Raw genomic sequence first — 72,089 nt, 5'->3', positions numbered from 1 at the left:
AAGGATTCTGTCTTTGATCAAGGATTGGACTGTTCAGAGAATTATTTGGCCCTTAAAATTATCTTGTTGTGGGCTAATACTTCATATTGCACTGTATATTACAAAAATTGCCATAGATCATCATGGATATAGATATCTGATCATTCAAAAATTTCCACATCTCATATCTGTCTTCTTTGAACATAAATTATTTCATCTTGTCTAATATATTTATAGATCTATTGTGCTCCATCATTTGGTATTATTTCAAAGTGGCTATCACAATTATAAATGTATTACAATATAAGCCTAATGTGATTGCTGGCCTACCGACTCATGGTACAGATCTCAGCTTCATGGTGGCAGATAGATGTTTTACAGGACTGGAATGTTAGCCAGTTCTTACGTGAACTGACGGAAGTTCTTGTTTTTATTTTACCTATAATCATTTTAAATAATGGACTAAACTTAAAGCAGAACCTGAGTTGGCAGCACTTGCATCTTCTCCTGATCCTATGATGTAGGCTATATTAATGTAAACTCAGATTTTTCTCCTTGTCTTGGTTCCCTTAGATTCACATTTCATGAGACTGGACCTCTAAATTTGCCCTTTTAGTCTAAATGTAGCCAAAATTGGTGGTCACTCTACTAGGTCATTTTATCAGACTTTTCTTTGTCTTTAAACAAAGGATTATTTCTTTTCACTGCATGTAAGAAAAAACCACAAAAGATATTATTCCTTGCATAAGTTTATATCTAGGACATTATTGCTTATGAAAGAACCAAAATTTATTTCTTCCTCTCCAGCGAGTGTTGTCCTAATTACTCTCAGTATTTTTGGTACTCTTGTCTAGATCTAGAATTACAAAGATCTTTATCTGTTGTCCAGCCTTTCCCAGCTGCAATTAGAGAATCTGAGCCAGTAAATCACACAACCATATGTTCAACTACTTTAAACTTATGCCAAAGTTCTCTTGACTTCAATCACAGTTAAGCATATTATTAAGATGACATGTGTGCTATCTTGTAGGAGAGGGAAAAGACTTGGCAGCTTTCATAGTTGGAGCTTCTACTGTTCTGGAAATGTCTGTCGTCACTGGTCACTCTAGAGTTTACATTGCTTTATATAAAACCAGAGTTGATCCATGGACATACACATCTGTAATTTCTCTTGTGTCGTCTTTTAATGATTTGAACTCAGAATTTTGGTCATCATTAATTCCTCCCATCCTATTTTGAAACAAAATTTTAGTGAGTGCTAGACCAATAGTGATTTCATGAACTTTCCCTGTCCCATATGGCCATTTTATCTGATTAAAATATGGTATTTTTTGTTTACTCTTGTTTGAAGATCTTTTCCTTTCTGTGTTTATGTTCTATTCAGAACTGATTAACGTGGAAAAAAAACTTACTCCAGTCTCTTCAAAGAATTAAAGAAGTGGGAATGATTTATCTTTCTGTTCCATTCAAGATTCTAGTCTCTCTAGACTCAGCTTAGCATTGCCCTGTGTTGTCATTTATGTACATAGAGTAATTGAATAGCGTGCAAAAGCGATAAACTAGCATTTTCCCTACATTTGGCACTGATGTATTGACTGGGCTGTGGAGAATAAGTCTACTATCATTTGACATTCTGCAAAGACCATGGGCAAGTAAAATGGAAACAGAGGTGCTTGCTTAAGCTTTGGGTTTAATTGCTGAATTATTTCAATAGGCTTAATTAGAAAGACGGGGTGCTTGTACTTCTGCTGACTTAGGTGAATGTGTAGGTAGCAATAGCTCATTCAAAAGATTTACTGAAAGTCAAAAATGATCTATAAACAAGGCAATAATGCACGTATCGTAAACATGGTAAGAACACTGTTTCATGTGTATGGAGTAGCTGATGTTGAATTAGCAACTACATGACCTTCCACAGAATACGGAGACTATGGTAAATGGTCTTTACTTCTGGCTGATGGAAAGCCAAACACCACCACCGTATTATTGTCTATGTATTCTGTGACAAACAGTTTTACTACTGGTTTTACTATTTGCCACAATGCTGAGGGATGGTTCCAGTATCTGAATGAACTCGAGACCAGTGGGACTGGAGTCCCTGGCCAGTGGGAAGGGCAGGCCCCGGAGATGATGGGGCTGTCTGGGGTTTAAAAGAACCCTCAGGTTTGCAGTTAAGGTTGGTCTGTCAGCATCTCTCACTCACTTCCTTTCTCTCTCTGGTCAGAAATTACCTCAAAAAATGTCCGTGGCAAAGTGTTGTGAAAATAGATATATTTCCACTAAATATTTTTTCTTTAATGAGACAGAATACGTGACTAAAATGCTTTGACAAACTCTGAATTTAACTAATTTTAATGTAAGATTTTAGTTTATATTCTCCATCCTGTTCTGCAAACCTCAGCCATGATTCTAATTTCAATATGGTACAAAGGAATAGTTTTTAATACAATATTTTAGTTTCTCCTTTTCAAGTGTCTTCTATTTATGAGTTCATAAAGATTTTTGTAAAATCTCTTATTATATATAGGATTAAGTTGTCTGGGAAGAACTGATAGTGTGTAGATCTCAGTTTATGTACTGATTCTCTACCTGATATACACACAGAACTGAAAAAATATTAATAGAGTTGTAAAATCTAGAATAGAATAAAGATTTAAAGAATAAATCTAGCATAGAATAAAGATTTCTCCTGCAACAATTACTCTGATATTTTGTGTCTGTATTATGATATTTATTATACAAACTCTTTTTCTGTACCCAGGACCTCTAGTCTGGTCAGAGTACACAGTATGTAGTGTCACTTGATGAGCAACTATTTAATATTTTGTTTTATATTCATTATTCAGAGGGTGGCCTGTTTTCCTCTGAAAGATCAGTCAACATTCAAGATCTTGTGGGTGTTCCCTTTAAAAGGGGAGACTAGTGATGGAATCAAGCATTCTGTTAATTCAATCTCTTTCATTTAGAAAGAATGGACAGTCATGAAGAGGTATTTTGCTGAACTCAGTAGGTGTCAAACAAGAAGCATTTTCCTTTCTTACATTTTTCAAGCTACACTAGCATTAATTCTGCTGCTGTTAGTTTCCGTCCTGCTTCTGTTGGCATCTCCAACAAACAGTACTTAGTCCCTCCAACTAATGTTCATCTAGACAGGGAGCTCAGCTTCTGACCAACTTTATATATAACATGTGTTTGCAACTGACTTACTTTCAAAAGAAGTGTAATTCTCCTATTTTATATTCAGCGTGAATTTTAAAACCAATTTCATTTATGTGATACTGGTACATTTCAATAAACCACCGTTTTACTGACAACTACATTCCAAACCCTGCTAGGAGGACCAAATTGTTAATTTCCTCAGGGTTTTTTGTCATGTTCATAAAAATGGAATATGAATAATTCACAAGCATTCATAAGCCTCTCTGAAGAATGATGTTATTCTCATTTTACAGGTGAGGCACTGGAGCACAGAAAAAATAGGATCAAAATTTTTCATCAGTCTTAAGAGCCATTCTGAAACACCAGCAAACTGATTTTTGAGGGTAGTTAGCATTATATTACTTTACGCTTGAAAGACAACTATCACTGTCTTCAGCTGCAGCTGTAAATACTAGACAGTTTTATAAATTTGACTCTTCCATATCAGTCTAGGTCCCCAAAAATAAGAAACACAGCATATCTGGTAAGTAGTTTTACAAAGTTGTATCCATAGTAGAGGCAGAGACACAATCCTGTTCAACTGGACTGTATTTGCAACCTTAAACACACAACTATGTTTTCTTCCTGCACTCCATGGTCTCAGATAATCCTTTCCAGTTTCAGTAGCAAGTAAGACTAGACTCAGCTATGACCCTTATTTACAGCCTGAATTCAAGTGTCATTTAGTAAGTCTGTTACAGAACCTACATATGAAGGGGCCAGGAAGAGGATGCATGGCTGCTCTAGCTTGCAATGATACTCTTTTAGTGAAGAGACTTTTTATCTCATCTCCCACGTGAAAAATCCAAAACAAGTAGAAAGAGCAGCCCTGTGAAATGTCATCCTCTATGTGGTTCATGAACTAGGTTATATTTCTTTCTGCTCTTTGCATTAATGAGACCAGCAATGGTTTATTATCCTTTGTGTCCACAGGTACATCTGGGACAGTGCCAGCACCTTTCAAAGGTATTTGGTGCCAGCCAAGGTTTGGGAACCTCAGGAATCTGTTCTTGGACTCTAGGATAGCACAGAAGCTGCTTTTACCCAGCTTGACTCCCACACCCTCTACACATTGACCTCCTCCTTTTCAGGTCTGATTCATCCTGGTTCTTGGCTCCTTTTTCCAGTTCCATTTTCTTTACTTAACAAGACTCACAAGATGTACCAGACTAGGCCCAGTTTGCCTCCATTTACCTAAAATACGTTATTATATTACTTCTGTATTGTTTGACCCATTGTACTTACTGATTTTTATATGTTTTCTGGATATAGAGGAGAAGCCACATACCTCCAATTGAAGCTGACATTGAGAAACTTGAACACTAAAAGTGCTCATCTGCCTCCAAGCTATCCCTGTGACTTCTTTTCTGTACAGAAAACACATCCAAAAACATCCTCTCACTTTCCAGATCATCAGGCCTAACAAAGTTCTGTGCTTACATTTCTATTCACAGCATTGTATTCGGTTGAATACTCAAGGAATTCAAATAAACTGAACTCCTCTACCCTTGAAATGAATATAACTCTTGCCGGTTACATTAGGTAAATCTGGACAACACTTTAATGCTGGCATGCTGTCTCTTTCCTTGATCAGGGTCCGTAACATTAGTCAGTTAATTTCCTTGTTTCCTACCACTTCTGTCTACCTTATTTATATCACCTCAGGAGAATTATTGCACAAGTATTTGGTAACTGCTATTCTTTTTGTAACATGGACTATCATCTTATCATATTTGCTAAAAGCCTCATAATCTGCAAAGACAGCACTGTGAAGACTGAAAAATAAAGTGAACTAAATCATTTTACCACTTGGATGCACACAAGTCTGTGGGACCAGATGGATTACACCCAAGGGAGCTGAAAGAGTTGGCAGATGTGCTCGCCAAGCCGCTTTCCATGATTTGCCTGAAATCATGGCTAACTGGGGAGGTCTCATTGGACTGGAGGGTGGCAGATGTGGCACCCATCTACAAGAGAGGCAGAAAGGAGGATCTGGGAAACTATAGCCCTGTCAGTCTGACCTCGGTGCCAGGGAAGGTCATGGAGCAGGTCATCTCGAGTGCCATTAAAAGTCATATAATGGACAGCCAGGGGAACAGGCCTAGTCAGCATGGGTTTATGAAAGGCAGGTCCTGCCTGACAAACCTGATCTCCTTCTATGACAAGATGACCCAACTATTGGACGAGGGAAAAGATGTGGATATTATCTACCTGGATTTTTGAAAAACATTCGACATTGTTCCTCATAGAATTCTCATAGAAAAACTGGCTGCCCATGGCCTGGATGAGCAAACGGTCTGCTGGATCAAGCACTGGCCGGATGGACGGTCCCAGAGAGTGGTGGTCAATGGAGCTAAATCCAGATGGTGGCCGGTCACAAGTGGTGTTCCTCAGGGCTCGGTGTTGGGGCCATTTCTGTTTAACATCTTTATTGATGATCTTGATAAGGACATAGAGTGTATCATCAGTAAGTTCACAGATGACACCAAGTTAAGCGGGAGTGTCAATCTGCATGAAGATAGGGAGGCTCTACAGAGAGACTTGGATAGATTGGATTGGTGGGCCAACGTTAAGGGGATGAGCTTCAACAAGGCCAAGTGCCAGGTCCTGCACTTGGGCCACAACAACCCCATGCATGGCTACAGGCTTGGGGAGGTGTGGCTGGAGAGCTGTTTGGAAGAGAAGGATCTGGGGGTTCTAACTGACAAGCAGCTGAACATGAGCCAGCAGTGTGCCCAGGTGGCCAAGAAAGCCAATGGCATGCTGGCTTGTATTAGAAATAGTGTGACCAGCAGAAGTAGGGAGGTGATAGTCCCCCTGTACTCTGCACTGGTGAGGCCACACCTGGAGTATTGTGTCCAGTTTTGGGCACCTCAATACGAGAGGGATATCGAGGTGCTGGAGAGAGTGCAGAGGAGGGCAACGAAGCTGGTGAAGGGCCTGGGGAACAGATCCTATGAGGAGCGATTGAAGGAGCTGGGACTGTTTAGCTTGAGGAAGAGAAGGCTGAGGGGAGACCTCATCACTCTCTACAACTACCTGAAAGGACATCGTAGAGAGGTTGGTGCTGGTCTCTTCTCACAGGTAATTAGTGATAGAACAAGAGGGAATGGCTTTAAACTGCAACAGGGGAGGTATAGGCTTGAAGTGCTAAGGCTTGGACAACAGGCCCAAGCCAGAGTTGACCTATAGATAAATCCTGTATATTTTATAACTGATAACCATTGTGCTAGTAGGTATTGTACTAAGTTATAACAACCCACTTATGCTGGTGTAAAAAGTGCTAAAGCATTGAAATACTGCAGCCTGAACAACAGGCCCCAAGCTGAAGCTGCTAACTTAGCATGTAGTCATTAGTAAAATACGTAAACTCGCTAGTGAAAGACAAAATATAATCAGTAGAGGGGAGAGAATGTATCCAACTTTCCTTTTGCAGCCTTTTTCAAGGCTGAGAACCTAAGTATTTGGCCTTGTTAGAAACTCCCTTGGTTCCCCCCCGAGCCCTGGCCAGGCTTCGGGTGGAATCCAACAGGAGAATGAAACCAGATATTTTCCGCTCAAAACAAAGGTGCCAGCTATTCTGGCTGGGCCTGTTTGCAGCGACTTTGGATGCCTCACCTACGGGTGGACGCACCGCGTAGGATTTCCCACTTGCCGGGACAGGCTCTCCAAATCCTCGCTGTAACTGGGGCTCCCCAGCGTCTGCAGATCTGGATGATGATGATAATATATGCAAGTGGTGATGTATTTCTCTTAATCACTATTCTCTCTCTCATGTAGTAATGATTTGATGTATTACCCTGTACTTTCCTGTTTGTTGCTTTAAGTGCACTGTTCTGCTTCTTCTTATGCTGTTACATTACTTGGTTATCACTAGTAAAGTACGCCTACTCTTTTCAATCTGGTGTCCGAGTTTAATTGGTATCCTTAATCAGCAAAACAAGACTGGACATTAGGAAAAAATTTTTCACAGAAAGAGTGGTCAGACAGTGGAATAGGTTGCCCAGGGAGGTGGTGGAGTCACCATCCCTGAATGTGTTTAAGGGTCGTTTAGATGAGATGCTGGGGGATATGGTGTAGGGGAGAACTTTGTAGAGTAGGGCTGATGGTTGGACTCGATGATCCCAAGGGTCTGTTTCCAACCTGAATGATTCTGTGATTCTGTGATTCTGTGATTTGCTGTAGAATCTTCAACAGAATTTTTTTCCCCTTAAGTCTGATTACCCAATAGGTCATAAGGGCACTCTTCAGATTGTTCTTAAAGGTTACAAACATTTTTTTCTTTCTCTCCCTTAACACTGGGGAAAAACTGATGGTCTTCTCAGAAATACTTAGGAAGCAGTCAAAGTTATAGCAAGCCAAGCCATTCTAACCATTCATTGATGAGCCACTTCTCTTAGATATCAGTGTGCCTTCATGTCATCCATGGCCACAGTCTCTCAAGCTTTTAGTAACTTTTGGCTCCGTCATTTCTATTTTACCTGCTATTGCCCCACTAATAGGATTCTGTCAGTGCGATAAGGCATAATAAATGCTTCATGGTTTTTATTACTTTGGAAAATACTTAGAAATTAGGAAAACATAAGAATACAATTTCCAGGTTTTCAGGATGAAACAAAAATTATACTGGGACTTTTCAGAACCCCAGCTTGCTGACCTAATAGAAGACACCAATTTTCCATGTCATGCCAGCTGCTAATTTCAACTTTAACATCTAGTTTGAAAGGTGTTGCATATTTTTATATTCCTCGATGTATTTCTCATAAATCTGATGTCTTCTTCTCTCTGCTCACATATTTCTCTCCTTTTGTTGAACCTTTTTCTTTCTATCATATATAAAAAAGTTTGTTCATAAAATATAAACAATTATACAACTATACAGATCATTAAATACATGGGTATTACATATAAGAATTAAAATTCTTGAGTTGCAAAAATTATTATAAAGCCTGTTTAAACTGTTTATTCAGTAATAATCACAGCATCATATGTTATTGTCCAGTCACAACCCCAGGTAGAATGTTTAAACAGAAAAATGCCCTTTGTTATCTGAGGCTGAGCATGACACAAAATAGGTACTTTTCCAAAGTTTATTAGCTGTGGTGCTTTCAGGATTTAAACTTAGTGGGCTTTTTTTCTAGCCAAAAATACTCAAAGATCTTTTTTTCAGAGTTCACTAGGTACCCTCCTCCCTGCATCTTTAAAATTGGGTAGAAATTTTTCTTTCGGTAGTTTTTAAAAGTTCTTTTGTGTTAGTTTGACTAATATAAGAAGTGTGCTAACAAGCTTTGAAAGTACAAAAAATATCTAAATGAACTGAGGGAGAGCAGATAAGTTCATTTAGAAGGATAAAATATCAGCAAAAAATATGGAGGAAGAAAATTTGACTTGGAAGTGCCCACTCATAATACAAAGAGCGTTTTCTGAGCCTAGTGTGAACGTATCTCTCCCCGCCCTTCAAAATCCAACTATTTTCACTTTTTTTATGCTCTCATCCATACCTGGAGTTTGAATACACAGTTCTGACTAATGGGAGACCCACGAAACCAGAGACAGCAATCAGGCTGTTAATCTAAGGATCTCAGGTTCTAATTCAATACCATTCATCCAGCAATAAATCTGAGCACTCAAGAGTCTTATTAAGAACACACAAAAAGCATGCGTTGCTAAGCAATTCATGGATGTGAAGGCTTTGATATATTTATGTAATATCAACAAAGAAATGGGTCCAATGAATTCTGTATAAATAATGACATGGTTCATGACTAAGCTCCTTGTTGTTCCTTGTTCCTTATTCACAAAGAAAGCAGTGGGTCAAATTCAGGTTTGCATAAATAGATACAAGTGCCTTCAAGTTCCTGGGAGATACATCCACTTATGTAAGGGCTAAATAGAGTCTAAATATATATATATAGTTAAAAATTAAATGTAAGTTTCATAAAGAAGAAGATATTGGGAGTAGAAAGAAAGTCTTCATATTAAACACTAGAATATAAAGGATGACAGGACATACACAGAGAAATGACATTATCAAGACATTAAAAAAATACTTAAATATGAATGAAACTAAAATATTAGAGTATTAAAAGCCAAGGGAAAAATGCTAACTAAATTTTTTTGAAAGTCATAGAATCCAGACCTTAAGGCTAAATCCAGTCTCAGAAGTGGCTATCTTGACTCATCCTTTTCACTGTAAAAAGGACAAATCCAACACTTCATCCTTTGAAAAGACTTAAAAATCAGAACTTTAGTTTCTTCTCTAGTTAAAACACTCAGGCTGTGCATGAAGTAAATTGGCAGAAGGATCATAAATGCATTTAATACAAAGTGATTAAAAACAGTAAAGACAGAATGAAAGAGCCTTTCACTAAAATTTCCTATAACAAACTCTCCTGTTACAGAAAGATACTGTCACTTCATTACAATCAGAAAAGGTTTAAATTGAATCATCAGTTAAACCACTTATCCTGCTAGTGTAAGGTTCTTCCAGGGCACAGAACAGAATTTGCAGTAGCCCTATTGCACCTTTGGCTCTTTCAACTTGCACATGTAAGCAAAGACTGAAATTCAACTTGGTGCTCTGTTTGCTTAAAATGTATGTTTTATGGACATTTCAAAATGATCTGCCCAATGCTTTGGGAAAATTAGACACCAATTAAAAACCACAAGAAGTATATGGTGAATCTGTGGTTAGACCCTGCAAACACAGAAAAAGAGGGTAAGTTTACTCTAGCCCTGTATGGAATGCTGAAAATGCTGCTATTTTGCCTAAACTGCCATATATTCAATTTGGTTTTACCTTACAGGTGCTCTGCACTTTAACTTATAATAAATGCTGTAGCTCCGCTGATGTTACCGTAGATCCACACATGGTAAGTTAAGGTAAAAAAAGAAAAATGCGGACAGGAGATTTAAAATGTATGAACACATTATTCAGGAGGATTTATCCATTTAAAATGTTGTTGCAGTTCCCAGAAAGTGTTGTTACAATTGAGAAGACTATTTGCACTGTGGTACAGGATCAGGCCCTGACTGTGAGAGAGGAGAAACCAGGCCTGTGAGAAACTAAGAAAAACAGCCTGAGAAAGCAAAAGTTGAGGCTGATCGAAGAAATGCCTCAAACACTCGCAAGACAAAACTATGAGTCACAGGGTGCGTTCCGTGGAGGTCAAAGCTGATAAGGCTGCCCGAATAACACAAGATGCAGCTGGAGGAGGGAGCCCTGTGAAGACAGGACGACTCTACTCTGATGCACCTGGCCAAATTTCAAGAGCCATCTGTCTGGTGAATGGCCTTTGCTTCATTATCCATGAAATGCATATTAAAGTTAACACCCCTCAATATGCTAACGAGGGCTAACATGATCATGCTAATTACATCATCCCATGAAACACCTTACCCCTCCCATGGGGATACATAGGTATGTGGATCGACCTAGGGGATGGACCCAAGGAAAGTGTGTATAAGTCAAGGGGGGGGAAAGAAAAGAGGGGCCTGGAGAGTGCAGTGAAGCAAAGAAGACGGATGCAAGCGAAATAGACGGCTGCCTCCTGGAACCCTCACTGGTGGGATCAGCGCAGAAACCCAGACCGGTGATCTGTATTTCCCCATTCCCTCTATCTCCCTCTTTTCCCTTATCCATTAAGAAATGCAAGGCATATTGTATTGCTTGCCACAACTTGCTATATACTTAGCCAATTATCATGTGTTCAACTAGTACATTGTGGGTAGTTAATAAATGTTTGGACTTGGAGATTTGTCCGCTCCGTTGGGGATTTGCGAATCTGAGTCACTTGTCTCCCTCATCTGAGTGGGACGTGACACTGACACAATAGGCTAAGGTGACCCTTCAATTTTATTGGGAAATAGACTGTTAGATCCACTGTTACATGATGCTAAGACTGCTGAGGCTAATTTGGGAACACCAGGCTCTTGCAAACTATGGTGTGAATAATTTCATGTAATAAATTCATTGAGTGAAGAGTCACACAACAGTTGTCCTGCATCAATAAATGATCATCTCTGTCTGTGATGGCTTGTGTGGCTGCCACAAACTGATATTAGGTATTGCATACCTTTGTAATGATGAGGACTCTAGATAGTATTTTGAACAAGTTTCCTGAGAAGACTCACGTCAGACTTCTTTACCTTTCACTATCAGTCTTTTCAAAATCACCCTGCTTTGCAGGGATATTTTTCTATGTTCTGAAAGATTTAATACTGTCTGTAAGCCACTAACACTGCACTATTGCCTTCTGCTATGGGTTGTTACTGTGTTAGTCCTCTGTATTCACAGAAATAAGCTACAGTGGGGCCGTTGTCCTGCCTTTCTGGGATGCACATCACTCTGAGCCAATCTTGTCCTTTCACTGATGGTATCTGCACTGTTCTGTGGTCTAGGACACTGCAGTTTTGTTTCCATTTCTTTGACTATATGCTTTGTGATGCTGTTTCCTACCAGCATGCCCTTTCCATTCTGGTACACTGGAATTTGGCCCCAGAATCTCATTCTCCAGTTGAAGGCAAATTTCTACAAAATCTTTCATGTTCATCACAAAGTTATTACTCTGAAAAGCAAGGAAGCTCAGAGAAGCGCTGCAATTTCAGGACAAACTACTGCAGGGCCAGTCCATGAAATCTGGTTCATTGACACCCAACTGACAGCAGGTATTATTTCTAATATTACATACACAGTGTTATTACAGGCAACCAAAACTTCCCCTTCTGATAGTCTGCAAACTGCAGGCTATATCACTCACAAGAGCAGAAAGGATATTGCAAACACCCTTTCAACTAAAAGCTCCTGATCAGGACTGAGCAAAGGCTCTTCAAGGAGTCATCTGCTATTTCCTATCCATTTCAGCCTTGTAATGACCTTTACAGGTCTGTGGATGGCCTGTAATTCACAACTCTGGTGTATTGCTGTTACTCATTTTGCTAAGCATTTCATTTTTATAGGCAAAACAATTTGCGCTGTTAACAAAATCATTATAACAATTGAAAAGACAACTGTAAAAAGGAAAGCCCCATTTGAAAATGCCTGTAACTGTGGCAAGCCACCATTAGGAGGGATTCCAGTCATGGCTACAATATGAGTAATCTCCTTGTTATTCTAACAGACTATAATTTCTGGAAATCTACCTAGCTGACAAATCCAGTAAAGGTGGGGTGTTCAACATGCACCTCAGTAGTTCAGCAGGTACCTAAAGGCACTAATTTAAAGTTATCAAACCACAGCATTTACGTGATGGAGTTTGATGGTCACTTCTATGCATGTCGTGTAGTTGTAATCAGGTCCCCTCATCAAGATTACACTATAAATACACATATTTTTGTCACTTTATGCACTGAAAAGATTTACATACACAAGTGACCTGTTTCTAACCAACCTATAAAGTTGCGTTTGCTTAAGTTAAAATATAAGCAATCATCTGATGACTGTAGATGCAGGTCTTCACAGATGTTTTTCACAGGTTGCTCTGCAATTTAAACCACCAATATCTGGACAGTAAAACCATCCAGAAAGTATTATCTTGCTCTAATCCATCTTAACTGATAAACTTCAAGGTTAAAACAGAACATCTTTTGGGTTACCACACCCTGAGTAAGCAGGTGGATTTACAATTATATGACCCCAGTGTCAACATGTTTTTCTTTTAACATAGTTGTACATTTCTAACATTACCTGGTTGTCTCTTTCAGAAAAAAACCCACACCCTTTTTCATTAAATTGGAATGCTTGCAAATTGTACACATACAGAAAGTTTTGATTATCAGTCTCCACAAATGACAAATCTCTGGTTTTGACCATATGATATTTCCCTTCCATTAGTTCCCTCCCATAAGCATTTAAAAACGTCCCCAGTATAGCCCTGCACAAAGTGACCTTTTTTCTAACCTCAGTGTTGCAAAACTACACATGATGCTACACAATCTTTTAGAGTACTTTTAACCATAATAAGTGTTTCTATACTTAACTGACTCACCTTTTCTTTTTTATAGTGCTCAACATTTTACAGATATGAAGTCACATCTACCTGTATGTACGTTTACATATTCAGACATTGTTCATTTACGTATTAGTGATCTGATAGTCATGACTCCTATTAATAATGGAGGTACATTTATACTCACTGAGGAAAACAGTTTAATGCATTTGGAGATGGAGGCATGGTTAAAGTGGGATCTATTTCTCCATCTTACCTCAATTTGTCGATATTTTTCTGTTGCTTTCAAGTTCAGCTATAGCAATCAATCTGACAATAATATTATATCTTTTCCCTTTCACTTGCACATATATGATAATTAAACCAGAAAAAACACCCAAACAGTTAAAGCTAAACAACTTCTCTCTCCACTGGTGAGTTTCTGGTGATTTGTTTTTCAGTCTTTGTGTATGTTATCCACTGCTTCCATCTCTTCTCTGTAACAAAAGATGAACTTCATGGCTTAACTTAAATCAACAGTCCCTCTTTACATAAACAGAAAAATTGGCTTTAACACATCAGTTTGAAACACATTTACAGCATTGACTTCTGGCTTTCAAAGCCAACTGTATCCCTATTCGGTAAGAATATAATTAATTCCCTCCATCTCACATCTTCAAATACACATGCTAAACTCACAATTCTCTCAGATCTTAACCACTTCAGTACCAACAGCACTTATTTAGGTTCTCATTTTAAACTTCTCCTTTTTCTTTTCTTTCCACTGCCTACTGTGCAGCCGATGTACACACTCCTCCAAGATCTCATTCATGCACACACTCACCTATTCGCTTGAAAACACATTACTGATTTTCATAATACTACTGTCATTAAGCCTGAACTATTTTTTATCATGAAACCTCTTAGATTTGTTTATCTTGAATCCCTCATTTTAGTTGCCTTAAATTTGCTAACAATCGGGAACTTTTTTGTGTATAGCTCTCTTTTTCTTCCAAAACTTTCTGGAAGCCATGTTAGAGATTCCACAAATGTAAAAATAAACCAGCAAATGAAAAAAAAAACCCAACCCCAAGGAAAGCAAATTATTGTAATTTTTTCTTCTACCTCATTTTTTTTTTCTATCAGAATAGATATTTTGTATCTAGGATTCTTCATTATGCTGCTGGATATGCCAATATCTGGCAGCTAATATCAAGCAATATCCCAATATCCAGCAGCCTCCAAGGACTTTTTGTTCCGTTTTCACCCCATAATTCCACCAGAAATATGTGTAGTGGAATTACTGTGAGTCTTTCACAGTAATTAAATTGTAATTTTACTATGAAGCCCCTTTGTATAAACTCCAAATCATTCCTTTCTCTGGAGGTTTTTTACTTGATCGTCTTTCTCCAGGCTGGTACAGCTTTTCTTATTCCTGTCGATAGTTTCTCCCATGGTTTCTTGTGACTTTTACTCTAGGAATAGGGAGTAGAAAATTTATTTTCTTCTCTTAGAAGGTCTTTATGTTTAGTTGAAGACAGCAACCTGGTCAGCACAGGAACAAACCTGATCTTTCATATGAACTACTTTTACCAACCACAAGTGTATTGCTACTTAGCTGTTATCTTGGAAGTCAGAGTTTGTAGTTTATTCCAGCAGCAGCAGCAAGGAGGACAAATGGGAAACAGTTTTCTAAAACTCACACTCTCCACAAATTGCAAAAGACTCACATTTTTTAATAGATAATTGGAATGCTCAAGATTATTTTTTTGTGTCTATAATGAGATGTACTTTAATTTGGACATCTGCAAAAAACCTGTGTTTTAGCTTTCAAAGCTAACTCTATCCCCATTCAATTAGGATATTTTATTACTCATTGTCTCCCTCTCAAACCTTCAAATACACATGCAGTGTTTTTTACAGTGCCAGCACTTTATTGGCTTGGTAAGGAACAAGCACTCAGCCTAGTTCAGAGCAAAAGACCTCCTCTACTCTCTGGACAGCATCTGGCAATCTTCTCCCGATAAATCTTCCTCTTCTATCTTGTTGTCAAAAAGCACATAATTCACAACAATGAGGAACATATGATACCATTTTTGTTGATGCATCTCCAGTTTGAAAAGTTCTGACAGCAGGCAGAGATGAAACTGTTCCCTGTGTCACACTGGAAATAAATTATAATTGATAAATTAATTAAGATTTCTAGTCTTAGTGGAATGCTGAGCAGCATTTCAGAAAAAAAAAAAAATATGGCATTTGCAATCAGGTTTAAAAACCAAAACCAAAATGAGGGCCTATTTTTGTTTAGTGAACAGTTCCAGGTCTGAATTACAGCAGTTCCACATGTTGATGTTGATGTTACGGGAAGATCTGCCCATGTAACATTATCCAGTCATGACTACAGGTTATTTACTCTTTTTAATGAGATACAGATAAAATGCAACCTCAGACAAACCAACATGATGAAGAAGACATAGATAATTTAAACTCTTCAATGTAGTGATTCTTCTGCTTTTATGTGGAAATATGCCATGAACTGTGCTTCTATGATTTTTGTTTTCCAGAGCTCTTCATTCCGAAGTCACAGAGGTAAATCTAAAACACAAAGACTGTGAAAGCTGTTTCTGCTGCATCTTATGAGCAGCACCTGGGTGGTCTCGTCTTGGTTTTGTTTGTACAGGAGCTTTGCCATACACATTCTGGGTGTGCTCAAAAACAGGTAACCAATATTTCTTGCCTTTATTTACAGATCTTTTATTCCTTTTTCATACCTTGGCTGCTAGATGACCTCCCTATAGTGTACATACATAGCTCCTCACATACAGCAGTGTTTTGGCTATAGTCATGGTGATCTAGTTGATGGGGTTTTTCCTCTGTAATGCCTGATGTGACACTGGTGGTTCATCAGCAAAACTGTGGCCAAGAGAGCCTCCTCTAATTAACCATATATAGGAAATTATACACTCAGATAGTAAAAGCTTCCCTGAGGCTGCCACTATACTTGGCAGCAGAAGCAAAATAAAGCCTCCTTCTGTCCGTTTTGTTGTCCACCCTGGGGAGCACAGCTGGAGGGCCTCCAGGTGGGTCATGCAGCCCACATGGATGTATCCTGCCAGGGCCAGATGTCTCTGGATACCTACTTACCTCCAGAGCTTCCATCCAAACCCTTCAGAATGAAACAGTGGGTGCCTCAAAACTTTTAAAAGTACCATCAATAAAGTATCTGGTGACAGAAGACTCTGTTGAAAGATGAGAAGAATGAAGAGTCATCCTCTCAGACAAGATGGCTGCCAACAAGAGCACCGAGGCCCAGCTGAAAAAAATTACTGTAGTCACTTTGGAAATTGAAATCACAGTGTCCAATAAAACTGTTAGATGCTACTTCCACTAGTTCTTCCTGGCAACATTACTGGGACAGATGAATGAACCTCAAGGGGGATATTTGTGGTGGAAGATGAAGTACAAGAGATCCCTGCCCAGATCCAGAAAAGTCTTCAAGACAGATATATGCTCTGTACAACGGGACTAGCCAAATTCTGCAGCCCACAAGAAAAGACAAACCCTTAAAACTTCTCTTCCTGTTCCTTACAAAAATGCTCAGATGTCTGGTAGATGGGGAGTTTAATCCAGGAAAAGCTCTGCAACTGACTCCAGTTGCAAATATCATGTACTGATATTCACACATCTCAAATCGATAATGAGAGGGAAAAAATACAACTCAGTGAAAAGAATTCTTTTGGGGATGCCACATTTAAAATTAATAACTTCCCACAATTTAGCAAAAGACATTATTGGTCTATAATCACCCCTTTAAAAAGTAGGAAATCTGCCAAGTGGCAAGGACTTAAATTTTTAATGAAGTTTCCAGTTCAGCTCTATTTCCAGATCAGTGAGGAGCTTCATCTCTTCCAAAAGCTGCTGGTTTTTAGTCTTTAACTTTTAACAGCTCACCTTCTGCTCACTGGAAACATGAGAGTTACTTCTATTCTCAGGAATACATCATGCAAAAATGTCAAGTGATAGCTCCAGCAGTCAACAGAGTGGGAAAAGAGATCAGCATAGGATGATTCACATCATCTGTATGATTACCCATTAACCCGTTCCCCTTCTTCAACTGCTTGTACCTTTCCTGTCTCTCCTCCCTTCCTTCTTTCTTCCCACTCGTTTTTCCCTCCCATGGTTTCCGTCACCCCACCCTCCTTTTGATTTAATCCCTCATTCTCTATGCCCCTTTTCTTAGCTTCATGCACCACATGAACCCAGACCTCTCTTACATGAACGTGGAGTGAAAAACCTGTAATATTGAACCAGTCACTGGACTTAATTGTCTGTGCTTTTTGCTACAGAAGTTTACAATCTGTCCCAGAACTTAGATTTTTTCCCCTGATAGTTGGATGTTTGCTTTGCATGGGGGAGGAAAGGTGACTGCCTGATTATGAAGAATGGGGAAGAAGGACTCTGCTGAACCCTTGCACTCCCCTAGCACATAACATCTCACAGAGAACACAAGGCTGTTGATGAGGGTATTTAGTCTGGCAAATGATAAATCACAGAGCCGGCATAATAGGCAGACATGTCCTCCATTAAGAAGCATGCCTGCAGAGCATGAATCTGCCCACACAGCGTGCTCACCACTCAAGTGCTTAGCTCCTAACAGTGCAGGCAACATCCAAGGGCAGCAAAAATACCAGCAAAGGGGTCAGCACTGCCCAGGTGACAGGGCAGACACCTCAGTTCCAGCATATACTTCCAGAATAGACGTTTTTATTTTATTCAGTGCCATAATGTGGCATTGATCCTGCCTTTCTTGAAATGCAAGTCTCTAACGTCCTTCCTTCCTAGACAGCACCTCTGTCCACACTGCCCGTGCCAGGGAGGCTGCAAAGATCAGGGGAATGGAAGGAAGGTGGGGACACTCATCCCTCAGATACGCCTTCTGTCTCACAGTTACTTCCAGTTGCTGCTGGTGGCCCTCTCCCCAGTGTCCTCCTTCCCAGCTTCCTCCATCTGTCTTGCTGCTGCCAGCAGCAAGTCTCAGCCACTGTCTGGAGAAACAGAGCTGGTGGGAACTGGTCTCTCTCCAGTATCACAGGAGCCGCCTCTAGGGCAGGTTCTCTTCCCATACTGACCTTATTATGGCTCTTGTATTGCTCATTTACAGCCAAAAGACCAGTAGCATCCTGCCCACCAGCAAGAGGTCTGCAGTCACAAAGCCAGGCTCCATCTGGGTATTCCCTCATGCCTCAGAAATTTTTAATTCTTTTATTCACAGGGGTACAGATGCAACTGGAAGGTGGAGTAACTCACAGATTAGTGGTTAAACCAGTCTCTGAAAGAGACAGAAGATGTGAAATAGGAGTTGTTAATGCTCCCAGGCAAAGGAAAGAACTGCAGCTCTGGGGCAGCTCTGTGAAAAAGGAGTGACGGTGCCACACCAACCACACCATGATTTAAGTGGAATCAGTAGTCTCTGAGACTGGTCCCTGCTGGTGCATGAGAGGGGGAGAGGCTTTGAGACATCCTGGAGCAGACCACCAAAGATACTTCAGCAGAGAAACTCTTGTTTCTGAATTCTGGTGAGATACATGCAGTACATGAATGAAACAGAAAACAATTTGCAGAGCCCTGTCAAAACTGAAGTGCTTCTGCACATGTACAGAGGCTGAACCTTCAGGACATTTGAAAAGCCCAGGATTTTAGATGCCTCTCAGCTGAGGTCACTGGTCTGAAGAGTAATAATTTTGAGTGCTGGTGTTCATGGTCCACTATGGGTACCAAAGTCCTTCACATGATCTGGTCTTTCAGCCTTAGGAACGGATGTGATCATCAGTATATGATGTTTCAGATGTGAAAAATCCAGGCCAAGGCACAGTAGCACATTTGAACCCATCTCAATCACTACTGAAAGAATATGTTCCTGCCACAGAAATTAGGCACAATTTGGGGCATATTTTGGGTCTGCTTTTGGGTCCTCTCTTGCAAATCTTCTTCTGTGAAGAATTGTCGAATTGCTTAAGACTTTTGGACACTCTTTGGAGTGTATGGCATTTAGCAACATACATCAGCTGCAAACTTTGGGTTTGCTTTTTAAACTGTTGTTCAAAGATAAGCAATACTAATAATAGTGATTACATGGCTAGGGTATATGTATCATATGCTTATTTGCAACTAGGGTTGTACATGCCAGTAAGAAATTTGGCACAGTGATTTAAATACCTACTTCCTTACTATATGAAAATGTAGTTTGTTCCTCACACGAGGCCAAGCCTATACTTAGCTTCAGTTTCACATTTGTAGCTCACCTGGACCAAGATGAGGTTAGCCCTGAGAAAAAGTCCACGCACTCTCCACTGTCATGACATTTTTTGACTTCACCTAATTGCAGAATCATAGCTGTACTGTCACTATATGATCCTCATCAAAGTCCTGAAATTCATTATAGGTTCTGCCTTTTAAAAAATTGCCTTTTGTAGGGGAAAAATTGCTAATATATTATTTTAGTGACTTCATATATGTATTCTCTATTGAATGCTCAAGACATTTGTTTAAAGACACATTCAGCATTCCCAGAATTCACTTGGTTTTATAAGGACTGCCAGCAGCAATCACCCAATTTGCATCTTAGTTGTAACTCCTCTCTCTTCTTTGTCTACTGTAAACACTAATCCACAAGACTGAATTTGTATTTTTGTGGATCTGGGAAGCCGATGAAGTATGCAAAGATTTGTGTTTGACCCCGTCATCCATACATACTGGTGTTGCAATTTCACCTTTCTGTCATAAAATATGAACTTTGGAGGGAACGCAGGAAGAAGACAAGGACTGATTGGAATAATTTCATGAAACTGATAAACCATTTGACCACTAGTTTAGCTTTTGCCATTTAATTACCTGACCCAGTCTTAATTTCACAGAAGACTCGTACAATTTAATCCCTGAAAATTGTGATGTCCAAAGATTACTGGATCAGGTAACAGACATAGAGACCCGTATCACCAGTAAAGGCTTACCTTCCCAAGCAAGTTCAGTACAGGACAAGGTATGCACTTGAACAAATGTAGCACACGGATATAATTACTTTTCTTTAAAAATTACTGTGTATATGTTCAAGTCATACTAAAGTTAGCCTAAATACATCTGCTTATCTATTCAGGTGCAATTATAACAGCATGATCAGTAACATTTTTACACTTTAACAAGGTTTAGTATTGTCCAAAGGTTTAATAAATTAAGAGGAAAACTTGAACTAAAGTTGCCTGGGGTCTATATTTAGGATTAATATATTTACAGGTAAATGGGACTTCGATTTCTCATGTATAGTCATTACAAGCACAATGAATATAGACGTGTTAGTGAAAAAAACATTGCATTTCTAGTAAAATTGTTCAAAATTGGAGCGTTTGAGACTCGGTGATGATAATTTCCCACATCTATACACTTTTAGAGTTTACAAAAATAGCAAGCTGTATTAAATTTGTGGAGTTCCATTTTCAGCATAGACTACCAAAGTTGCCACAATTTCTAAGGCTTAAATGCAGTATACATACTCTTAAGACCTCTCTAAGAGTCTTTAAAAAATCACCAGTCACCAAATCACTCGGTTCTGAAAACATGGTCAAAAAATAAAGAGCTATAGGGGTTTGTTATTGCATGCTGAGCAAATGCAAGTTAAGGAGTGTGGAAATGAAGGGTGAACACTGCTCTGTAGGGAGTAATGCAGTGCACTTGGAAATTTATGGGATTTTCCAATGACTTTCCTTCACTCTTAGCTGTCCTTAGGAAGGAGTTTAGGAAGGACTGCACCTCCTGAACCACTGAGACTGGCACCAGCAGAACCGCACTTTTAATTGTGAGGTTCTTGATTCTGTTTTACTTCCCTTTCACAGGGATTGTCTTATCAGTAAGAGCAAAATGCAATCTAAATTCTGATGTCAGCTGCTTTCTCTAAACCAAAGACTCTAAGAAATATATCTGAAAACTGTGCTGAACTGAAGGCCAATGGTATCCTGGCCTGTATCAGAAATAGCGTGGCCAGCAGGGACAGGGAAGTGATCTTACCCCTGTACTCGGCACTGGTGAGGCTGCACCTCGATTGCTGTGTTCAGTTTTGGGCCCCTCACTACAAAAAGGACATTGAATTACTCGAGCGTGTCCAGAGAAGGGCAACGAAGCTGGTGAAGGGTCTGGAGCACATGTCGTATGAGGAGCGGCTGAGGGAACTGGGGGTGTTTAGTCTGGAGAAGAGGAGGCTGAGGGGAGACCTCATCGCCCTCTACAACTACCTGAAAGGAGGTTGCAGAGAGCTGGGGATGAGTCTCTTTAACCAAGTAATAAGCAATAGAACAAGAGGGAATGGCCTCAAGTTGCGCCAGGGAAGGTTTAGACTGGATATTAGGAAGCATTTCTTTACAGAACGGGTTGTTAGGCATTGGAATGGGCTGCCCAGCGAGGTGGTGGAGTTCCCTTCCCTGGAGGTGTTTAAGAGTCGGGTCAACTTAGCGCTGAGGGATATGGTGTAGTTGGGAACTGTTAATGTTGGGTTGATGGTTGGACTGGATGATTTTCAAGATCTTTTCCAACCTAGACAATTCTGTGATTCTGTGATTCTGTGAACTTTTGCTCTGCTCAGGAAAAATAAGGTGCATGGATGGATGGATGCATGGATGCATGGATGCATGGATGGATTGATGGGTAGACAGATGCACTAAACATTTCACCCCATACTTGAAAGCTAATGGAAAACACATTCTGTATCTTTGACAAATTAACAGAGCACAGCAACCTAGTTTTATATATCACAATCTTATTATTTCCTGTTTTTCTAGTGAGTTTTGGCTTGGAAAGCAGACCGACCTGTGCATGGATGAGTAATGTGTTTAGCTTTAGATTTGGCCAGAGAAGAAAATCCCAGAAGATCTTTTTACTTGGATGGAAATAATGTATGTTCCTCTGCTGTTACTCTCTGGGAATCACTGTTGCTGCTTTTATAGCTGATTGCAATGTGCTAATGTAATAGGGCCAAATCTCAAAAGACTTAGTGAAGTCAGTGGGAGTTTTCATTGAGTAAATTTAAATAATATCTGAGGAAGGATGTTAGGACTTGGTTTGTCACAAGATTTTCACGAGCACCCTAAAACCTTTACATCCTGAAAAAAAAGGGAAGTATTTTGTAAGAGTCCTAAACATTCTGTAACAGAGATGGTTTCTGGAGCACAGGCAGGCATTAAGGAAAACAGCTGTAGGACTGTCTTTCAGTAACCCCACCAAGTCACAGAGCAAAGGGCATCGCAAGGACAGAGTTGAGGATGGTATGTCAGAAATACAGTTGTAGCACACAGCACTGCTGTCAGGCGAGCTCTTAGGGTGAGCAGGGTAGCATGCAGAAGACAGTCGATGTCAGACCCATCCATCTTCTCATGCTGGCCCCTCTACATGACTTAGGAAAGAGGGATGATCTATAGAGCAGGATCAGGAGTTCAGCATTTCAGAAGAAAGCCTCAGCTTTCTTTTCTCTTGAGCTGAGATTTCTGCTAATAAAAAGCAGAAACTCATGCCTTAGGTTTTGTGGGTTTAATTATCATCCTTCTGTAGAAAGTATTGATCTGGCTGGACTAGAACTCCTGGGTCTGACTCTTACCAAGGCCTTTTTGCAGTGTAAAGGCCCCGTTCATCAGTATAAAGCCAAGCTCATAGCTTCATTGGATTATACAATGGTCTCAGTTGCTATTTGTTAGCTTTATAAGTAGTTGCATTTTTCAATAGATTTCAGGCCTGTGTGGCCAGAAAATGTGAACTATATGGATTTAAAACCAGCATGCCAACAAAAAGAACATTTACTATTTTTAAAACCCCTATTTTTAAACTAATCTCATGAATCATTAAGTTCTGTCTCTGGGGTTTTGAAAGGTTGAGATTCATATCACTTTCCAGCTCCAGAGAGTGAGAACTGTTCAGTGTTCTCCTCTCCTTGAAATTTCCATTAAGTATATAGATTAGTGTATACTGCTATGCCAGCTTTGTAATCAGAGCTTCTTTTCACGAAAAGCTGGCTGGAGCCACAGATGTTTCTTGTAATACATATCATAAAATACTCACCTGAATGTACAAATTCTAGCCTTTTTTAGATGTTAATCTGGTTTGGATATTAGCCAGCTGGGCGTTTTTGAGGGTCTCTGTTTAATCAGCAGTCCTCTGCATTCTCTTCAGCCTTCCACAGATATATATACTTACACACATACAGCACAGTTAAAAAACATAATTCAGGAATCCTGGCATGAATATTTTGAAGTATCAACATGAACCCCTTGTATGCTTCTGACCTGTATATCTTCCTGAAGAACAATATTGGCTCACTGGCGTATACCAGTATTTAAACACACATTTTTCACATTGAGGAGAGTCAAACACTGGAACAGGTTTTCCAGAGATGTTGTGCAGCCACCATCTTTGGAAGCTTTCAAGACCCAATTGGAAAAAGCCCTGAATAACCTGATCTGGTCTGATGGTTGATGCTGCTTGGAGGAGGAGACTGTTGTAGACTTCCTGACATCCCTTCCAGCCTCAATTACCATGTAATCATGGGATTCTAGGACTACACAGTGAAAATAGATATACGTAAATTTTTTTTTTTCAGTGGGTTTGGGACTTCTGTTATCAAATATTAGATAATCTTCACACTGCCACATTATAAGCCAGTGAAATCAATACAATATCCTGTTTTTCCTTGAAGTTACAGTGTTTGTGGTAATTTTAACTATTCAACCTTACAATGCATAGAGTGCAAACATTTTTACAAAACAAGTTTAAAAATCCACATTAAGGTTATCTTTTTCCCCCCTGACATGCATAGGGAAAATATTTCAGTCTCTCCAATTACCATAACTGCAAGTTCACACTATATATGGCTAAGGATGCTTTTAGAGGTGTACCTTTTCACACACCAAAGAGTAAAAGTAGAGGATATAAACAAGAGAGAGGTAAATCAGAACAAAAAAAGTAATGATGAATGCAAGAGAAAAGGAACAACATCTGGTGATATCTTTCCTCAGTTAAATAGTGTTCACTGATGCCCTAAGAGTCTCTGTTGCCAGCTTTAGACACCGATAGCATTCAACTCCCACTGATTCCCTTACAGAAGGCATTTCATGCTGCTTGTGACATTTTTGCTGTATTCCCCTGATCTCTGGTTCATCTTCCTTCCTCCTTTTGTTCCTTTCCATGGCACAACGAGGACAGGATTTTACTCCCCCCTCAGTTTATGACTTCTCAGAGTTCACACCCTTTTCATCCTCTCTCTCAAGAGCTCTTGCAGTGACCTTTCCAGAAAAAATAAACTTTCAGATTGCATAGTGATTAGAGAAATTACCCACATTAAGCATTCCCCATGTGAGCAGGAACATAACAAAAGCTCTTTTAAGAAACTCAGGCACTCTGCTGTATCTGGGAGAGGTATCGCCTACCTCCTACAAAAGTGGACCTTTTATTCCTCTGCTAGATTTAATCAACCGTTTGTGTCTCATCTCAGCAAGAAGCCCTTTTGCTTCCTGAGGTTTGTATGACTTAGAAATGCTGCTGCTAAATCACCAGAACAATTGTATTAATTTTCTATCTGCTTACCCCATGCTTAGTCTATTTTGAGATCCTATTAATAATTAAAAGCTCACACCTATTCTTATAAGGTAGAAAAGCATTAACTGAAATGTCTGAAAGCAAACAGAAATGTCTGCTGTTTCTTCAGAATACTTCTCCCTGACCTTCTCCCCATCTCCATCACCATAGACATTAAAATGACATGGCATGAGACAGAACCAGAAGCTCATTTACTAGGACATTTGACTCCAGTCCAGAGAACCACGTAAGTCATAAATCTATTTTACATAATCACCCCCTTTTTCCAACGAAGTATTCTGTTGTCCCAACAAATTATCTACAGGGCACCATTTATCCAATAATTTGTCTCTAAGAGAAATATTTTGACATTTTTCCTCCTTTCAGAAAACACAGGCAATGAGGCCGTTTCAACTAAGGTTAAAGAGTTTGTTGAGGATTTGGGAGATGTTTTTGAAGTTGAGAAAAAAATCAGTTGACAACTCTGATCACTTTGGCATAGCACCAAGAATTACAGATGCAAGAAACCATGTGATTGCTTGTTACTGCTGTCTCCAAATGCAAGTGTCACACTAAAGTCTTCCCTCTGTTCCTGTACAGTTCTTAAGCTTTTCTGTTAAGTGAGTGTGCTTCTTTTGGCTTATGGCTGTTAAATTCACCACAACAGGTGCAATATCAACATGTCTACAAGAAAGCAGTCATATACTGAGAACTCAAATGTTGAATTTCCCTTAAAAAGTAAAGAAAACAAAAAAATGTCAGTAACTCCCATGTCAGTCATGGTCAGTATGGTCATGTGTCAGGTAATATGTGAAATCAAAGAATTATTATAAACTTACTGTTTCTGATGAGTGTGCTAAATGCAATATAAAGCATTTGTAATTACTTTTACTTTTTTTTTTTAAAAAAAAAAAAAGTAATTCTAGATAAAGAAACTCCTTTGACTCTATGAGAAAACGTGTTTGCTTTCCATAACGGGAATTATAACCATTTTCATTTTGATCTGTGCGCTACATTTCCCTGATCATATAGGTAGAAAATTTCACCTATTGTCAAGTTAAAACTGAGTCAGAGTGTATAGTAGCTCAGTACACAAATTCAGCTTTTTAGCCAACATTTTAAATCGTAAGGCCTCAAATTAATACCAGTTTTGCACAGGTGTTACATCCCTGCAAAACAAATATAAAGGACTAAATTTTTCCAGCCCCAGATGATGAGAAAGTTGAAGTGGAAAAGAAGAAGTGAAGATCAGGGATGGGCACTGCCTATATAAATTTCTTTTTTAGGAAACAAACTGCAATGCGAGTTTTGAGGGGTTAGAAAAGATATGTGCAAATAACATGTTAAAAAAAAGACAATATATGCATGCTAAAATGAACCTTCTCAAAAGTAAAGTTGTGAGTCTGAGTCATCCCAGATTGTTCAGGGGGTGAAAAACAAGGCAATTACACTGCCTACTGATACAGAGTTGGTAGTGAATAATTTTTTTCAAGTATTTTCATAACCTCACAGTACCTGTGGAAGAAATAAGGGACTTCAGATAATTCTGGCAAAGCAGAATCAAAGAATAGTTTGAGTACAGCCATGGTGAGCTTGTTTTAATTCATAAATCTATTATGGCAGATGAAAAGAATCATTTGCCTATAAAAATAATACAACCAGTATTATAAGAACATATTTTCAAGATTATTCTTTCACTTATACATATAAATGGCTTATATTAAACCACAAACTTTTCAGAGACACATTTCTTAAAGCAGTACCCTGGATCTAAGTATTCTGACCCTTTTATTTCATATTTGTAGTTTAATGATGTAATTGTATCATCCAATAAACATGTTATTAGAATAGTATGTAATGTTACAGCAAAATATCTTATAAAATCATAGCAGCCTCAGAAGTATACTCACACTGTTTGAATTAAGGCATCTAGTTCAGGAGCCCCTTGTTAATCAGTGAGTGAGGCTCCTCTGCAGGTCAGTTCAGGGAAACTTGCTTAGAAGCTTATTTCCAATAATTATACAAAGACCTTAAACATGAAGTATATGAAAACCCTCACTAGGTTCATTTTTAAGACAGGTTCCATAGAAAGAAGACACATGTGAAACTAAAGATGATTCCACTGTACTGTATTTCACAATGGATACAATTTCCTTCAAAATTTACATTCTAAATTTTTATTTTAAAATAGTCCTTGGTAACTGCTTTTTGGGGGATAAAAAACATGCCTGCAGTTTGCACTTACTAGCACTTTTACTGTTTCAATTATTTGTCTTACCCAGGCCCAGTTGTTTACTGTTTCAAATTATGTCTCAAATAGTTGCTCATTTGAGGTTTCCTACATGATTGTTTATGTGGCAAGGTAAGAAAAAAATCAATCTCAGAACTGAGGATTTTCCTTGTTCGCATAAAAGTGTGCTCTCTGCTTTTATTCTAGCAACCTAGTGTACCCTAGTGCAAACTTGAATCACAGAAGATTTAGCTTTTGGAAAGGCTTTGTGAGCTCTTTACCAAACTAATAATATTCCTAAGGCAGCAATATCTTGTTCTCCCTCACTTTCAGATTCAGGTCTTGTTGTCTTTATTTTTTTAACACAGAAAATCATGTTCTTGCATTATAGGAAGTACTACCAGCAGCATAATTGGTCTGATGAACACAGTCATATAGACGCCAATGAAATATAATAAAAAATGTCAGAGTCCTTTCTGCACTTCTTCTTCAACACTAACAAAAAAACTTACACCTCAAGATCTGGATTTATTTTGGCTGTGTGCTACTGAAGAAACAAAGGTCCATACATATCTAAAATTATCTTGAAGAAAGCAATGACCCTGATGGAATGCAGTAGCTACCACAGCTGTATTTCAATATACACTGGACAATAAAACGATACATCGTAGGAAGGTTTACATCTCTTATGCTTTCTTGTGGAATTACTTCTTTCTCTGCTTCTTGGAGAGATTCAGCTTGTCATTTACATACATTATCAAGCCAGGGAATTCATTTATTTACAGCTCTGTGATTTTTTTCAATACACCCAAAAGAAGTTTACTAACAAGAAAGACGTTTAGTAACAGCTACAAATGCCTTAGGTTTGCCTAAAGCAACCATCTTTATTTTAGATATCCAGTATTTAGGGCCTTTTCCAAAGTATATAGGGCTTAACAGCAAGACTTACTTCAGACCAAGCCTTCATTCTGCAAAACACCAGAACCACCTAAGTGCCAGTGTAGAGGAATGTGAACTATTTTCTTCAAATGGGATACACAGAACAAAAATGTGCTCTGTGTACATCTGAGATATAGATATATTCCATAGATAATGCAAGTCTCCATTCTAACACAGTCCTTATGTGAATGAGGTGAAGCTGTTTGGTCTATCTGTTCTTTGATTTTCTTTTTGGAAATCTGAATAACATTGCTATCCTACCTCCTGGTATATTATGAGAGCACAAGCAGTAAATCATTTTGGGGTGCTCCAATATTATGGGTATAGGGTCAGATAGATCAAATTAATGTGCAAATATCGAGTATGTGCAGTATCACTCCAGGATGCGATCCTCCCAATTTATAGCAGGGCATGATTGTTTAGGGTAGTAATAACAAGATAGAAAGATTAGATCATTATATGGTATGTTGCTGATAGCAATCCAAAGATTTTCACAGAATTTAATAAAGAAAAGAAGATGTATGTGTTTTCAGGTGAAATATTAAAAGGAATAAAAATAAGTCTCTCAGTGGAGAAATGCAAGCAGATGGAAAAACTATTATGCAAATGCATGATTCATCATTTTCCTAAGGAAAAAATTTGACCTGAAAAATCTAAAACTGGAATTTGGCCACAACACAGATGCATGCCAAAGGTCTGATCCTTACTTACTTTGTTGGAATGCTCTTTAAAATTGCACAAAGGATCACATTATTTAGAGGTTTTTACAATCCCAGTTCAGATGACTTGCTCACTTGACTTAAGTTATAGTGCCATCTACTGTAGTAGGTAGTCCAGATAGATTACAAAATTTCCTTGTCCTGAGGTTATTTTTCAATTATTTTCCACTGTATCTGTAAACAAATCAAGCTATGAATTTAGAAGCACTCAAAATAGTATCACATATGAATATAAATAGAAGGGACATCCAGAGTTACAACGCAGTTAGAAAGCACTATTAGGAAACCAGGCAGATGTACAAACTACAATGAAGGCTTTTTGAGGGTATATAACTTGCTTTGGAGTTCACGATGGCCAGAAAAGCCAGTCTTTAAATACTAAAACTAGAAGGAAATTTCCCTGCTGTTGGGTTTTCCTATACCTGTCAGGTCTGGAGTTTTCACAGATTCTTTCGAAACTTCTGAGAGTGCAGCTGCTGAAGAGGATACACCGAGAGATGAACCGTTCTGCTGCAAGAGGGATTTTTTCTGTACTCTGTTAAATGCACTCTCTGCTAACCTTAATCCCCTCCCTCCCCAGAAAGGTGCCATAGAGTTTTGTGCCCATCTGCTGCATCAGGGATGTTAAGTTGCACATTTCCATACATATCCTCCCCCAATGCTCCGGTGTGATGAGCATATGTGAAATATCACAGGACATTGATACTGAGATCTAACAGACAGAACTGGGTCTGAAAACCTTGCCTTTTTGTAGACACCTACAACATGCTATAGGGACAGATGCTAGTTAGAGACGGTTCCCCTGATTCAAGCAATGTGGAGACAGATATAGAGTAGCCTCCAGAGAGCCTTCTGGCATGTTGGTATCACGACTGGGACATAATCAGCTCTTAGGACAGATACAGTTGACACACAGCCCACAGTTTCACAGCCCATATGTTCATTGTGCAGCTGTAGTCTGGGTAGCCCTGCAGAGTAGTGAATGACATACAATCATCTCATTTGTCTGCATGCTCATTAGACCAGAAGTAATTATGTTCCAGAAACCCTTTACATTGATGCAAATGAAGAAAAAGGTGCTAGTACTACTTCTGTGTCAGGCTTTAGTTTTCTAAATGCAAGGAAAGAAATCTTCACTCTTCATAGTGAGTGAGCATTTGTAGTCTATGATTTCTATTCATACTCCAGGCAATATCCACTAATTTACTGAACCTGTAGCCAAATAACTTTTCATATCTTCCTCAAAAATCTTTGCATCAACTTCCAAGTAAAGTCAGGAGGATTCACATCTAAAATGCACTTGGTTGCATCACTGAACATCAAATTCAGTACAAGACTATACTGCTCTGTGTCTTAGACCAAAGGGACTCTGTTCTTTTTGCTACCTACTTTTTGAAAGTAGTCTGCCCTTTCTGCTGATTCCTCAGACCATTTTGCAGCTGAGGGCTGCACTGCGAAGACAGCGGAGATTTACAGCTAGTTAATTCTCTCTGTAGTGAACTGCATTGTGCACCCTTCTCCTTTTTGCTTCTATTGTGAATGATTCCCTTGTTGGAATTTTTATTGAGCAATGGAAAAAAAACCTTAAAGAAACACATGATAGTGTAGCTCACTGAGAGGTCATCTCATGTAGACTCGTGCAAGTTGGTTGTGTCCCAGATGGGCCTTCCTAAGGATTTAATTCCATATCAGCACGTTGAGTTTGACACTGGGCATTTTAGTAAGCCTGTGTGAAAACACTTTACTGCTCAAAGACATTCTTCTCTGAAAGTCTTTTGTTCAAACACATTTATAGCACCCATAGCTGAAAAAGATGGCTATTTTACAATGGGTATAGCACCAGAACTTCTGGGAGAAAAAAAAACTTTAACAAACCTAAAGGCAGGCTAAGGTGCTAAGCAAGGCCATAATTTCAGTCGTTTGGACCTGGCATAAACCAGAACTGCCACTGAAAGAGGTCACTCTGCCCTTCCCTGACCCTTGTGTGTGCAGGCCCTGCCACTCCCATCTGCTCACACAAAGGCTCGTACGGCCTCATGTCAGCTTTATTCTTTTTACTATGGTAATTTCGAGCCAGGCCACTGCTCTGACCCAGTTTACCACAGTCTACACGAGTTATGACCTTATTAATTAAGAGAGTGCCAAGCAGTGCAGAGGGACTTGCAGCTACTCTCTTTACAGGTGGTCATCTCTGGAGAATGGCTTCTTCCTCTCCACAAAACACCTGGCTCTTGGTCCTCTACAGATCACACATAGTGCCGTTGTGGCTCACAGACACAACTCTTTTGTCTGCTTTTTTTCAGTTCAAAGAGTCTGACAGAATGGGATGGCCATGTTGCAACTTACCAGGAGAGGTTTCTTATTGCGTGAAGCAGTGGGTATGTGCTGCACGCTCTGTGGTAATGTAGGCAGCAAAGGGGTTGACGAGCAGGGAGTAAATTTGGGGGACCTTGTAGGACAGAAAGACGCAGAATTAGCAAAGTCTCATCTATCCTGCACAGTCAGGGGGATCCTGGGGTGAACTGTATCGTGAACCTGCCCAGGCACAGAGGGGAGGTGCAGGCAGGAGATGGAGGGGTAGCAGAAGGGCAGCTCCCCTTCCTCCAGTGGCAGTGTCCACTTCAAGTGCCTGGAGGATTTCAACTGGTCTTGGAAAGACATCATGAATCTCACAGCAGTGACGTGTAATAAGCTGATCTTAATGAAAGGGAATGTAAATCCAAGGAGTTAAAAACTGCCGAGTTGGCTTTGGCATACATAAAAGATGGGTGAGCACTGGTACAGAAAAGAAATGGATCAGGGCTCTGGTTTACTGCTCAGGGCAGAGCAGCTGAGACACTATCAGGAACCAGTCCCTGTCCTTAAAAGTTGTTGCAGGTCATCTGCATTAAATTATATGATGGTAATACTGAATCTTTATATGCTCAAGTTTGGGGCAGAGAATATTAATTTGGAGTGTGTGCCAGTAGACAGCAACATTAATGTCCCTGCTAAAAAAAAAAAAAGAGTTTGTCTTCAGAACCTTTCATTTTTAGTTGTCATAGAAACAGACATTAGAGCCATTTTATATCTGGCTGACAAATCCCACGTTTTCTGATCCTGCTTTTCTGATTTCTCTTGCTTTTCTTTTTTTTTTTTTTTTATGTCTGATCTTTACTTCAATGCAAAATGTCTGACAGAAACTTCTACCTGAAACACGAATACAAATTTATTATTTTTGTCTGTGAAATTCTCCATTGCTCCTCATATATATTTGCTCAGTTCACAGTATAAATATGTATTTCTAGTTAAAAACAACCAAAAGGAATAAAGACACACACATGAAACAAAACTACAGATACTTTCCCTTTCCTTTTTTGTTTCAATAAAGTATCAGATATCTCACTTCTAACAAATCTAATTCTCATTTATTCTCCTAGTTTGCTCATTTTCAGTCATCCCAGATGGGTTACAAACACAAAACAGGAATTTGTATTTACTTACTTGCATTTTAAATGAGTCAAATTATATGATTTTTGTGACTGTTTTCATTCATTGAGGTGTTCTCCCAATATTTCTGAAATTTTCTACTTCCTTTTTTCCTGCTTTAGTGATGGTATCTTATGACCTCACTCCTGCAGAAAGAGAAAATCAATATTTTTAAAAATGTTCACTCATTCTGAGTAGCTCAAATGCATAAAGGTGCTAAATTCCATCAGTGTTTACCAACTTCAGATAATACTGCTGTAGCTGGCACTCCAGATTTCAGATTCTCACAAATTCAGTAGGTGGAAATTTGAGCCCAAATGCCTCCTTTCATTAAAATACATATCATGGTATAACTACCTAACTTACAGAGAGAGAGTTAATGAATATAACATTTGCAAACTATATAATAAACTCATATTTAAAGTGTTGGGAAAATGCAAAATAATTATGAGTACTTTGTGTATTTTCTGTAACACAAACTGAAGTTGGGCTAAAACTGATTCAGACTTTATACACCATAAGTTACTTATGTATGAATATTACTTATTCCTAAAATATCTGTAAAATTCCTAAAGAAATAACCTTGTTGAGAATAAGGAATACTTTTCTGTCATTAAGCTGTTAACAGCAAAAGCATGTTCTATTTAGACACATGAAAACAATGCTGCAGCATTCCTGGAGAATGGTCTCGCAAAACACAACTTTGTTGCATTACAAGTATCCTGACAGTAAGTCTGGTTGTGTCAGCTTGCCAGCACACACAGCTTTCATCAATTCATATTCTGCTTATTTGCTTTCCTTTGCCATTGTCCTGGTTTCGAGCAGGATGGAGTTAATTTTCATTGGAGTATTTCATACCATGTGATGTCATGCCCAGGGATTTAGGTGGGCGGGTTCTCTCTCTCACGCAGTCTGCTCGTCTGCTGTGTTGTTGCTATGGGGGGGCGGTCGCCACGCTCGGTAAGCCACTGCTACATTTTACCCGTTTCTTTTTGGACTCACTATTGTTACTGTTGTTCTCTTGTTATAGTTAGTAAATTCTTTCTTTTTATTCAACCTGAATTCTCTTCTTTTTGTCCCTCCCCTATTTTACCAGAGAGGGGAGGGGGAGGTGAACGGCCGGGCACGTGGCGTCTGTCTGCCGGCTGAGTTCAAACCTCCACAGCCATCTTTAAATCTAAACCTTTGTCCTGTAATAACTGTAATCAGTGCATGTGTAATTGTGATTTACGGTATGGGCAGCGGTTGACAGCTCCTCCTCTGGGGCGAGTCCCCTCCTCCCTGAATTGTAGGGCAGCGAGAAGCTGCCGTGGGACTGACAGCGGTGATTTATTCTGCAATATCCTCAAGACCAAACCTCCGGGCTAGCTGCACAGCCTCGTCCCCCGGGCACTCTCAGGGCATGTTGGAAGGAAGATCTCTGAAGCGCCGTTCCTCTTCGCCGTCTCTGCGGGCAGGACGGCCCCCAGGAGAGCTGCAGATGAGAGCGATCCCTGTTCCCCGTTGCACTTCTGCAGAGGTGCCTGCTGCTACCTGTGCCGCTGCACCTGCCTGCTGTACCCCAGCACAGCCACTCCTCAAAATCTCGGTGGTACAAATGGGACACCCAACCCCTCTGCTGCAACCCCAGCAGGGGAATAGGAGTTGGGACTTGCCACACCACACAAAACACCATCCTGGCAGCTGGAATGACGAGCAGAGGCCATCAGCATGGGCACATCCCCTCTGCGCATGCAGCAGAGCTGCATAGACATGGACGAGGTTTGAATAAGATACATTGCTTTACAGTTCCAGACTAATTCTGCTTACTTACAACACAGTAACAACAGATACTGCCACTCCTGAAATCTGGATGTGTACAAATTTCAAAAAACCAAACCTGAACGTCATGGAGCAGGCTTCTCTTGTCTGAAACTGTATCTCTAAATAGCTCAGCTTGAAAGAGAGGAAGCCTGGGCTCATAGTGCTAAGGCATGTGCAATACATGAGTGAGCAGTGAAGATTTTCAAATTCAGAGTGACTCCTGCTATCAGAAGCAAACAGAAATTGAAAAGGAAAAAGTTGCATAGGTTTCCATTAATTTTCTAAGTTATCCCATAGCTTAAATTTTTTGAAAAATCAAAACCATCTGAAAGTGATCTTGATAGTGCTGTTCTTTTGTCTGCATACGCACATAGCCCACTCAGAGAAAGAAAGATACGTTTAATGCACTTAACACATTTAAGAGGTTTCAGTCAATTTAGAAGAGGAGATTAACTGCAGAAAGGTATGGCAAAAAATAGTTTAGTGTCAATCTTAAGGGTAAAAATGAAATCTTGAAGAAAGGCTTTTAAACAAAAGGAAAGTGAAGCTATCCAAAAAATAGTATGTGATTTCAAGCTGAAAATTCAATTTCATACTTTTTCTGGAGGTAACTGAGCCTTCTGATTAGCAGCTCATATGGAAGTAGATTCAAATGGGGCAACTGAATTTATTATCACCTCTTGCACATTCCTTACCTTCCTGCCTTGAGGGCTGGGATATCCATGCCATTTGCAAATCATCTCCTGATTACCCATACTTTTCAACCTGGCTCTGAATCACAGGGTGAATAGCTGAACCAAGAGAATGAGCAGACGGATGGGCAGTCATAGGGGGAAATAAATGGAAGACTGTGCTCACATATATGAGCCCAGAACAATGCAATACCTACAAAAAGACAACTCTCGACAAGAGGTGAGGAATACCTGCTATCTTCCTACCATCTGTGTCTTGTAGATGTTCTTTGGATGCAGTTTCATGTTACACTTAATCTAAACTCACTGTGAGCTGCAACCAAAAGATTTGGTAATATTCCCCCTTTCCCAGCACAGGCTGTTGCTACCTTTGTTTGGGAAGGGGAACATGACTGTCCCTTTCCTTGTCAGCCTGCAGTTACATTAAAGTTAATAAAACTTGAAATTTTGGTCTTTGAAAGCAAGTACATGGTCAAGGATTTGTGCCTATTTGCCACCTCCTTTGGAACACATTTTTTCTCAGTTGTCTGAGCAGTTTTATAAACTGAGGCATTTCAGTGGAAAAGACAATTTCTTACAGTTTAGAGTGTACAGACTTTTACCATTTGGATTATTTTACTGGGAGAAAAACAATAAAAGAACATGCACAGTGGCTCCAGGCAGCTTTGGAAAGATCAAAACCTTCAAGACTACAACTAAAGAAACAAAAAATATTCAATGCAGTTGGACTAGCATAGCTAGGACTTAAGTTTATACAACGAAACATACATTGCAGATCTCAACTAAGTTGAGGCCTCTTCTAGTTTTGAGTATTATCCTGATTAACACAGCATTTTTTCTTATCTCTTATCTTTTCACTTTGTTGTCTGTAACATTAAGGTATGATATTAAAATACAAAGTCAGTTTGAAAATTCCTGCACCATTCTCAGTCTCAATTCCTCAGTGACATTTCTAACATAAATTAATTTTTTTAATATAAAGATATATTTTTGCTGTGTTGATGTTAGCAAAACAAATTACTTTTAAAAAATGTTATTAAACTGGTTCTGCCACTCTTACCTAGAAGTAATACATTTAAATGTAGTTTGAAGTAACCACATACAATATAAATGGGTGGTAAAAGCGTTCTCCTCCCCTTTGTTTTGCAGCAGTAACATCCTAGTAGAAAAGGCTCCAAAAGGCCTGGGAGAGGAAAGCATGGAGAGTTCTTGTGGGCTAACACGACATGCATCATAGAGTTCTCAGAGCACCAGCTGCTGCTTTTATGTTCAAAATGAGGATTACACTTGAATTTGTATCCTTACCGCACAAGAGACCAAAGGAACAATATACAAATAGTCTCTTGTGGATCCATAAGAAACAGAGACTTAATATATAGGCCACTTTCTTATGTAGAGTTGCCAGTGTCCCTTTTTCCCCCCTGCTTTTGGGATCAAGGGAGCTCCAGCTGTTGCTGTCAGATGAAAGAATATCCCATGGTGTGAAAGAGGAACTGATGGAAAACACTAGTTCATCTGCCACTACTTATTCTCATGGTAGGCTATGGGTTTGGAAGGTGTGCAATTACTTCAAAACCTATGGCTTTTGCTGTCCCCAACAAACCTTACCAGGACTCTTCTCCCAGACCAAGTTGTATCACTAATAACTCTTCCTCTCATGACCACATTTCTGTTTTAGCCCATGCTCCACCTCAGCTTTCTGAATTTTACTGGGTGAAGGCAACATACGGTCTAAATAATTTTGATGTCTACAAAACATGAGGCATTAACATTTTTACTAGAGTGGATCAACTCTGAAGTTGCTCCATGGAGAGATAATAACTCACAAAGAAGCTATTGCAGACCACAAGAAAGATGAAGACATATTTAGTAAGTCTACTCATGAAAAGAATGAAAACACAGTAGACAATAAATAGAATAGCTTCCATAATACTTAGTCTCCTACACTGTTTGCAGAATTTGCTTAATGATATGTATACAAGAATAAAAATGATCATAGCCTATTCTGTAAATGCTTGTAGGCAGTAAATCTAGCAAGTCAAACTATTTAGAAAGGCTCCAAAGTGGAAAAGCCTCCTGAGCACGAAACACAGGATGGGGGTGTGGGGTCCAAGGGCTTCATTGATCACCCTTCATTATCTTAAAGAGCAAAGAAGAGGTGATGTCTTTTCCTCTTCAAAGACCCTCACCAGGGTCCTTCAAATGCTAGTGGCAATCCCTGAGGTGGTTTCTGAGGTTACTGTACTGACTTTCTTATTTGTATTTAATTTCCTTGCCCTTTTAAACGTCATTACGATCTCTGCATAACTTCTTTAGATATTCAGATGCATGTAAAATATTCAGCTGCACACAACCTGTGAATTCTCCTGTGAATTTTTGTCAGATCACTAGGATAGCAAGGGCTATGTTTTCTTGACTTCAGTAACTTTGTTCATTGCAGCCAGAAATATTAAGTGTTACAAGTGCTTCATTTTGTTCTGTAGAAGACTAGTCACTAAATCAGTTCATCATTAAGCAAACATGTGAACTCAATTAGATCTCAATACTTTAACAGTACCTGTAGGCACTGTGGCAAATCCTGAAGAGAATCTTCCTTGCAAAACCAACGAATCATTTAATTCACATGTGACTTTTGCATTCATAGATGTGAACTTGTACTTTTAACCTGTGATCAAACATGGTACTATCAATCATAATTGTAACCAACGCTAAAAGTTCAATTAAGGCTTTTTGTTTGTTTGTTTCTATCATCTCTAAAACATTTTTTTCAGGTGATACTCTGAACTTTTCCAAAGGGTAAGGGATGTGCTATTTCCTCTAACCAGGAAACTCCAATAGAGTTGAAAACAGTCTCAATTACAGGATTTCTGGCTTCCAGAATTATTAACACCAGGAATGACACAAGGTCTGCTGCTAATAAATTTTAACATGTCACAAGCTGGATAAGAACTCCAGGAATAATTCCAAGATCTCCACGTCTGAGGTATATCTGGACTATCAGCAGGTACGCTACACAGCGTATTCCTTGTTGTGTTTCTCTGATTTTTCAGCTCTTTTCTGGCTTGTTCATCTTTCCTTTCAATGGAGACTACAACATGGGGGCAGCAAGGTAGACAGGGATGGTCTGTATCCAAGTCCTGGACCCAACATGAAGTTAGGACAGTTTGATGCTGATCCAGGAACTGGGAAGTACTCCCAGTCACAGAACCACAGAATCATAGAAGGGTTTGGGTTGGAAGGGACCATAAAGACCATCTAGTTCCAACCCCCTGCCACTGGCAGGGACACCTTCCACTAGATCAGGTTGCTCAAAGCCCCGTCCAACCTGGCCTTGAACACTTCCAGGGAGGGGGCATCCACAGCTTCTCTGGGCAACCTGTGCCAGTGTCTCACCACCTTCATAGTAAAGAATTTCTTCCTTATATCTAATCTAAATCTACCCTCTTTCAGTTGAAAACTGTAACCCCTTGTCCTGTCACTACACTCCCTGATAAAGAGTCCCTCCCCATCTTTCCTGTCAGCCTGCTTTAAGTACTGGAAGTCCACTATAAGGTCACCCTGGAGCCTTCTCTTCTCCAGGCTGAAAAACCCCAACTCTCTCAGCCTGTCCTCATAAGGGAGGTGCTCCAGCCCCTTGATCAACTTCATGTCCCTCCCCTAGACTCGCTCCAACAGGTCTATGTCCTTCTTATACTGGGGGCCCCAGAGCTGACACAGTACTCCAGGTGGGATCTTACGAGAGCAGAGTAGAGGGGAGAATCACCTCCCTTGACCTGCTGGCCACACTTCTCTTGATGCAGCCCAGGAGATGGTTGGCTTTCTGGGTTGCGAGTGCACATTGCTGGCTCACATTCAGTTTTGCATCCACCAGTACCCCAAAGTCGCTCTCCACAGGGCTGCTCTCAATCCCCTCATCGCCCAGCCCGTATTTGTGCTTGGGATTGCCTTGACCCATGTGCAGGACCTTGCACTTGGCCTTGTTGAACTTCACGTTTGCAGGGGCCCACCTCTCAAGCCTGTCAAGGTCCCTCTGGATGGCATCCCTGCCCTCCAGTGTGTCAACACAGCTTGGTGGTGTTGGCAAACTTGCTGAGGGTGCACTCAATCCCACTGTCCATGTCACCAATAAAGATGTTAAACAGCACTGGTCCCAATACCAACCCCTGAGGAACACCACTGCTCTCCACCTGGACATCGAGCCGTTGACCGCAACTCTTTTGAGTGCAACCATCCAGCCAATTCCTTATCCACCGAGTGGTCCATCTGTCAAATCCACGTCTCTCCAATTTAGAGACAAGGATGTAGTGCGGGACAGCGTCAAATTCTTTGCACAAGTCCAGGTAGATGATGCCAGTTCCCTTATCCACCAACACTGTAACTCCACCGTAGAAGGCCACCAAATTTGTCAGGCACAATTTGCCCTTAGTGAAGCCATGTTGGCTGTCACCAATCATCTCCTTATTCTCCATGTGCCCTAGCACAGTTTCCAAGAAGATCCCCTCCATGATCTTGCCAGGCTCAGAGGTGAGACTGACTGGCCTGTAGTTCCCTGGGTCTTCCTTTTTTCCCTTTTTAAAAATGGGGTTATGTTTCCTTTTCCAGTCAGTGGGAACTCACCAGACTGGCACGACTTGTCAAATATGATGGATAGTGGCTTAGCCACTTCATCTGCCAGTTCCTTCAGGACCTGTGGATACATCTCATCAGGTCCCATGGAGTTGTGCACCTTCAGGTTCCTTAGATGGTCTCAAACCTGATCTTCTACAGTGGGCAGTTCTTCATTGTCCCAGTCCCCGTCTTTGCCTTCTGTGTCTTGGACGGTGTCTTGTATGTGTGACTCTTGGATGTGTCACACTTGCTGGTGAAGACTGAGTCAAAAAAGTCATTGAGTACCTCAGCCTTCTCCATATCCTGGGTGACCTCCTGCTTCCTTCTGGAGAGAGCCCACATTTTCCCTAGTCTTTCTTTTAGCACCAGTGTACCTATAGAAGCTTTTCTTGTTGCCCTTGATGTCCCTGAACAGATTTAATTCCATCAGGAATTTAGCTTTCTGAACCTGATCCCTGGCTGCTGCTCAGACAGTTTCTCTGTATACCTCCCAGCCTATCTGTCTGAGCTTCCACCCTCTGCAGGCCTCCGTTTTATGTTTGAGCTTGTCCAGGAGTTCCTTGTTCATCCATGCAGGCCTCCTGGCATTTTTACCTGACTTCCTTGTATCACTCCTGAGCTTGGAGAAGGTGATCCTTGAATATTAGCCAGCTTTCTTGGGCCCCTTTTCCCTCCAGGGCTTTATCTCATGGTACTCTGCCAAGCAGATCCCTGAAAAGACCAAAGTCTTCTCTCCTGAAGTCCACCGTAGCAAACTTGCTGCATGCCCTCCTCACTGCCCTAAGGATCTTGAACTCCACCATTTCATGGTCACTGCAGCCAAGGCCACCCTTGAGCTTCACACTCCCCACCAGCCCCTCCTTGTTGGTGAGAACAAAGTCCAGCATAGCACCTTTCCTTTTTGATCCTCTATCACTTGGAGGAGAAGTTATCACCAACGCATTCCAGGAACCTCCTGGATTGCTTATGCCCTGCTGTGTTGTCCTTCCAACAGATACCGGAGTGGTTGAAGTCCCCCATGAAGACCAGGGCTTGTGAATGTGAGGCTGCTCCTATCTGTCTATAGAGGGCCTCATCCACTTGGTCTTTCTGGTTAGGTGACCTGTCGCAGACCCACACTATAATGTCTCCTGTCCCTGCCTTCCCTTTAATCCTGACCCATAAGCTCTCAGTCGGCTCCTCATCCATCCCCAGGAGGAGCTCCGTGCACTCCAGCTGGTCACTGACATAGAGGGTGACACCCCCTCCTTGTCCTCCCCTGCCTATCCTTCCTAAAGAGCCCATACTGTTTCATGACTGTTTCTAGTCATGGAGAAGAAATTGGAGTCAAGCTAAAAGGAATACTTAGCATTTTCATTTCTTGCAGTGGTGTTATTACATTAATTTAGTCTGAGAAACAAGCTTATTGTCAGCTTGTAAGGTAAAAAAAGCAGTTTTATTTTTGGATGTACAACATAACGTACAACACAGACCATAATCTATGATGTAGATCATTATGCACATTGTGCATTATGCTCCAGGACATGCTCACTGGTTTTGAAATCACCTGGAGCTTGAATGTGGATCTGGGTAACAGGCCCATCCATTCAAAAATAATCTGAAGCTGTCTTTGCAACCCTAACAGTTCCGAATGTGTGGAAATAAAAAAAAAACCCTCTCGATTTGACACTCATTTTCTTCACTTTGTGACGTTAAAACCGAGCTCTGTAACAGCACAGTATTTCAGAGTCTGGATAAAGGCAGAACAGTGTGTGCTTCTTCATGGTCTTTCTGCAAATTACACCGCGCTCCTGAGTCCAGCGTGTGCACCCCCGGTTTGAAGATGTAGCACTCTGCACTATTTTACAGATGTCAATTAAAGTCCTTGGCTACTGAGCAATGAACGCGCTTTCCCTCCGCTGGGCAGCACTCTCCTCGGAGCCCCGTCCCCCGAGACACAAGAGCCCCCGACATCCGTACGGGGAGGGCCCAACACCGCCGGCACCGGGCGCCGCGGGCCCCCAGAACGCTGAGGCGCCGCGACCCGCGGCCTAACATGGCCGCGCTGGGACGGGCAGAGGCGAGAGGAGGCCCGGGGGAGGGCAGGGGCCCCACGGCCGGGGGGGAGCGGCAGGCGCGGCGGGATGGGGTGGGGAGGGGCAGCCCCCACCCCTCGCGCCGACGCCATGTCTGCAGCTGCCGGAAGCGCCCGTCTTTCCGCGGAAGTGACGCCTCGCCCCCCGCCCCCTCGCTCGCTCCCTCCCCCTTCCCGGCGGCGGCGGAGGCTCCGGAGCCGGGCGCGGCTGGCGGCGGCCCGAGGCGCGGTCGGGCGGGATCATGGCGGACGGCGTGGACCACATCGACATCTACGCCGATGTGGGCGAGGAATTCAACCAGGTACGCGCGGCCGGCGGGCACGGCGCGGCCCCTCCCCTCCTTTCCTTTCCTTTCCCTTCCCTTCTCTCGCCCGCCTTCGCTGCCGCGCCGCCTGCAGGGCCCTCAGCGCGGCGGCCGGGCCGCGCCGCTGCCGCCGCCATTGTTCGGCCGGCTCCGCCGCCGGGCTTTCCCGCCGCCGAGTGCGCGGTTCTGCGCGGGTACGGAGCGGGGGCAGGCCGCGCCTCCGGCTCGGCTCGGCGCGGCGCGGCCCGGCCCCTCCCGCGGGGGCTCTCGGGGCCCGGCCCGGTGAGGCGCGCCGTGCCGCCCGGCCGCGGTTGCTGAGGGGAGGCTGCTGGCGGGCAGGGCGCGAGGGAGGCCGCGGTGCGCCGGGGGCGAGCGCCTGCCCCCCCCCCCCCCCCCCAAGTCCCCGCGCAAGGAGAGGCCCCAGATCCCTCTCCCGCCCCGGGCCGGAGGCGACCGAGGAGGATGGGACCCTCCCGGATGCGGTGGGGAGAGCAGCTCCTTCCCGCCGGCGGAGGGGAAATACTGCCATTGTTCGCAGATGAGTGAAAAAGCCGCCGAGCGGTAGCAGTTTCTCGGCCGCTCTTTGCGGGGGAGGCAGAACTAGAGCAGCTTTATTCTGCAGCACTAGAGAAACTGTCTTCCTTTTTAATTATTCGTTATTCTTTCCTAATCGTTAAAAAAGTCACGCAGCTCTTTAGAGGAGGAGCTCTATTTTGGTGAGGAACTGTGGATGAAATAAACAGAACTTCCCTGGGTTACAAGTAGTTCACTTTTCTAGTTCTTTTTTTACCCCCTCATCTTTCCCAAAAAGCCGTGTGCCTACTTTCCTACCGAAATCTGATGTTCATAGCAGTTTTGTGTGCCATCTGTCCTGTTTGTGACTCCTGCACTTCTCCAGTTTGTATTGCCCCAGATTGCATTGTTCCTGCTCTAGAATGTAAATAACCGAGAACAACTGCACTTTCACACATTTACTGGGTTTACTGAGTAGTGCCCAAGTGTATGCCTGCCTGCCCTACAGAGAACTGTGATACAGGTAATAGGTTATGGAAGTCACAATTAATTTGGATAGCAATTTATAACTATCTCAGGAAACTTTAATTCTTCAGATATTTATTGATAAAGTAATTCAGAAATTAGTAATCTCATAAAGGTATACTGTAAAAGAATGCCATACCAGAGAGCAGGTGATGGAGAGGACTGATTTGCTTAGTTTCTCTACATGTGAAGGTTCCTCCCTTACAGTTGAAGACCCATTATATGAATTCAAATGGGGGTGAACCCTAGGAGAAATACCATTGAGCATAAGAGTGCATCTCTTCAGTTTCTTGAATAACTTGGTTTTGTTTTAATCAGTTCCAGGTAAAAGTGGTAACAAATCAATTTTTTTAGAAAAAACCAATTTGAGTCCAGTGGTGTTTGTGTAAATTCATATGTGCAGATGCCCTCAGAGTAGAAAAGTTCTGTGCTGTAAGTATAGTGCAGACAGGTACTGCCAGAACAAAAGTGACGGGTGCTGTGTTGTGCTCACACAGTCCTGGTCTACTGAGGTTGTGGTTAATATTGATATTCCCTATAGCCATGATGCAAGGGAGGATGAAGATACAGATGAAGAGAGTCTTGTGATAATGTGGTTTAGCTTATTCCAGCAGTCAGGAGACCCTTCTCCTCTTTTCACTGTATTCACCCCAGTTGCTCTCCTGCTGGGGCTGTGTTTCTGCAGTTTGCTGCTTCAGTTTGTGAACCTTGCAAAATATAGGGCAGAAAAGTGAGAAGAGGCTAGGTGCTCCTTTTTCTTCAGCTTGGCTTTGGGTGTTGTGTTTTTTTTCCCCCAGATTTTACTGGTTCTTTTCCAAGTTTCATTTTTGTGACTTTCATGTCTCAGGACCTGCTTAGTTGAACTATATTACTTTAAAATAGAAAGTTTTACTGGGCAAGATCGACACCACTTCCCTCTTTCTTTCTGTCAAGAATGAAAGAAGGCTAGTTGTTAGTAATGTCTACAATATTACTTACTCCCTCTAGTTCTGACATCGTTGTGAGGGGTCCTCTATAAGCTTCTATTCATGAACTACTGTTTCTGATTTGAAGCTGACATCTTAAATTGTTAAGACGGGACATGATTCTGCATATCTGTGGATGGCTGAAAATGACAGTTGAGAATATGCTGTATGGAGAAAGTGATTTGCATTGTTAATTTGTTTATGTAGCTGACACTTTACGGAACACCATATTTGTAAGAAGAAATTCCTTTATGGGTAAAGCAATAAGCTATTGTTCTTTGATTGTGCTGTGCTACGTTAATTTCACTTACCAGTATTTGTTTGAGTTCAACTATAGGAACCCTTTCCACTAGTCTTGCCAGTAGTAGGGACTGAAAAATATACTGTGTAGTTTTGTCGTTCTTGTGGGTACAATATAACTGTATTTATAACCAACCTGGGACAAAACTTGTTTGCATCTGTAGTAAACGGGTTAGGGTTTGTGGCTGGATGAGCTTCTCTTGGTTGTTTTGTCTTGTTCTGGGCCTCAAGGTACTCATCCTTGAGGCTCTTCTGGGATTTTTTTTAATGCCCTTTTCCAGGAGAAGGCGGGGAGGGATGTTCTGCTTGATTAGCACTAAATGAACCACAGATTGTAAGGGTGAAATAAAGACCACAGAGCCCGGGTTGACAAGCTGGCTAAGATGGATGACAACTGAGATCTCTTGGGTTGTGTTTAGTGTTGGTTGCAATGAGCTGACTAACTTCACTTGAAGTCAGATCTTTTTAGTGAAACTGCATCTTTCCTATTCCATCTGGAGCTCATCAAAACTGTCTGTCAGTGTTGCCTCTTTCATTAACTTACTGTTCATCATAATCGTATTCTTTGTCCTTGGGCTTACAGCTTTACTCAATTTGGCTCCCACCAGTTGTATTTTTTTAAGTTGTGCTTGCTTTTTTTTGGCCTTTTTTGTGGGGGGGTGAACTTGGTTGAGTCACTTTCCGTTTTGTTCTTCTAAGCTGGCTTCCTCATCCAGCAGTCTTTCATACTTATTTAAAGTCTTGTTTTGAGACAAGAGTCTCATAAATTTAATACTTCCTGCATACATTGCTTTTGACCTGTAAGAAGTAGGTATTGCATGGCGTATTTTACTTTGACCATCTCCCTACATCTGTTACGCATCTTGCTCTTCAAGAAAGAGATCTGTGCTGCACACAAGAACTGTATTATCTGCATACAAATGGCTGAGGCTGGCATTCTTTTAGTGACAGAAGACTGGAGTAAGATTAGAGGCACTTTAGCAAATATTAGGGTGTGTTTTTGTACACAAAAACCTGGAGTATTAGTGCATGATACTGAGATAATGAGGAGCCTATGCATGAGGCCAGCTTGGATCTGACTCAAGGTTGCCTGCAACTTTGACCAGCAGACTGGGTTACTTCCCTGCAGTCATGAAGATCTATGTGACCATGCATTGTCAAGTTCTCTGATGCTCTGATCAGCTCTTCCCAGTTTGTTTTCACATACACACATGCACATAATTAAGCATTAAAAAACTGCTTTTATTATACGTACTGTACATATGTATACATATAAAAATCCTTCTGACCAAGCAGAGGATGCAAAACAATTTAAGGATCTCTTATTTTAATGCTGTGGGAAAAGTGCTTGCTTTGTTTATACTGTAATGAGTATACTTTGTATAGTTGTATTGTGGATATGTCTAAACATGCCTGTAGTGTTCTAGTTTGATATTTAAATGCGAACAAATTAGAAGTGAAAGAGTTTTGACTTTGTGTTTTGTAACTGGATAATAAAAGTGATTTAGATAGAGTAAGCAGCTAAGCGGCTAATTATCTGGAAACCTCTGTGGCTACAGATTCCTAGGAACGTGTTAGTTACTCTCTTGACTTCTTGTCTATAACACAAGAGAGAAAAATAGTTTTTTGTGTAGTAAATAATAAAAGCTAGCTTTTAATGGCCACATAAAACAGGTTATTAAAAACAGCCTTTATATCAGGAGGACAGTTGTCTCATTATGGGAGGGAATGGACAGATCGTGGTATAATAACTTTCTACTCAGAAGGGCAGAGCTGCCCTGGTCGTGAAAAACATAAGCTGGCAGACCTGCATTTATTACAAAATGTATGCGCAATACCTTATTGCATATGTATTTCATCAGTTCTGTTGATCTATTGAAAGGGGCTTGGGGAAGATATAATCTTCGTATATTTGCAAATATCAAACTATAAAGAAGACTTGAGACTATTTCATGTGGTGCCTTATCTTTGTTCTAATGCAAGCAGCGATACTACCTTCATTTAATTTATACTTTTGACTACTTGTGAATTTTTAGTTACTCTATTTGACAAGGGATCAGATTGCTTAAATTTTAGTGGTGTGCCAGTTGTAGAGCTGAGAGTGTTTGGGCTTGTAGAGTAAACATGCATCTCAGTCTAACAAACTTGTCCACCTTGGTGGATGTTACTGCCACAGGCAGTGTGCTATTTTAGAAACATCAAAGGCCAGCTGTTCTGTTAAGGTTCCTGTCTGTGTTCAGGCAGCTAATCAAAACCAAGAAGACTTTTGCTTATGTCTTTAACTTGTCGTTCTTCAGGACCTGCAAACTTTTTCAGGTGAGGATGCTAATGTGTATTTAGAGTTCTTGACCACATATACTGTAAGTTGAATGAAAAAGTGAGAAGGGAGAAGTTGGATAATTTGCTTTTTCTTAATTTAGTGTTTTTCAGAAACTAGCAAACTTTTTAAATGAAATTTTATTTATATCACCGATTTCTTTTTTAATGTCTTTTTGGAGGTGTAATTTAGTGTTTAACTCTTAAATTGAACAGAGTTGAGCAGAAGAAGCAAGTCTCAGGTGCAGGTACAGTTTAAAGAAATTTTATTTAAAAAAAAAAAAGTCATTTCCAAAGCAGCACTTGTAAAGGGGATAATGACCAGTTCTCTGCAACTCAGAGGTACGGCTGCTAAGTTCCAAAAAGAAATAACACTTCTAATTTGTCCCTTCTGGACATGACCATGATGTTTATGGCTTTCATATTTGAATGTTGCAAACCACTGCAAGCAGTAATTAAAATACAAAGTACTGGGGAAGGGCTGAGTAACTGGAAGTGTAACAGCTCGTTTGGCATTAATCTTTGAGAGCATATGTCTTCATACCCATTTTATTCACCCAGTCCCATTTCATAGCACAGAATGTGGAATTTCAGTCCTAATTTTCCAGAGCAGATGATACAGTATTTCAGACTGTGGTCTAGTTAAAACACAGGCTTTGGAAATGTATTACTACTCAGGAGTCAGTTGTAGAGGGGGCCAGAATAACAGTGCTGTCTTTGTTTCTTAGCATGTTTGTCTGTAAGATTGTGAATGACTCTAATTGAGCAGAAATAATTTCTCTTCGTGCTTGATGGTCTTCTCTTAACTGAGGAAATTGGAAGAGGTCAAAAAATATTCCTAGTACAGGCAGAGCATTTGTTGAAATAGCTAAGACTAGAGAAGTAAAACTTCCTATATTCTTTTTCTTGCTGTTCTGCATCTAGGAAGTAAGGGCGTGTTTAGGTAAGTTTCCATGGTACACCTATGAAGGAGGAAGGGTTGTTGGATCTTGTGCAACAGCCATCGAGACACCTCTCTTCCATCTACACTTGTAGTTGCTGACTCAGATCATTCTTAGTCATCTAACCACACACCTTGCTGACAGACTGGTAACTGAATGAATTCTGTGCTGGCTGCAGAATCAGCACAATGTAAGAAGAGATTATGGTGAACAACATCAGGTTTTCTGTTGTGTCTTTACTGATTTGAATTAAGGCACCAATGCTATCGGGCACTTTGGGTCCCCCCAAAATTGCATGCAGGCTGTGCTGCCCTGATAATTCTCTCTCCCCTTTGATGGTGATCTGAAAGCCTGTGTGATAGAAACTTGATCTGTTTCAGAGGAGTTTCTTGCCACTAGGGAAGTGCAGTGGAGCTGTGGACTGCTGCCTACTCTGGTATTTTGGCAATGCTGACCTCATCCTTCTCTGAGAGATAAGTTGTTGGTGTACACCTGCTGTAAGACTGGTGACTGCCTGTTTGGATCTGTCTACCAAGACTGAATTCTACTTCCTGAAGTCATCATCCATACACAGATGACTAGAATTACTGCACATTTAGCAGAGGATTTCCTTAATTGCCTTGTGACATCATCCTTAATCTTGCTGTAAGATGTCATGTTTAGGCCTGTTCCAGGCAGTTCTTTGAACCTACTTTCATTAGTTACGATGACAGGAGGAATCAAACTGAGGCAGAGAACTGGACAGACTAGGTGAAAATATGAAATCTTCACTTAATTTAATGATGATAAGAAATTTTCTGTTGAAGTTTAGCGTGTATTGGGACAGTGCAGTTTACTGAGGATCAAGTCTACTTGATTGACAATGCCAAAACTTAGTTTATTTGTTTTGTGGGTTTTTTTTTTTTTTTTTAGTGATACCATCACTGTATGAATAGCAGTTGATAATGAATGTTTTCGTATTTTCAAGGCAGCGGAGCATCTGATGGTGGTTGCGGATATATTGGGTTGTCTATCAAGATTCCGAGCTTTGCAGCCTCTTTTCTGTGGAATCCAACTTGATTCCCTCTAGTCACTGTATCTGGTAACTTGAACTATTCTATGTAGAATGTCTGTGTGGGTTTCTACATACAGATTCACAAGAGAGTAGACACTGAAATATATAAAAATCTGGTGAGGTTGTTTCTGTTCTGGATCAGGGTGGAAGAGTCCAGGAACACTCTGTAGGCTTTTGAAGTCCAGCTTTAGCATGTGGCAAAGCAACCTGTGAAAGTCAGTATAGAAGCTGAAGGTGAACATTAAGCACTGCTTGGCTCTCCTAAACTTTTTGTCAGACCACTGTTATTCACTGAGAAGATACTGCTTTCCTGTCAGACATTTAGATGGTACCTCTCTCACACAGATTGGGCTGTTTGATTGTAAGTGATTGCTAGGATAGTAAAAAAGGACAGCAACATCCCGTTGTAGAGTTGATCACCATTGAATATGATAAGTGGTGGTATATAAGATGAAAAATAGCAACTATCAGAAGTAGTATTTTTTTTAAATAGTTCCTTAACACAAATCTATAACACCCAGCTTCATTCATATTTGGAATTAAGCAATATCACTGATTAAGTGATCCCACTATGTTTTAAAAAAAGACTTATATGTGGTTTTGTGAAGGAGATTATTATAATTAACAGCATGTTTTATCCTTCTTTTAATTGTTTGTCTTTGGAGACAGTACAGCTGTCTATAATAAAAAGTAATATGGCTTGGTAGTAGCACATCGGCAGATTGAGGCAGTCGGTGCTCAGGCCCCTCTGGCTACCTAACACACTGTTTGCATGGTCTACTTCAGACTAAATTTAGTCTGGCCTTTTGGATCAAATATTCCTACCACATTTACGATTCAAAGCTGTCTGAAGGACCACTAATTGATCTTGACCCATGTGTTCCCGTTTAGTTGGTAGGATACAGTTGTTGAGCACATGAAGCAGAGTTTCTGGAAAGAAACTCTCGTTTCCATTCCCTCTGAAAGGAATCTAGTTTACTTGGCCAGAACTGTGCTGTAACCTGTACCAACCCACGGGAGAAGGGAGTGATTCACTCCAAAACCCCATGATGCTTTTCTGAACCAAAATGTTCCAGAGGCAGCCTTGATGCTGTAGAATAGTCCCTCTGTAGCCCATGAATAAATAAATGTTTAATGAATACAAACCCTTGGGTTTATTAAATTTAATGAAACAAAACAGAATTCTGTCCGTCTGGCCCCTCTGTGAATGAGAAGCTAAAAATCAAATTAGGAATGCAGTAGAAATCTGAACGGTAGAATGCTGCATTTCTCAACAGGGCTCTTGAAGCTTGGTCTGTTCACTCTACCAAATGTTTTGATGGAAAAAAGATTTGCTTGAGAATTAATGTTAGAGTCTCATTTTGCATGTTGCTAATGTCTCTAATTCTGAGAGTAGGGCTTGTGGGATTTTTGGATTTCTGTTAATATTACAAGGGCAAAAGCATTGCAAAACAGTGGCCAGAGGTATTTTTTATGGATTTTATTTTTCCTTGACAGCTTAGAATATAATAGAAGTCATAAGCATTTTATATACTTTAATGTGGATGAAACTGCGAGTTGGCTTTTCAGCAGGGATGTTGTGTAGGTGTTGGATCAGACTTACTGTGTCTGTGGAACGTGGCAGCTAGCCCAGCGTTTTGTTTCAAGTAAGTTTTAAGAATGTTTAATGTTAAATATAACCAAGGTGTCTTTTGTATTTTAGGAAGCTGAATATGGTGGACATGATCAGATTGATTTATATGATGATGTAATTTCTCCATCTGCGAATAATGGAGATGCCCCAGAAGATCGTGATTACATGGATTCTCTCCCACCGTCTGTTGGGGATGATGTAGGTAAAGGAGCTGCTCCAAATGTTGTCTATACGTACACTGGAAAAAGAATTGCCTTGTACATTGGAAATCTTACTTGGGTAAGTATCCTAATACTGTTTTGGTGTAGCCAGGAATTTTAGAATTAACACAGTTCTTTGTAAATATTTTTGGCTTTAAAATTGTTTTATATGACATATTAAGAGTACAGCTGAGCAAGTGGTTTTTTGTTAATTTTTTTCTCTTACCTGAAATATAGTAAGCCTGTCTGGAGCTGTCTTGATGTCTGAAAAATCAAGCAAATCTTCAGTAAATATGAACTTTAAAGTTTCCTCTTGTGTTTTAAGTGTTATGAAGGGATATTTGTGCTGTCGTCTTCTTAAGGTTTTTAGAGAACTGAATGAAAGAGGAGAACAAGTTTAAACTATCAAATACTTTATGCCTGCAGATACTTTTAAGGCTCCTGAACGAACATTTTTTTAGTAAACCCTTGCTGAAGTTTTTAATTTAAAAAGGAACTGAAAAGTTCTCTGGGATTTTTTTGAAATTACTTTTTTACCTTTTTCCAGGGGCCTACTTCCACTTCCCTTTTTCCAGGGCAGTGACTTGCAACAAAACTGTTTTCATGTATTTGCCTTGAGGCTTATTTCTGCCATCCTAGGAGTAACAGGTTTGGGATAACTCACTGAACTGCAGTTGCCCTTAAGACAATTACTTTTGTTAGAATTAAAGCATTTTAAAGTTGATTGCAGTTAAGCAAACAAAGTGCACGAGCTGGTCAGTAACTAAATTAGTTATCTAGAGTTTATATCTGTTTACCTGAAATAAAATTCTTCCAAGTCCATGCATGGAAAGTTCTCATTCAAGGTTTTTTCCCCATCTGATGAATTTCTTACTAGTGCTAAACTTGGAAAAGAATGCTTAATGGGTGCCTAGGTGTTTTTTCGTTACTTATTACAGTATCCTAATTTCAGGAGCTAGTAGGTAAGTAAAGGAGCACTTGACTTAACAGTTGTACCATTCTAAAATACATGAATGGAATCAGTAGAATGCACATCAATTAGCTGAACTCATTGAAGTCAGATGTCACAATTTCTAAAGCAGGTGGCCCAATGTGCAGTGATCTGTACCTATTCCTCATTATTTGGCTTCATAAATGAAGCCAATCCACAAAAAGTGCATTTGTTTACTTTAGCATTGCTATTGTGTTTGTTTTCTTTGGATTTACCTCTCAGGAAAGTAATTTGTTGAATTTTTAAAAGAAGCCTTGATTTGAGAGAGATCAAATAAGTAGTTCAGAATCTTGAAAGCCTGCTTTGCACTTCCCCTATGAAATTTAAAGAGGTGATGGACTTACAGAAGTAAGAGACCCATAAGCATTGGTGTATTTTTGCATCTTCAGACATGAGTGAAATTGTTAAACATTACATAGTAATTAATAGGAAGTTACAGCAAGTCAGTTTGGTTAAGCGGAAGCAGTTGTTTCTAACCATAGTTTCTGTACTAGTTTCCCTTCTTTTGTCTGTAAATACTGCGATTTTTGTACAAATAATGTGTAGCTGATTAAACTCTCATTAGTCAAAGCTCTCAAAGAGTTGATATGACTTTTAAAATTGACTTTTGTGTGGAAATAATAGAATCAGTGGGAGAAAAAAAAATCTGGTGTGGAAAAAGTAACAGTTACTGAAATAGTTGAAGCCTTGTACTCAGAAACAAAAGTTACTCAAATACAAATTTTTTTGTAATACTGTGTGGAGGAATTGATGCAGTGTAGCATATGGGGAAGTGTGTACATTTTGAAAATTAATTTTCTGAGAATTGTGAAATATAAATGACTGCGCTCCAAAGGTCAGAAAATATTGACAGCCTGAATAAAGTATTCATCATGACCAATTTCACACCAAAAAAAAAAAAGAAAAAAACCACAAAAAAACAACCAAACCAAAAACCCCATGGAAAACTTAGTTGCCCTTTTCATGGTGTTTTAGATAAGCTTTCATAGTTTAATATTAAAAATATTTTTCAGTGGACAACAGATGAAGACTTAACTGAAGCAGTTCATTCACTGGGGGTAAATGATATTTTGGAGATAAAATTTTTTGAAAACCGTGCTAATGGCCAGTCTAAAGGGTAAGAACTTGTCATTTGTGTTTTCTGTTAATGGACTGAGGTTTGGGAGGGTGGGAGTGGAGAAGGAGTTCTCAGTTTTCATAACTGTCAGTATGTGAACTGATAATCTTTGTTTGTTGATACTCAGCGATGATTTGGTATATAATTTCATCCTAATGACTTCAGGCATAATTTTTTATGATGGTATTGTGTGTGTCATTATTTTTCAAGTTAAATGTTGTTGGTTATTTTCATTAAGACTGTTCCTAGATTTCAGTTAGTGTGGTGGTGGTATTTGTTGTTCCTCATAGTGTAAATACTGTTCCCCCAACGTCTTATTAAATCTTTCTTTACATGCTTTATTTTCCATTAACTGTTGAACATGAGCGCTTGAGCCCATTTTTCACTGGCAGCCTGATCTTCCTTGCATGAATGTGCCTTTCTCTCTCCTTAGTAGTAATGAGAACACACTGAATGGTTAGTAACAACTTGATCATAAGCGTTAATGTGTAGTGTATTGATACTCTACCAAAAAGCTGCCTTTGCTGTGATATATTTTGATGCATTTTGTACTGGCACTTATGTCCTAGAATGAGTTATCTGTTCTGAAAACTGGACTAAGACCTGTGAGACAGTTTCTGTGTTTGGTTTTTAAGTATTCTTTTGCTTACTGTGTTACCTTTTTGAAGAGGTGTCAGGATATCCAGGAAATGGAAAAACTGTAGTGTAACTTTTTTCTTCTTTCTTTCAGATTTGCCCTTGTGGGTGTGGGATCAGAAGCATCCTCCAAAAAGTTGATGGATTTATTGCCTAAAAGAGAATTGCATGGGCAAAATCCTGTTGTGACTCCATGTAATAAACAATTTCTGAGTCAGTTTGAAATGCAGTCAAGGAAAAGTAAGACTTTCTCATGTACTGTCTTGGAAAAATAGAAGCTTATTCCAAAAGTAGTACTGCAGCTTTTCTCTCCACGTCTGATAATTTCTACACGGTTTAAAATAGCTATAAAGTACTTCTAGGAAGGTGAATGAAGTTGCAGCTTTGTTTAAAGATGGTCCTCTTAAAAATTTTTAAAAATCACTTAATACACTGAAGGTCTGTTGTTTTGGCAAGAGAAAGCACTCACTGAGAGAAGGTTGTAGCTTCGTGAAACTGTTGTCTTACAGTTGGAGAAGCTTCCTCATTTTCTTGTGGATTTAATTTTTTTAAAAAAAGCACAACAGCATTTAGAAATTGAACATTTATAGAGAAATTTGACTAAATTCTGATGTCTGGATAAGTTGTACTTATGATAAAATGGGGAAGGGAGATTCTGTGTGGTGCTTTCTTCCAGTACCTTGTCTTGTGCTTCGCAGTCCTAATGTGAAAATGTGTTTCTTTGTGGCCTTGGGCTGCATTGAAGGAGGTCTCCCAAGATCCTATTCTGTTAGTATGAGGATACTGGAACACTGCCATATTTTAGTAAAGCACTTTTTCTTCCCCAAATAGCTTTTGGGTTTGGGTACTGAGGAACAAATTGGTGCTCATAAGGTCATGCTTTAGTGCTGCATCAAGAGTTGAAAAGCTTTAACCTATTTTGATTTATGTAATTATGCTTTTGCTTTTCCATTGCAGCCACACAGTCTGGCCAGATGTCTGGGGAAGGTAAAGCTGGTCCCCCAGGAGGAAGCTCACGAGCAGCGTTTCCACCTAGTAACAGAGGGCGAGGTCGTTTTCCAGGTGCCATTCCAGGTGGAGACAGGTTCCCTGGACCAGCAGGGCCAGGAGGGCCACCACCACCTTTCCCAGGTAAAATAATTCATACATGGAATTTCAGTTTAATTTGTGTTTTCTTGTATTAATGCAGCATACTTATTGGGGAATTACAAAGATCAAGGCAATTCAATAACATGCTGTAAACAGTGTTCACAGCTGGATTATAGGATTCAACAATATTTTCTTGATATATATAATCAGGGAGTTGTACTTCCTAAATTTCATAGCAATATAATAACATTTTTTTAGAGACATTCTTTGTGTCAATGTACATATATTTAAAGTATGAAAAAATTAAGATAGATCATGTTAGTTGGTAGACTTGTCTTTAGTGCAGTGTAGTTCAGATTTTCTGACTTGCTGTATGGGGTGAGAATGCCTGTGTTGCAGAGCGTAAAGTAACTGTTTCTTACTGCATTACAAGTTTGCACATCATCAGAAATTCAGCTTTAATTCATGCTCACTGACAGATCAGTTAGTTGGCACTTAGAATACCACAAATTTGAGGAGGAGGTGTTCATGTTTAGTCAGGTATCTGATACGAAAGAAATCTTTGTTACACAGTCAGGCTTGCGTTGCAGTAAAGTTCTCATTTCAGCTTAAGTATTTTAATAAATGTAATTCGCTAGTAGATTGTCTACTAACAGTCAAAGGGGCATGGTCAAATTAAAAAAAAAAAACACACTAACGAGGACCTGAAAGTAGGTTTGGATACTGCATTTACCTTCTCCAAAAAAACTTTTCCTGTATTTTTAATAGATAATATATCTTATGCCCCATATGAAAGACTAGCTGCAGGTGCAAGCAGGATGCAATGTTTTCTAGATTTTTGTAAGCTTTTGGGTGTTTTGGTAACAATAGCAGGTGATTAAGTGATTGGGGGGTGGTTTGTCAGTTTTCAAGTTAATGTTATTCTCTATGTATTGATAGTCAAGCAACTGTTAAAAATTTTCCAAGCCATTGGACCCAAATTGGGACCATGCATGTCTTGTGTAAGCTGCAAATTGTTCAGTGAGAATTGTTTTTGTTGTTTTTAAGAATATTAAAAAAGGCAAAAATTCAAATTATTTTGCTAAGTCTTTTATTTCTTTATATTTATTAACTTTATTTTTTTATTTTAGCTGGACAGACTCCCCCACGTCCACCTTTAGGTCCTCCTGGCCCACCAGGCCCACCAGGCCCTCCACCTCCTGGTCAGGTCCTTCCACCTCCATTAGCTGGACCTCCTAATCGTGGTGACCGTCCACCACCACCAGTTCTGTTCCCAGGACAGCCTTTTGGTCAGCCTCCACTTGGGCCTCTTCCTCCAGGCCCTCCACCACCAGTTCCAGGCTATGGGCCACCACCAGGTCCACCACCACCTCAGCAGGGTCCACCTCCACCTCCGGGTCCATTTCCCCCTCGTCCACCTGGCCCTCTTGGGCCACCCCTGACTCTTGCTCCTCCTCCACATCTCCCTGGGCCACCTCCAGGTGCTCCACCACCTGCACCACATGTGAATCCAGCTTTCTTCCCCCCACCTGCCAATAGTGGCATACCTACTTCAGACAGCCGTGGCCCACCTCCAACAGACCCATATGGCCGACCTCCACCATATGACAGAGGTGACTATGGGCCACCTGGAAGGTGAGTGCTTTTTCATGTAATGTGCTCAGTAGCAGATTTTACTCGTCTTGTAGGAAGCATCTGATTCTCCTTTTTAATGCAAATGTTAGAAATAATGAAAAATAGGGGTGGAAGGGATCCCAACAGTCTTCTGATTTGCCCCTTTTCACTTCTCTCAGTGAAATACTCTCAAAGATGTTTGTAGCAGTAAGAAAATCTTGAAATGCAACACCAGTAATCTCCCTTTTCCTTTTCAGCTCTGAACTGTTTGTCTTCACTGTTTGTATTTGGCAGTGTCATCATTCCATGTGTTCTACATGCAAACTTATATATCACTGCTTATGCAGCAGCTTCTGATTGTGCTTCTGTCTTAACTTGAAATTTTGACTAGTACCTTTATCATTGTGCTTTGCAAGCTGTCTTTTTAGAATGCTCTGGCGTTCTCCTTTTTGAGTATGTGTGTGTGTTGAGTACAGTGCCATACCAAGCTCATACCATTTTCATCTTCAGGCAGCTCTGCTTGTCCCTTTTTTCTTCAGGATTCAATTCAAAGTTAGTCTTTGTCTTAAAAGCCAGGTGTGCATTTACTGCAAGACTTTGCAAAATCTGCCTTTCCTGTCAAGATGATTCTGCTCATTTGGTGTAATCTTGCTGTGTTTTGTAGCAGTGGCTTTTCCTATGGTTAATCCTATCTGGAACAGAGTTTTTGAGTCTCTCTGACTTGACTTTTCCAAGTCCTTCACGTCTTGTTTGAAACATCTTTTTCATCTGTGCTTTCAAGCATCTCTTTGTCTTGCTGCTGTTTCTTGATTTTCACCATATTTTTTGTATTCGTCACAGAAAATATTGGGATAAATTGTAAGAAAGACACTTTTTACATAGCTACATTTGGATTTTTCAGTTGTTATTTTACTGCTAGTGTGAAAGACACTTTTGCTGAAAATGTTTTCTGCAAAGACGCTTTGATTCTTTTATCACAAATTTTTAAAAAAACCCCACGCATCTGTACATACTGTGTTCATACAGAAACTGTATAAATTCAAGCATTTGGCTTAATTGCCTGAAATATAATAAAATGATAAGGTGTTTGTGGTTTTTTGATGGACAAAATCAAGGTTGTCTGCAGTTCATAGAATGTCTGGGGAGGGAAGGAGTGGGAATAGGACAGTATAGCTTACTGTCCAGTATTTTCATTAATAATGTTAAAACTATCATCCATAACTATTTAAATTGTCATTAATTATATATCATAGGCGTTTCACTGGAAATAACATGTCCATAAGAGAAAAATTACATATTCCATTCTATGGGAGGCACACGAAAAATAATACTCAAAACTCAGGGAGGTATGAATTTTTAGACATTTCCTCTTATGCTAAACTGGCTATAGGATCTTGTTCCACTTCTTGCAATTAAGAGGATAGCATTGCTTATTATTCTGCATTTTCTTTCTACCAGAACAACTAACACTGTTCTAGAAATATCAAGCAGTGGGCCAGTTTAAGTCTCAACATTTGTGTCTAACACATTTCTCCAAATTTTCTATATGATACAGAGACTGGCTAATAGGACACTGCAAAACTTCTGGGAAAATTTTTGTGTAGGTTAACATCTCTTACTTTTGAAACTCTGTATAGGTAGCTAATAATTCAAGTAAAAAAGGTGTAATGAGTACAAGGATTCTGCTTTATTGCTTCCTCCTTACCATGACTGGTTTGGAGATCAAATTGGAGCAACTTGAACTTGACCAGAAATAAAAAAACAAAATTAGCTGTAAAATGTTGAAGTATCATTCAGAAAATTGAGTGTCTTAAAGATGATAGAGTATATTTACTTTTCATACGTTACAGCATTCTGGTCTTGGTTAAGATCTGGGAAACAGGATCATATAGTTCTAATTCCAGTATTGTTATAAAAATGATCTCTAATTTTGCTCAAAGTTGCATTGTCTATGTACATGTATTTCCACATCCATTCAATTGGGATATCTACTTACATACCTTCGAGGACTTTACAAAAATTATAAATATTTGTAAAGCACAATATTAAGTGCTGTGAATCTTCCAAAATAGATGGGATGAACAAGAATAAGACTATTTATACAGCAATGTCTTAATTGGTTTTTACCTTTTTTCTTTTTTTTTTTTCCTTTAGCTTTCAGGATTTTATACTGTAACATGGTCCTTAACAAAAACAAAAACCAAACCCAGATCCTGCTTTCTTTTCTGTTTGTCACTTTGCTTAAAGTTGCAAACTTGGATTGTTAAAACTGCAATGATATCTTCTGAAGCTTTTCTTAACCTTTTAAATACTAGTTTTATTGCTTGCAGAGAAATGGATGCTGCAAGGACACCTCTAAGTGAAGCAGAATTTGAAGAAATCATGAATAGAAATAGGGCGATCTCAAGCAGTGCCATTTCAAGAGCTGTATCAGATGCCAGTGCTGGTTAGTAAAATTCGATTCATGTGCTTGCTATTCTACTCAACTGAAAAGAGTTTATATTTTTTTCTATTGGGAAACTGGCAGCCCCAAAGCCACATTTTCCTAATAGGAGGCTGAATTTAGGTACCAACCTATGACTGATTTTGTACTGTGCCCTAAGTAGTTTCTGAGAATGCCTTCTGAGTACTGATCTGGACAGTATTTTAATATTTGGTTCTACTGTAAATGTTCTGAATGGCTGTTGAAGTGAAGGTAACTCAACATGGTAATACTATTACAGATAAAAATCTTTTTAATTTGCATAGTTTTCTGATCATGATCTTATATTCTTTTCAGGGGACTATGGAAGTGCTATAGAGACCTTGGTAACAGCAATTTCCTTAATTAAACAGTCCAAAGTGTCTGCAGATGATCGCTGTAAAGTACTTATTAGCTCTCTTCAGGACTGCCTTCACGGAATTGAGTCCAAATCTTATGGTTCTGGATCCAGGTAAAACTTTCCTGTTCCATCTGCCCTTACTTACAAAAGGGAAGGTGTAGTGCAGGACTAGTTCACAGAGAAGAAACTATGTCCTCTAAGAAGCTTAGTGATTTGAGTTGCACAAGAAAGGCATGAAAAAACCAAATAGGGGTTTCCTGAACTTAGCTGCCTTTTAATTAACCCTCTTTTCAAAATTGATCTGACTAGCTTAAATTTAACTCTTAGTTTTATTTAGGATCCTTTCCTATGTGGTACTCTTGCAATGTGTAAACTTCAAAATAGAATTATCCTTTATCAATTAAGTGCATAATTTTTATTAGAATTTGCTATTGAAAATTAAGATTGAAGGTATTTGCCAATTTTCATTTTGCTTAAAAGTAATTTTCTTCACACTTGTCACAGTAAGAAATATGCTTGAGTTGGGGGAAAAAAAGTTGGTCAAAATGGTTTTGCCTGCTGTCCTTTGTATTACAATCTTAAAAATCGGGAGTAGGTAGATTTTGAAACTCATGCACTCTTCTACTAGTACAAATCAGAGATGGGTATTTCTTTCAAAACTTTCAGTGTCAGGACAAATGCTGAGCCTCTAGTCCATTTGTATACAGTAGAAGTAGTGTAGTCAGTGTGCAGATTAGCAGCCATGTATAAATCGTTTGAGGTATGGTGCATTCTCCCAGCTGATTTCAGCCATCTCATCCTCCATTCTGAGCATGTACTTTCTGACTTTTCCGTGATAGATTAGAAAGTGGATGCACCTTACTACCAGTAACTGAGTTCTTAGCTGGTATAAAAGGTGGTGGCTCTCTTCCGTGTTATATACAGAAACATATCTGCGTCACAGCAAACAAATACTTTTCTCATCCTTTTTGGATCAAATTCATACTCATAAACAGAATACAAAATTGGCATGTGCATGGCATGTATTTTGAAGAAAAATTTAATGAAGTAATTTCTTTTAGAAGACGTGAGCGATCCAGAGAGAGGGACCACAGTAGGTCACGAGAAAAAAGTAGGCGCCACAAGTCACGTAGTAGAGATCGTCACGATGACTATTATCGGGAAAGAAGCCGTGAAAGAGAGAGGCATCGGGATCGTGACAGAGATCGCGACAGAGAACGAGACAGAGAGAGAGAATATCGTCATCGTTAAAGAAGGTGAGCATTTCTTTCATGTTCTTGAACTTTACTGTTTACTGACTTACTAAAAGTAACTACTCTAGGTTTGGGATTGTTTACACCATTAATGTCTGCATTTAAATGGTCCTGAGGTATGTACTGAATCATTTTCTTCTTGCAGCATCTGACATGACCGTAGGTAAGTAATGACAGGTAACTGGTCTTGGGAGGGAGGGAGTATTTGTGTGATTATCTTCTGCAGTTTGCACGCTGCCTTTTTAATTTTAGGTGGTATTAATGTTTGCAGTTTTTACAAAATGCAATTAAACCAATTCTTAAAAAAGCAGTAAGCCAGAATAAGTCTGCTCTCCTTGTAACCTTAGAAGATAACATGAAATTCATGGTTGTATTTTAAAATACTAACTTTTTATTTTAAAATCTACTTGTGTAAGGACTGCAGCATTTAGCCCTTCATATGTCACGTGTGGCCTATTTCAGGTTAGGGAACACATGTATACAGTCGCTGTCCTTGCACAAGTATGGCAGTGTGTTGTTTGGGTGTTTTGTTTCTTTTTTCCAGTGAGTTTTACTCAAATTCAGGAGTTATAGCCAGACTTTGCTCTTTATTTTATGAAATGTGACCTGTCAGTGTCTTCTGCCTTCTAGCTAAATTCAGGTATTACCTTCTTATAGTTGTTCCCCATCACCTTGATTTTTCATTTCCTCCCCCCTCAGATAGTAAAGTCATTTTCTAAAGACTAGTAAACAAATGTCTAACACAAGGATTGTTTCTCTTCTGGTTGTTCACAAACTAATGTGTTCTTTTATTTCATATCTCAGTAGTCTCTCATGCATCAATTGTCTAGATAGCTACTACAAGACTAGCGTGCTAAATAATGCTTTTTTCAGTATACTGGTGAGAGCTTTAAAATACGTAGAAATGTTCCTCACATTACGCAGTGTACCATTTTGAGGATTGGGAATTCAAGCTACCCATGTAATACCTTATCTCTGACAGTTGGAAAAAATCTTACCTTTTAGTTTCCTCTGCAGTGGTCTTTTCCCTTTTTAGAACAACTTCCCATTATATCTACACTAAAATTAAAGCTTGCAGACTTGCCTGTCTGCCCAACTTTCATCTCCTACATCTACCCTCCAGATTTAGTTTCCAGAATTGCATGTAGTATTTATTCATGGAAGTACATTAACAGAAGTTAAATAGACCAAAAATTTTTAGAAATCATTAAATGTGGTATACTCCTAAGTGAAAATATAATTCTGTATTGGTTAAATATCAGGTTTTTCAGTCAGGCTTTTGTGTTCACTGACTTGGAGAGAGATTCTGCTACTAAATGCTCTAGTCTAGTAAGTATTAAATGGGTTGTCTTGGGTTCATATACTAGCAGGGGACACACAGAGCAGTAACTGACCTAGAGAAGGGGAGTCAAAGGCTTAAATAGGAAGGTGAAACTTGACAGCTGAAATAAGTTGGCAGTATATATCTGTTAATGCCACTACTTGTCATAAAAAAAGGACTGGTAGAAATATTTCTGGAATTGCATAAAAATAGCAACTGTGGTTCTTAATTGTAAAACATCAGAACATAAAGTACAGATTTAAAAAAATATATGTAGTTTCTTTTGTTGAACTGGTTTTTTACCTTTTATGATAAATGAGTATTTGTGATATTTGCAAATAGTTGTTATTAAGAGGAAGTGAACATTGAGCTGAGTGATGGATGCATTTCTAGAGTGTTTTCCTTCTGGTGGAGATGAGCAAGCCATACTAAAACCTGTTAATAATCTGGAAATTAAGGTTTATTTTTTCTTACCCTTGGCATACTTTATTAATCTAGTTTTAATTTTTGTGTATTTAGTGTTGTGCATGTAGATACAGAGTTTCTGTGCCATGTACAGATTCCCTACCTTGTCACCCCAAGAAAACATACCAAATAGCATTAGGTTGCATTTTATAACTTCCAAAGCACAATTTTAAAATGAGACTGTGGTTTCAGTCTCAGTTCAGGTGGGATTTACATGTGCAACATCCTTCAACTTTGTGTGCTGGCACTTCTGTTTTCTTTCAGAGGGGTTGCGTAGGTAAGATTCCCTTGTGCAAAGAAGAAAGTAGGTCCTAAGAACTTGATTTAAAGGGCAAATTTAGTATTCTGCACGTATATGCAAGCATTTGGTATTTTTTTTAAAGTTAAGTTGTAAACATTTTGTCTTGTTGCTGTCTTAATGAAGAAGGGCTTTATTGTAGTTTTGTTTTTATATACTTATACACACACATATATAAAAGAAATACAGTTACCTCCTGGTTTGTATGTTTCATTTTCACTAAGATGTATGTTGCCATACATTTTTTGTTTTGTTCTTTACATTGATTAATATTCATAAACGGATTTAACAGTCTCAGTCACTTATTAAATACCAGCAGTGCTGAAAAGAGCTACTCCCCATATTACTGTGTTTTGCCAGATAACATGAAGTTTCCTCTGTGCCTGCACCCTATGAATGGCACCTATACTTATTGTGTACCTGTAGTCATAACTGTGATACTGTACTGGCTTTTTTTAAAGTGTTACACATCTAGTTTAGAAGAGTTTAAAGGTCCATTGTGAACATTTTTGTATACAGTGAAATTCAGTTTGTACTGTATTACATTTATAGAGATGGCTTAAATTGGAATAACTTACTAAATGTGTTCATAATTATAAAACTCTATTAAAAAGCTTAGATGTACCATAGCAGGTATTTACACTTCTGTTTGTACACTTCATTATTTAAAATTAAATTCTTGCAAGATCTTTGTGTCTTCACTTGTGTAAGGCTTCATGTACATTGATAATCCATTTCACAGAATTACTATAAACTGAATGTTTCCTTGAAACATCTTGCCTTTGTAGAAAGCCTGTTAGATATAAAAGAGAACAATGGATTTAAGACAAATGTCTAACCTGTATTACTCGAGAAAACTAAGAATCCAGTAGAATGATGTTGAGAAGGATTAACAGCAAAATCAATGTGTACAAACAGAACAGTAATGTAACTTCATCAGCATGAGTCCTGACATTTTTAGACAGATTTTTTTTAGTTTAACTGATACTCAATGATGTATTTCTAGCTGATACATTGTCCCAATCTTAATCTGTCTGAATTTCTATAACTGCTGAATGTTAAATTTTTCATTTTATGTTTTTGTTATTGGGTTGATTGAATATTTCCTATTTAAACTGGATTTGGTCTAATTGCAAAGACAAAACCACAACATTGTAACAGTTGATATGTATGTAGACTTTGTACTCCATATTTCATGTTTTTTTTCTCGATTTTTCTGCTCTCAAACCACTGTAAGCAAAGTAATTTAAAGTCTGAGGCTTATGCTTCTTCAAAAACTGCTCTCAGCTCTCTGAAATAGTTTCAGCTTTGGAGTGATCCAAGAACTAACATGGTTAGAATTTTTTTGGTGTCAGGAAGGAAAATTAGTACTGATAGTTTAAGTAATTCATTATATTTTTGCTCGTATAAGTAGGAATTGTCCTGTAACAGTATATTAACAACCACTTAAACATCAAGTGAAATATGAAATTAGGCTTTTAAGAAACCTTGTGAATCAATAGGAACATGCCTATTTTGGTAAGTTATTTTAGTAATAAGCTTCTAGGTAATAATGGAATTCTAAGTGATTGTGTGGTAGCATTGTTCAAAACCTGGGTATGTGTACCTGTCTAGGATTATTTTAGACCTTCTTAGTATTAAGGTATTACAAGTGTTATTTACCTAATCTCTCTTTTTAAAAATGTGTGTTTTTGAGGAAGCACATATGTGGGGCTGGCACTGTTCTACTGCATCTAGCGTTCATCAGAGAAAGAATGCTTTGTGTATCTGATTCAGTATTTGAAATCCACCATGAACTGAGAGAGTCGAGCACTGCCACTGTTCTTATGTGCTGGTTAAAGTTTATTTTATGGCTACTCTGGTGCTTTACAGAAACATATAGTTTGTTTTTTAATGTCCAGTGATTTCTCTCATTTTTGAATCATCTTACTACCTTCAAGAAAAATAAACTGAAAACCGTGTGCTATTGTTCATTTTCAAATGCATAAATGCATAACTTTTATTAACTTTTTCCATGAACACAATGCTGTAATTTTGTTGTCTTCTGAGGTGTCTTTAGACACGCTTATGTTTTTGTGTTCCCCACATCCTCTGCTTTTTTCTTTGGTGTTTGAAGTCAGTAGTTCTGACAAATTTGAGCTATGTGAACATTCCCCGAGAAACTTTAAGGCTTTATAGCATTTGAAACATAAAGTTACTTGCAAGTGAAAATGTTGATTTGAAGCAGTGTTCTTCAAAGAATGAACAAATTTAGTTTTTTCCTTTTGCTCATTGTGGTTTGAGAACTAAGATTTCTTCTTACAAAAAAAAAAAAAGATATCTTCATTTTTATGTTTTCCTGTGGCAGCCTGATCTACCTTTTTGTGTCTTCCTCATATATTAATGTGAAAGATACTTGCCAGTAGTTCACATCTCTTTAGTTTGTAAATTAGAGATTGAGTTTTCTGAACACACCTCTGTTCATCGGTTATTTTTGGTGAATAGACAGGCTGAGATAGTAGAAGAAAGACCTATGATGAATGAAACTAGTTTGGGAGCATTCTTTCACCATGTAAATTTATTTATAAAATCAGGGAATTGTTCTGGTGTTGATCTTAAATTATACACTAAGATTAAACAAAGATACCAGGTAAGTACTCTAATGGGGGGGGTGGGGGTGGGGAATATGCAACAAGTGGAAGAAGGTGCTAGTGGTGGTAAAATAGTCTGTACATGTATGATGAAGAGAATCACGTATGTATCTCAGCTTACATGCAGAAAGACATAGAGTCAAGCCTGAAATTCCTTCTTTCTCACTGTGTTATAGATAAAGCATCACAGTATTTGGAGGTTTGATGTTCTGCAATGTAGGTTAAGTTAAAACAAATTTTGGCTTTCAAGCTGATACTTTCTGTGGGATTTTTGCTTTGTATATTTTTTTTCCTTTATGTACAGAATACAATAAAGGGGAATTACATGAAGTAATTCTTAGGAGCTATTAGGATATAATGACAAATGTGTATCATGCATTTTACTGAAATGTGAACATGGGAGATTGAAATCCAATCTCTGAAATTATCAGAAATTACTATAACAAAACATGTCGTGTTTGCACATACAGCTTTAAAGTACTGTAGGATTTTCACACTTCTAAAAGCTCTTTAAAGCTTTTTATATGCTTATTTGGATAATTGGAATTAAAGGGAAGAATCAGAGTTGCTACTGCAAGATGCTTTATATAAGAAATCTGTTGGGTTTTGTTGTAAGTCTGTCTTTGTGGAAAAAAAAATGCTCAAGTTGCATCTTGCATAAATACGAAAATGTTTGATCACTTAAGTTCTGGGATGTCATTTGTGAAATGGTCTGGCATAAACCCCTAACTTTTAAACCGCAAAATAACTATTTAATAGAGAACTCTGAAATTTGGGTTTTATTCATAGAAGTGCTGAGAAACTGATTGCTGTATGGTGTTTAATTGTACAAACCTAACACATGCTTGGGACGGATAGCTTATATGAGCTTGAGGCAGATGGAAAACAGCATTGCCAAGTACTGACTAGAGATTTAATCTTTTTTCTCTTTAAAGTTGTTTCTTACTTCAATATTCTACTTCCTTGTAGAATACTGAAAAGGGCTGAGCATTGAAGGTATAATCCATACAGATTTATTTCTTCCTTTTGGAACCACAAAGGCTTCCAATTTTGCCAAGATGTAGTGGCAGAATACTTGGAACCAAAATGTACACTGCTTTGGATTTTAGTTGGTTGTGTTTTTTAAGATGAAGGTTCAGTGTGATGATGACCATCTTGAGAGGTCTATAATGAAAAGTATTAATCATAAATCCAGTTTATCATGCATTCTTTAAAGTTCCCGTAGTTCCATAAGTACCCTTACAAATTTAGCAAATTATTTCCAGGAACTGAAGCTTTCCTATGCTAGTATTATAAATCATATATATGGTGCTTTGGATCTGTTAATTGTTGCCATAGAAGTGATAAAGATCCATAATTCTTGCCATAGCAATTGTATGATGAGAGCAGCAAATTCTGACACGCAGTCTCACAGCTGTCATATACTTTCTCCACTAAACTGAGATTCTCCCCTGTCTGTTTGTGCTAATTTAGCTCGCAACTCTGAATACATCTTCTTGTGGAGACAGCACTTTGTCACTTTGCTACTAATTAATTTTAAAAGTACATAATACCTATGGAAATATTGGTCCCTGGGGAAGGAACTTGCCCAAAAGTAGTTACTGGTTGATACATTCATGACTTGGGAACAAAGTCTGTGAATAAGAAAAGAAATTCCAGTCACTGCTTTGGGTTTGGATTAGTTTATGTGCATACTGTAGTGTATAGAGCCTACTTGGTTACACTTTTTTAAAATTAATAGTCACTTTGAAGAAAGGAAGAAGAAATGTGTCAGTTGTTCATGCAAATATTGAGTACTTTGTTTTCCCAACTGCCTTGAAATTATACTAGTAGACAAATATTTGACAGCTGTGTACTGGTGCATGTTCATGAAATTGCTCCTCTAAATGTCTTGGTTTTCAAATGAACAATTTAATGTGTTGGTTTTTTTGAACAGTTTGATTTAAACTATTTTAAAATTATTGAATGTTGGAATTGTGAATTATTAATGAAGATAGCTAATTGTTTTGTAATGGAATTCAACTGAAATCCAGTGTATGGAATTATACCATCCCAAGTATTTTGTGAACTCTTACAATAATTGACTCTGGTGTGGTTCCTTAATTTGCCAAAATAGATGAGAGTAGGAAGTAGGGCTTGGGGTTTTTTCTAGGGCAAGTAGTCAAGGAAACCTGCAAATCTATATTGTATTATTTGAAAAGTGGGTTCTTATGATTAAACTGCGAGCGTGTATTTTTAGATGTGAAACCCATCCTGCTTGCCACTAGTCTGAAAATTTTGAAGTCCTGGTATCTGATTTTGTGCACTTTTAAATATTACTGAGCTGTGAGCCATCCACTTCATTATACAATCAGTGCATTGCTTAAATGTCAAACCAGCTTAAAACTTCTGTAAGTGGGCAGGTAAAAATGTAAAAATCTAGCTGTGGCAAAATTACGTGCTTGTTCATTTACTCTTGCAGAGTGCATACTTCAGGAAATGTTCTATATAACTGTTTCCATCAGTCACAGGAACAGTAGCTATTTCTTCCTTTATCATTCAATACTTCAGCTGTGAAATTTATATTCTTTCAACTTTGTACAACAAGATTAATTTTATTTTTAACTATTGTATTAGAAAACATTTTCGTGCACAAACAAGTAGCTACTGCTTCTGGGTATTTTGTGATAGCTTACATTATGGTGAAGTAGATGCACGACTTGTGTATGTATAGATAAGCCAACAATTTTCTGTGTATTATGGGGACTAGCAAAATCTACATCACAAATTTTGACACATTACAGCTGAAGGAAGAGGAACAGCGTGCAAGACAAGATACATTCTTCAAGGAAAGATGCTTGTCCAGCAGTTTGCTTCATGTGATTGAACTGAGCCTGTAAGGATTCATGGATAAAATGAACAGGAATAGATCTGAATAAAGCAAATCTGCATACATGGTAACCAGTAGCTCTTTTACTTTTTTATGTTGCTTAACTGTTTTATTTGAGGGAAACCTGTGTGATTTAAACCTTATAGCTTTTGCAACTTTATTACTGGTTATATACATTTGGCAATTATAATGTGCAAGCAATTGGAAAAAGTCAAGTAAATGCTTGTTTTTATAGTAGTTTGTTCATGTTAAACTGTTCATATGATAATGTCTGTACACAGCACCACTGATTACAGTAGATGTAGTGTTGTAATAAACTGTTTAATGGGGCTGATGTGTAAAGCTGTTCAAGTTATTTGATGTTTACACCTCAGGGAAAGTCTTGTGTTCAGCAATATTTAAAGATAATGTTACAATGAAAACATTGATGCTGTCTTTAAAAACATCGCAATAGTTCTTGCATATGCCTCAACCTAATCTTGCATTCAGTGAGTTAAACATACTAATGTTGCTCTTTCACATTCAATTTTGATATGAAAATAGGTGGTTACATAAAACCTTTAATGCTATTTTGCTTTCTAGCAGTGTTTATCTAGGTGGCTTGTGAATTTGCTAATTGATATATAAAACTGTAAAAACTGCAGCTCTTTGTGGTCTGTTGTTTTGAGGAGAGGTGGTCCCAGGCCTCTGGTTTTTTAGCACACTGAAAATTTTCTCGTACAGCCTTGATCCTGGTTGACACTACAGTTAATGTAAACTTAAATTGTTCATATGAATTTAAACTATCCATAATAAGGGGTGGAAAGGTTAGGTTTTAAAAACAAAACAAAACCCTGCAGTTGTTTACAGTTTTATAGTAATAGTGCTTGTGTGTGTTCCCTCTCCCACCCCCAAGACCGTAGCAGTCTGTACATAGTTGTATATTAGAAATGTGCCAGAAGAAACCAGATGTTTCCATTTCTCAGACTTTATGGGTTCGGTATTTTTTTAATATTTCGGGGTTTATTCACACGTGCATATAAAAGAGAAGGTACACTTTTATGTCCTTGTTCAGTGATGGGCAATATTTAAATGTCTTAGGAAAAAGTGGCGCTAATGAAATCTGTCAGATGAGGTTTTGTAAATTTACCTAAAAACAAATTATTGGAGCTCACAGTGAAAGCTGACCTGAAATTTAAGAATTTGTTCTAAATTTCATTATGTGAAATGTAAATGAATAGAAAGTTCATATAAGCTGCAAAATTAGTTTCTGGCAGCCTTGCACAAAGGCTCACTTTTAGTCTATTGTAAATTGTTACGTGACAGATTTATTCTTGGAGTTTCCACTTACTCAAATAGTTGCACTTAATGTTTTAAGTTAAGTTTCAAGACCTCAGATGGCTTTAAGAGGCAACTCTTAAACAACTCTCAATTTCTTTTTTTTACCAATTTTGAAGATTTTTACAGCCGACCTAAAATGTTACCCTGTTCAGGAAAGCACTTAAATCCATTTGGTTTTCCAGAGCATTTAAAGCATGTGCTTACATTCCATTGATTTCAAGGAATGTAAATATATGCTTTAAGTACCTTATTTGCATACATGAGTGATTTTTTTTTTTTTTATGCTTTACTGAGTTGGGACCAGTAGCCTGTGCAAAACTGTGAAAGTTTTGTATAAGTCTGAAATGCTCTAATATTTTTGTCGCCTACCACTCAGCCAGGTTTCCTGCAGCCAGGTTGATGCTGTTGGGCTTGGCTACATACATCTTCAGACTCCCCCCCCCCCCCTTTTTTTTTTTCCTTAAATTGTGTACCTCAGTTCTTCATGCATGGGATCACTGGTGTTTATTGAACTATTTGCTACTGAGAAGATATTTGACATGTTTGTTTAATCCTGTTTGAAAATGAAAACTGCCTTTTAAAATTTTGTAAAACTGAAAGTTGTATCAAACAAGTCATGCCTCATTTCCTGCTTTTTTGTGAATAGGTGTTGGTTACAAACAGTACTGTTGTAATTTTTGTCTTAAAACCATTGTTCACTGCTGTGTGTAATAAGTTTAAGGAAGAAATAACCTGCCTGTAGCTGTTACATGGGGAATAGCTAATGCTGGAGAGGCAGCAGGTAAGTAATGTTCCATTGCATAGATATATTAAATCTTAAAATAAAAAAGTAAATTTACAAGCGTTATATGCAGGAACTGATACTTTACTCCACATTGAAATAGATTTAAGGAGACTGTTGCTCTTTTTACACAGAGTGTAATTTCTCACTCACATACAGATTTCCATTGCTGGCAATGGAAATAGCAGGGAGGGAATAGCAGGGGGAAAGTAACGTAAGTTAAACTGAGCGATCGTTGTGACTTGAGAGATGAGGTCCCAGTATGAAGCCCCTTATTTCTGCCTGTTCTCTGGATACTTAGTTTTAACTGATAAATGTACTGTGTTTCAATTTAGCTAATACTCTCCTGTTATTGTGAGTTTAATTTGTTAGATTTTTTAAATGAAACAAAATGTACATAAAAAAAAAATCCAAAGACCCTGATAGACACCAAAAAGGAATATGCTTAATGCACATCATGTATAACTGGCTCTGTAGTAGAATTTTTACCAGGTTTTGGTTTATTAAACATTACTGGCAATTTCCTGGGCACACTTGGGAAATAGCAGTTTGGTAACTTACTGACTGGTGATAATGCCATGATGGCTACTGCTGTGTTCTTTGATATTCATCCAGTTGTATTTTACCTCCTTTTGCTGATGAAAGGACAAAATACTCTGTGAGGAAATACTTTTTCTTTCAAATATTGATTTTATAAGTAATGTTAAAAATAGTATCTTAAGGCCATGTCCTTTATTTTGAAAGACAAAACCAACAAGTGACTTAGTGGGGGTGGTGCTTTAGCAACAGAAGTTGTTTTACTGGAGGTTTGTTTTTCAGAAGTAGAGGGTGTTTTTTTTAAAGTAAAATTTCTACTGGACTATATGTTTTAACAGGTTGAAATTACTACTTCAGAAGAACATAGCATTTTGGAAACTGTACAGTCTGGTTTTTTCCTCATTCCCTTTTTGCTTTCTGTGCCAATAATTTTAGTTCTGATTGCATTTTGAGAAATGTTTGTCAGAACTTCAAATTTTTATTTACAGGGTGGCTTATAAGCTTGGATAGCTGTTTTTGTGTTAAACAAGATATCTTACTAAATTTAGGCATTAGCTTGATTTTTTTTTTTTTAAGGAGTGAGTGCTTTCTGGTTTTGTTCCTTTGAAATTGGTGAGGCTTAGTTTTTCTAACGGTGTTTTTTTACCTGATTGTTTAGTTGAATACCCAAACCCTTGTAAATCTTTTTCCTAGTTGTACGTGGATAATCAGAGATTGAAATGTTGTATATACTTGTCACCTGTGTTCCCAGTAAAAATACATGGCATTCTTTATAGAAATACTTAATTCCTGATTTCCTTTTCTTATCCACTTGCTCTCTGTGTACAGGTTAAACAGACTTTGTTTCTGTTTTTATTTATATAATTTTATACGTAGCCTCTTAAATTTTTCATTGGTTCTTCTGTAAACTGAGATACAGCCTTAAATTTCCTAACATAATGCTCATTAAGATAATTATAAACCATGCATGTTTTAACACTGGTACTCTTCAGAGATCCAAGACACTAAATTGCTTCTACGTTGAAATATAAATCCTTCAGGATCTCGGAGGAGGAAAGTGCAGGTCAGTGTGCATATACTTAAAGAAAACTGAATTCTTTACAAAATAAGTATTTTGACATAGGAAAGAAGCAACATGGATTTGTTTAGGATTTAAATTATTTTGGTAATTGCACAGGTCTTAAGCGTTATGATTGTAGCATGCTAATTAGTCATGTTTATGCAGCAATACTGTCTCTTGCAACCGTTTGCTATGATGTCTTGCAATTAATATTGCAGACAGGCCTGGGGTGGGTGGGGGTGTTGAGGTGTGTGGTGTGTTTTTTTTTTTTGCTTTGTTCCTCATCCTGTCCCTCAAAATTAAAATTTGACACGCTATGTACTTTTAGATTCATTTTAGCTTTAGAGGATGAATTACGAAGGAGTGGTTTGGAGCATAGCAGTTCCTCCAATTTGATGTTCTTGTGGGATTTTTTTTTTTTTCCCCACGTTGGACAAAATATGATAAACCATCTCATTCTATTTATGTGTTATACACTTGTTAGTTCTTGAATCCTTTCTGTAGCCCCAGTTACTGCAGGAGGTTCTAGGTTCTGGTGTGACCTATGCTTGTGTTTAAATCTTTTAAAGCTTCTTTGGAAATACCCTAGTTTTACTAAAGTCTCTTGAAAATAGTAAACAGTATACCTTTGATCCCACTGAAATAGAGCATTTAAGTTGTAAAAATTCCCATCTATTCCTACCATGTAATGTGATTTTTTTTTTTTTTTTTTTTTTTACATGATTCAGTGCTAACACTTTGGAGTATATTCCAGTAATAGACTTTGGCCTCACCCTCTTGTATACTGTATTTTGTAATAGAAAATATTTTAAACTGTGCATATTATTACTACATTATGAAACAGACATTCCTTTGATCTTCAAATGTAAGAAAATGAGGAATGTGTGTGCTTTTATAAATACAAGTGATTGCAAATTCAGTTTCCTTACTACTGCAGGTGTCCTTTTTTAAAATAAAAGAAAGGGGGGGAAAAAAAAGCCAAGGGTTTTAAAGGTGAAATACATTCCTATTTGGTAAACCTTAACATTTTTATGAAGATTACCAGCACTGCTGACTTTCTAAACAAAAGGCTGTATTGTCTTCCTGTACCATTCCATTTCCTGATTCCCATTTTGCACAAGGATGTATGAGTAAACTATTCAAGAAATGGTTTTGAAATACAATAGGGGGGCTTGCCTGAGTTGGAACGCAGAATTGCAATGCAAAATGTAAGGAAATGGATGTCTGTCAGAATGCCTGACTCCAAAGGACTTTATATATATATATATAAAAGAAAACAGTTTCCTGATAC

The 72,089-nt window shown here is 39.0% G+C and overlaps 1 protein-coding gene across 6 annotated transcripts; it reads left to right on the top strand.

Annotated features, from left to right (window-relative positions):
* The first annotated feature begins 41,401 nt into the window (after positions 1–41,401).
* Positions 41,402–69,267, top strand: CPSF6 (cleavage and polyadenylation specific factor 6). 6 transcript variants are annotated; one of them, XM_074827262.1, is made up of 11 exons: positions 41,402–41,545; positions 49,865–50,074; positions 52,000–52,103; positions 52,834–52,979; positions 53,697–53,870; positions 54,959–55,463; positions 56,696–56,788; positions 57,773–57,888; positions 58,222–58,375; positions 59,329–59,520; positions 67,015–69,267. In XM_074827262.1, exons 1-10 carry the CDS (start codon positions 41,486–41,488, stop codon positions 59,513–59,515), a joined length of 1,749 nt encoding a protein of 582 aa, XP_074683363.1. In that variant the 5' UTR covers positions 41,402–41,485; the 3' UTR covers positions 59,516–59,520; positions 67,015–69,267. The 6 variants fall into 6 exon arrangements, with proteins under 6 accessions (XP_074683363.1, XP_074683364.1, XP_074683361.1 ...); XM_074827263.1 differs by having other exon boundaries at positions 59,663–69,267; XM_074827260.1 differs by having other exon boundaries at positions 59,326–59,520.
* Positions 69,268–72,089: the final 2,822 nt, after the last annotated feature.

The sequence above is a fragment of the Strix aluco genome, chromosome 5 (genome assembly GCF_031877795.1).
Source record: "Strix aluco isolate bStrAlu1 chromosome 5, bStrAlu1.hap1, whole genome shotgun sequence".
Classification (NCBI taxonomy): Eukaryota; Metazoa; Chordata; class Aves; order Strigiformes; family Strigidae; genus Strix; species Strix aluco.
Note: the sequence above shows the minus strand (reverse complement) of the source record. Positions and strands in the feature narration are given on the sequence as shown.

What these genes read in the sequence shown, in the direction of transcription:
- CPSF6 (XM_074827260.1), top strand. Translation starts at nt 41,486, where the DNA reads ATGGCGGACGGCGTGGACCACATCGACATCTACGCCGATGTGGGCGAG. An exon ending in GCTAATGGCCAGTCTAAAGG is followed by an intron (nt 52,104 to 52,833) that starts GTAAGAACTTGT and finishes TCTTTCTTTCAG; the next exon opens with ATTTGCCCTTGTGGGTGTGG. An exon ending in TGAAATGCAGTCAAGGAAAA is followed by an intron (nt 52,980 to 53,696) that starts GTAAGACTTTCT and finishes TTTCCATTGCAG; the next exon opens with CCACACAGTCTGGCCAGATG.